Source organism: Schistocerca serialis, chromosome 4 (assembly GCF_023864345.2).
Source record: "Schistocerca serialis cubense isolate TAMUIC-IGC-003099 chromosome 4, iqSchSeri2.2, whole genome shotgun sequence".
Taxonomy (NCBI): Eukaryota; Metazoa; Arthropoda; class Insecta; order Orthoptera; family Acrididae; genus Schistocerca; species Schistocerca serialis.
The window spans coordinates 786803337-786875425 of NC_064641.1; positions in this window are offsets into that span (position 1 = coordinate 786803337).

Sequence of the window (72089 nt, forward strand, 5' to 3'; positions counted from 1 at the left end):
TCGCAAGTTAAACTAAGTTATCATTGTCCCTCGCCATTCCCTTGTCCTCTTCAGTCCCAAGGTAACAAGGGATACAGTACAGCACGAAAATAAAGGGAAGGTGCGAAACTGTATATAAATAGGTTTATTCCAAAGGTAAAGAAAGTCTATTACTCCAGACATTTTTATTCAAGATAATGAAAGAAAACTAATTTTACAACGTACTTTTATATCACAGATATTTTTCTGCGTAGTCGAAGTCAAACATTTGCCGTACCACTCCATAAGCTTTCCGCTGCTTTCTGGGTACTCAGTTGCCAAAAGATTGTAAAACGAGGCAGAAACGCCCTCTTTCAATTCGTTGTCCTTTCCGTAGTGGTTTCTGCCCAATAATTCTTCAGTTTGGGAGAAAGCTGGCTGTCACTTAGGGCTACCTCAAGGCTACAAAGCGGATGTTCAGAAACTTCCCACGGAAACTGCCGTAGCAAATCCTTTGCCAATGCAGCAGAATGTGGGCGAGCTTTGGCGTCAATAGACACAGTGGTGTTTGACAACTCTCGTACTCTGTGACGGGTCTAACAGTGGGCCACTGCATTTATTGTATCTCCTCTGGCCATAAAGTACATGTGTAGGACGCCCTTTAGATCCCAAAACACTGTGGCCACGACCTTTTCGGCGATCAGAAGTTGTTTGGCTATTGTGTTTTTATTGGGGATCGTAAATGATATCTTTTCATTGACTGGTACTTGGTTACTCGACTTTTATGCGAAATGTAGTTCTATGCAAGTTCCCCTCCATCCTTGCTCTACCGGGCTAGAAAAGACAATGCATCACCCATTCGTTGTTTTTTGTGTTCATCTGTTCTAAGTCGAGGAATCCGCCTGGCACCCACTTTTCATTAGCCCACATCATCACTTGAGAAAACTGATCGTGAAATTTCAGGAAAGCACAAGATCAGTCCATCAATAGAGAAATGTCCATCATATAGAATTTATTTCATAATTCTTGATTTGAGTTCGCCTGTCACAACAGAAGGTCATTCTGATTATTCCTTATCGTGAATATTAGTTCACTCCGCCACTAAACATGATGCACCATTTTTAAATTGAAGCTGCATTCACCAGAATTACATAAACATCGGTTATATGAAAATGCAGGCTTTCTCGGCGATCTCGATGATAAAATCTTCTCGTGTTGACAGCCGAGTCAATTTCTTACTTGCCTGAAACGTTACCGGAGAACGACACATTGATTCGGCTGTCAACCCGAGAAGATTTTATCATAAACGTCGGTTATATTTCTATAAAATTCGATTGGCCGCACTATTAAATAAATTCAGGAACCGTATTACTCTGCGAATCGCACACTTGCGGGAATTGTTAATTTGGTTACACATTTTAAAACCACAGAAATTAACAGTAAATGACCCTTCCTTTCTCTCTGCTGTCGTAATATTGGTGACAACGATCAGTAATCTATATAGCACTGTAATACTAACGCTATATACGTAGCTTTAATTTTTGGTTTATTTCCGAACTACATTTTCTGGATTGTCTCCGCACATGCGCTATTTCACCAGTCTGTGGTGCTATCTGTTGGGCGTTTATGTAAGTGGTTGAAATACACAAGTTTCTTTTTCTTTTTTTGTAAATTATCATCTTCAGCTTTTTTAAAATGTTTTTAGATGTGGAATCACTTGTCATGAAAGTGTAGGAATGTTATGACAGCTATTAAACTGAAAAAGTTTGTAAACTACACTTTTTTGCTGGTGATCGAAGGGGAATTGTAGCACTTTGAAGTAGCTGTTTCTTGCGAGATGTACACCCTGCAGTAGGAAGGTGACCAGCTATGAATATAAGCGGGCATGTGATAGGGTGCTTAACATCTACAAATGCACAATATGAAGAGGATTGAGTGATTTTAGAGGATTTAGTACCATTACAGGAGAAGCCGCAGTGCGACTAAGCAGGTACGGATTTGCTCATTGGTAAAGCTGGAGCCGCTGGCAACATCTTGATACGACTCAATAGCTACGGTTTTTGATGAAGAACTGCTGTTCTTCCTTTAGGGCCGACTCTGTTTTGGAGATTGACCACTCGGTAACTATGTACACATTACAATTGAGAGTATAGTGCTTTAATCGAACTTTAATTGTGTTTTTATGCGTATAGAACATTATATCTACATCTACATTAACACTCAGCAATCTACAGTAAGGTGCGTGGTGGAGGGTACCCTGTACCACTACCAGTCATTTCCTCTCCTGTCCCACTCGCAAACAAAGGAAAAAACGACGATCTACATGCCTGCCTATGAGCCCTAATTTCTCGTATTTAATCTTCATGGTCCTTACGCGCAGTGTATGTTGGAGGCAGTAGGTTCGCTCTGCAGTCAATTTCAAATACCGGTTCTCTAAATTTTCTCAATAGTGTTTCTCGGAAAGAATGTCGTCTTCATTCCAGGGATTCCCATTTGCCGGCCGGGGTGGCCGAGCGGTTCTAGGCGCTACAATCTGGAACAGCGCGACCGCTACGGTCGCAGGTTTGAATTCTGCCTCGGGCATGGGTGTGTGTGATGTCCTTAGGTTAGTTAGGTTTAAGTAGTTCTAAGTTCTACTGATGACCTCAGAAGTTAAGTCCCATAGTGCTCAGAGCCATTTGAACCATTTTTGATTCCCATTTGAGTTCCCCAAGATTTTCCGTAACACTTACTTGTATTTCAAAACTACCAGTAACAAATCTAGCAGGCTGCCTCTGAATTGCTTCGGTGTTTTCCTTTAATTCGATCTGGTACTGATCCCAAACACTCGAGCCGTACTCAAGAATAGGCCGGACAAGCGTCCTATATGAGGTCTCCTTCACAGGTGTCTCTTTCCTAAAATTCTCCCAATAAACCGAAGCCTTCCCTGCTCCAATGACACTAAATCTGTTCATTTTTTCTGAATTGCACTGAGAATTGTTTCTGTATTTAATCATTTATTATTCACAATATATTCACATAGTTACTAGCTCAAAATTATATGAAAATGTTATGTTGCATTACATCTGGCAACTTATACAGTGGAATTATGATTTACTGCTGTGATCAGTGTATTACGGTTGTGAGTATATGAATGCAGTCTGACAGTGCTAACACGAATGTAATAGTAAATGTATTTATATCTTTTGGTGTTACTGCTATGTTTTATTTGCTGTGTCATTGCATCGGAGTGACTAAATCGACATGTGAATTGACGTTCGAAAGACTTGAGCTATTTTAAATTACATTTTTATAAAAAGTGTTACAAAACATGCGTTTTCTTTGTTTTTACATGTTTTACTGTTAGTTATTGGCTAAGGGAGAATTTTATATTATTTTTGTGCCTTTTTGTCCATTTTGTGTGATTACGTAAACCAGATAATACAAGGCGAGGATTATTGAAGTATATGAAAGCTAACACTTGGTTTAAGAATCATGAAAGAACGTTATATACATGGAAGAACCCTGGAGATACTAAAAGGTATCAGATAGATTATATAATGGTAAGACAGAGGTTTAGGAACCAGGCTTTAAATTGTAAGACATTTCCAGGGGCAGATGTGGACTCTGACCACAATCTATTAGTTATGACCCGTAGATTAAAACTGAAGAAACTGCAAAATGGTGGAAATTTAAGGAAATGGGACCTGGATAAACTGACTAAACCATACGTTGTACAGAGTTTCAGGGAGAGCATAAGGGAACAATTGACAGGAATGGGGGAAAGAAATACAGTAGAAGAAGAATGGGTAGCTTTGAGGGATGAAGTAGTGAAGGCAGCAGAGGATCAAGTAGGTAAAAAGACGAGGACTAGTAGAAATCCTTGGGTAGCAGAAGAAATATTGAATTTAATTGATGAAAGGAGAAAATATAAAAATGCAGTAAATGGAGCAGGCAAAAAGGAATACAAACGTCTCAAAAATGAGATCGACAGGAAGTGCAAAATGGCTAAGCAGGGATGGCTAGAGGACAAATGTAAGGATGTAGATGCTTATCTCACTAGGGGTATGATAGATACTGCCTACAGGAAAATTAAAGAGAGCTTTGGAGACAAGAGAACCACTTGTATGAACATCAAGAGCTCAGATGGAAACCCAGTTCTAAGCAAAGAAGGGAAAGCTGAAAGGTGGAAGGAGTATATACAGGGTCTATAAAGGGCGATGTACTTGAGGACAATATTATGGAAATGGAAGAAGATGTAGATGAAGATGAAATGGGAGATACGATACTGCGTGAAGAGTTTGACAGAGCACTGAAAGACCTGAGTCGAAACAAGACCCCGGAGTAGACAACATTCCATTGGAACTACTGACGGCCTTGGGAGAGCCAGTCCTGACAAAACTCTACCATCTGGTGAGCAAGATGTACGAGACAGGCGAAATACCCTCAGACTTCAAGAAGAATATAATAATTACAATCCCAAAGAAAGCGGGTGTAGACAGATGTGAAAATTACCGAACAATCAGTTTAATAAGCCACAGCTGCAAAATACTAACACGAATTCTTTACAGACGAATGGAAAAACTAGTAGAAGCCGACCTCGGGGAAGATCAGTTCGGATTCCGTAGAAATGTTGGAACACGTGAGGCAATACTGACCTTACGACTTATCTTAGAAGAAAGATTAAGGAAAGGCAAACCTACGTTTCTAGCATTTGTAGACTTAGAGAAAGCTTTTGACAATGTTGACTGGAATAGTCTCTTTCAAATTCTAAACGTGGCAGGGGTAAAATACAGGGAGCGAAAGGCTGTTTACAATTTGTACAGAAACCAGATGGCAGTTATAAGAGGCGAGGGACATGAAGGGGAAGCAGTGGTTGGGAAGGGAGTGAGACACGGTTGTAGCCTTTCCCAATGTTATTCAATCTGTATATTGAGCAAGCAGTAAAGGAAACCAAAGAAAAATTCGGAGTAGGTATTAAAATCCATGGAGGAGAAATAAAAACTTTGAGGTTCGCCGATGACACTGTAATTCTATCAGAGACAGCAAAGGACTTGGAAGAGCAGTAGAATGGAATGGATAGCGTCTTGAAAGGAGGATATAAGATGAACATCAACAAAAGCAAAACGAGGAAATTAAGTCGGGTGATGCTGAGGGAATTAGATTAGGAAATGAGACACTTATAGTAGTAAAGGAGTTTTGCTATTTGGGGAGCAAAGTAACTGATGATGGTCGAAGTAGAGAGGATATAAAATGTAGACTGGCAATGGCAAGGAAAGAGTTTCTGAAGAAGAGAAATTTGTTAACATCGAGTATAGATTTAACTGTCAGGAAGTCATTTCTGAAAGTATTTGTATGGAGTGTAGCCATGTATGGAAGTGAAACATGGACGATAAATAGTTTGGACAAGAAGAGAATAGAAGCTTTCGAAATGTGGTGCTACAGAAGAATGCTGAAGATTAGATGGGTAGATCACATAACTAATGAGGAGGCATTGAATAGGATTGGGGAGAAGAGAAGTTTGTGTTACAACTTGACCAGAAGAAGGGATCGGTTGGTAGGACATGTTCTGAGGCATCAAGGGATCACCAATTTAGTATTAGAGGGCAGCGTGGAGGGTAAATATCGTAGAGGGAGACCAAGAGATGAATACACTAAGCAGATTCAGAAGGATGTAGGTTGCAGTAGGTACTGGGAGATGAAGAAGCTTGCACAGGATAGAGTAGCATGGAGAGCTGCAACAAACCAGTCTCAGGACTGAAGACCACAACAACAATAACAACAACAACAACAATGAAAAAAACGTAAATTAATTACAAACTACGGCGTGCACACACTTTGTTCAATATATACACTTCGCTACAGATATTCGGATTTAAGTTATGACACGTTCGATGTGCCTGCCGTCATTGGCGATAATGTGGCGCAGACGAATAGCGAAATTCTGCCTGAACCGCTGAAGTGTCGGAACATCGATGCTGTCGATGACCTCTGAATGGGTGTTTTCAGCTCAGCATTGGTTTTGGGGTATTGCGTACACCCTACCTTTAATATAGCCCCCCAAGAAAAGGAATCTCATGTGATTAGATCCAAAGAATATGGCGACGAATAGAGGCCCATGCCAGTGGGCTCTGGGTACCCCAGAGTAAGAATGCGGTCCCCAAAGTGCTCCTCGAGAATATCAAACACTCTCCTGCTTCGATGGGGTCGAGCTCCGTCTTGCATGAACCACATCTTGTCGAAATCAAGGTCACTTTGGATAGTGAGATTAAATCATCTTCCAAAACCTTCACGTACCGTTCGGTAGTCACCGTGCCATCAATAAATATCGCACCGATTATTCCGTGACTGGACACTTCACACCATACAGTCACCCTGGCTGAAGAGACTTCTCACTCGCAAAATGCGGATTCTCAGTCTCCCAAATGCGCCAGTTTTGCTTATTGACGAACCCATCCAAGTGAAGGTGGGCTTCTTCGCTACACAGTAGCATGGAGAGCTGCAACAAACCAGTCTCAGGACTGAAGACCACAACAACAATAACAACAACAACAACAATGAAAAAAACGTAAATTAATTACAAACTACGGCGTGCACACACTTTGTTCAATATATACACTTCGCTACAGATATTCGGATTTAAGTTATGACACGTTCGATGTGCCTGCCGTCATTGGCGATAATGTGGCGCAGACGAATAGCGAAATTCTGCCTGAACCGCTGAAGTGTCGGAACATCGATGCTGTCGATGACCTCTGAATGGGTGTTTTCAGCTCAGCATTGGTTTTGGGGTATTGCGTACACCCTACCTTTAATATAGCCCCCCAAGAAAAGGAATCTCATGTGATTAGATCCAAAGAATATGGCGACGAATAGAGGCCCATGCCAGTGGGCTCTGGGTACCCCAGAGTAAGAATGCGGTCCCCAAAGTGCTCCTCGAGAATATCAAACACTCTCCTGCTTCGATGGGGTCGAGCTCCGTCTTGCATGAACCACATCTTGTCGAAATCAAGGTCACTTTGGATAGTGAGATTAAATCATCTTCCAAAACCTTCACGTACCGTTCGGTAGTCACCGTGCCATCAATAAATATCGCACCGATTATTCCGTGACTGGACACTTCACACCATACAGTCACCCTGGCTGAAGAGACTTCTCACTCGCAAAATGCGGATTCTCAGTCTCCCAAATGCGCCAGTTTTGCTTATTGACGAACCCATCCAAGTGAAGGTGGGCTTCTTCGCTACACCAAACCATACTGCGCACGCTAATTCCCATCATGCCCCGCAGCCAAACGTGCAGTTTGACCGTCCTAATGCAAACAGTTCTGAAGTTGTGACGGTTTTATTTCATATAGTTCAATAATTGTCAGCCTGCAGCTTGGCTACATTTAATAATTCACGTTTTTTGTAAGAAACAGACGATCTAAGGCGCTGCAGTCATGAACTGTGCGGCTGGTCCCGGCGGAGGTTCGAGTCCTCCCTCGGGCATGGGTGTGTGTGTTTGTCCTTAGGATAATTTAGGTTAAGTAGTGTGTAAGCTTAGGGACTGATGACCTTAGCATTAAGTCCCATAAGATTTCACACACATTTTAACATTTTTTTTAAGAAATAGAAAAGAGTGTTGTTGTTACACTGCGGTATTTGGAATTTTCGAAACATAACTAGCAGCAAGACCTCACTTTATCACCGTCTTTCTGTTGTTCCGCGAACTGCATGTCAAAGCAATTTTAATAGTATTTTCAAAAATAATTCGTGCAGGGTGATGTTACTAAATGTGGACAAATTGGAGGAAATGGTCAGCGAGAGAATGAGGAGGAAAAAAGGTCATTTGGACATACAGACAGAAATCTGCTCCCACTTAAAGGTGGAGTTATGTGATCTTTAAAAACGTAGGTTTCAGTGATTGAAAGCACACGTGGGGACACACCAACGAAGTTTGAATATTCTGTCTGTACTGGTGTTTTAAACAAAAGAAAAGCTCTGCATTCTGGCCCTGAATTGCGTGTCATCCTCTGCCAAATGGTTCTTTGGAATGGGTATAGAGGGGTGTGGGGTCAGCAGACCGCTCTCTCAGTCGTTGTCGGCATTCTTGACGTAAGAGCCGCTACTGCTCAGTCAGGTACCTTCTCAGCTAGATTCATGAGGCTGAGTGCAACCTGGTCCAGTTGTCACAGCAAGGAAAAATCCCTAGCAGTACTGGGAATCAAACCCGCGACCTCCAGTTATCAGTCAGACATGGCTAGCATTGAGCTACGAAGACAGACTTTCTGGTGTTACAGCTCACACTCTAAAGACCAGTAATGCTGGTCATGACAGTTGCGCGCTCACACATAGATACCATGGGGCATCTGGTTCAGTGTGGACGTTTGTTGTGTAGTGCAGTGCCGAGAGACGATAGTCCGGTACACCAACCGGGAAAGGCTGACATGGCCATCATACACTGATCGGCCAGAACATTATGATCACCGACCCACTATCGATATAACCCGTTCACGCAATAGCAGCATTGCCTGGCAAGAAGCGACTGGTTGTCGGACACACGCATGGTGTGTGTAGTATCAGTGAGCGTGGCGTCCGTCTGTAGAATGGGGAAGGCGCGCTATCTCTCACAGTTTGACAGTTTGACCGAGGATAGATTGTTGTGGTGTCACCGCCAGACACCACACTTGCTTGCTAGGTGGTAGCCTTTAAATCGGCCGCGGTTCGGTAGTATACGTCGGACCCGCGTGTCGCCACTGTCAGTGATAGCAGACCGAGCGCCACCACACGGAAGGTCTAGAGAGACGTAGTGGCACTCGCCCCAGTTGTACAGCCGACTTTCCTAGCGAAGCTTCACTGACCAATACGCTCTCATTTGCCGAGACGATAGCATAGCCTTCAGCTAAGTCATTGCCTACGACCTAGCAAGGCGCCATAGCTTTGATAATTAATATTGTGAAGCATGTATCATCAAGAGCGATGTTCTACAAATGTGGATTAAAGTTAAGTATTACAGCAACTGCGTCCATTTTCTAAGTTCTCATTTCCTTTTAACTGTTCCAGACCTCACGCCAATCTGCGTGAGCTTAACGCGTGCCTTTCGGCTTCCTCTCGTTGTGACTTGGCTGTCTTGCTAAGTCACAACAATTGTGATGGCCCGGAGGCTCGACACGAGCTTTTCGGAAACTGCATGACTTGTCGGAAGTCGGAAGGAGTGCTCTGGTGAGTGTGTTCAACAACTGGCGAGAACAAGATGAAACCACAGCCAGACATCGTGGCGTCGTAGGATGGGCAGAGTGATACAACATGTCAGGCGGTGAACTGTGGCGGAACTATAATTGCGGGCAGAGTACAAGTGTTAACACACACTGCACCGAGCATTCCTAACGATGGACCACCAGTCGGCCGGTGTGGCCGAGCGGTTCTAGGCGCTTCAGTCTGGAACTGCACGACCGCTACGGTCGCAGGTTCGAATCCTGCCTCGTGCATGGATGTTTGTGATGTCCTTAGGTTAGTTAGGTTTAACTAGTTCTAAGTTCTAGGGGACTAATGACCTCAGCAGTTGAGTCCCATAGTGCTCAGAGCCATTTGAACCATTTGTCCTGAGGAATTCATTGCTGCTGTCTGTCTTCATGTAGCAAAATCATGATATACTTTGAGAGCTACTCCGCTATAGCAATGCTGAGGGGATTGGGAAAGAAACTCGCGGCTCGTCAGATCAGGCGTTGTTTATTTTTAGAATGACCGCCATACATCAAGCTGTGGTGGCGCCGTCGGTATTACTAAGCGTGCGACGCCCACGCAGAGTGGGCGTGGGTGGGAGGTGCGGGGGCACCCGCGCCGGTAGTCGGTCAGGCCCTCAGCCGAGACAATACGGGAGCCACGGCCAGCACTGCCAGACGAGGCCGGGAGAGGCCAGACCGCCGCCTTCATTCACAGCCGCTGCCGGCTCTGCCTCTGCGTCTGCGTCTGCGTCTGCCGCGTCACCACGCCACCCCCAGGCGTGTTTTTGTTGGCTGCCACCTTTTTTCTGCTCCTTTTTCCAACCTCGTTGCTAGCGCCTCATTGGCATCCCTGTGTGTGTGTGTGTGTGTGTGTGTGTATTGAGTCAGAGAGGAAGAGAGAGAGAGAGAGAGATAGAGACAGAGCAGAGAGAAAGCGCACCAGAGGTGAGGTGTGGGGCAGGAAAGAATAATACGGCGCGCCCATTTGTCATCTCTTAATTGGGCGAGCCGACGGGAGGCGTGGGCCGGCGTGGTGCAGTGTGGCCCGCCGGTAACGATCGGCTGTGGCCCTCGCCGCTTCCTAGCACCGCGCTGCCACTCCTGTCTCCACTTGGCTGGCTGGACTCGGCACACTCTGCTAGTCAAATAGGTGCTGCGGCGTCTCTTGCACCCGCCAGGTGCGACACTGCGATGTCCTGTCAACTGCGCCCTCTGAAAATTGTCTCTAGAAAAGGCCGAGCAAAGCAAAGTCCAAAAATCCCCCTCTCCGAACGCTCTTACGTTGAGTACTTATGAAGAGGACTGGTGTCACTGTTACTTACAATCCGTCTTGATTGCAAAAATGTTTACTCACATGACCGGTTCGGGTCCTCTAGAACCATCTTCAGATCTGCAATTTCGGTAACTGAAAATGACGAAGACCATAAAAGATATACAGGGTGTTACAAAAAGGTACGGCCAAACTTTCAGGAAACATTCGTCACACACAAATAAAGAAAAGATGTTATGCGGACATGTGTCCGGAAGCGCTTAATTTCCATCTTAGAGCTCATTTTAGTTTCGTCAGTATGTACTGTACTTCCTCAATTCACCGCCAGTTGGTCCAATTGAAGGAAGGTAATGTTGACTTCGATGTTTGTGTTGACATGCGACTCATTGCTCTACAGTACTAGCATCAAGCACATCAGTACGTACCATCAACAGGTTAGTGTTCATCACGAACGTGGTTTTGCAGTCAGTGCAATGTTTACAAATGCGGAGTTGGCAATGCTCATTTGATGTATGGATTAGCACGGGGCAATAGCCGTGGCGCGGTACGTTTGTATCGAGACAGATTTCCAGAACGAAGGTGTCCCGACAGGAAGACGTTCGAAGCAATTGATCGGTGTCTTAGGGAGCACGGAACATTCCAGCCTATGACTCGCGACTGGGGAAGACCTAGAACGACGAGGACACCTGCAATGGACTAGGCAATTATTCGTGCAGTTGACGATAACCCTAATGTCAGCGTCAGAGAAGTTGCTGCTGTACAAGGTAACGTTGACCACGTCACTGTATGGAGAGTGCTACGGGAGAACCAGTTGTTTTCGTACCATATACAGCGTGTGCAGGCACTATCAGCAGCTGATTGGCCTCCACGGGTACACTTCTGCGAATGGTTCATCCAACAATGTGTCAATCCTCATTTCAGTGCAAATGTTCTCTTTACGGATGAGGCTTCATTCCAAAGTGATCAAATTGTAAATTTTCACAATCAACATGTGTGGGCTGACGAGAATCCGCACGTAATTGTGCAATCACGTCATCAACACAGATTTTCTGTGAACGTTTGGGCAGGCATTGTTGGTGATGTCTTGATTGGGCCCCATGTTCTTCCACCTACGCTCAATGGAGCACGTTATCATGATTTCATACGGGATACTCTACCTGTGCTGCTAGAACATGTGCCGGCCGCTGGTGGCCGAGCGGTTCTGGCGCTACAGTCTGGAACCGCGCGACCGCTACGGTCGCAGGTTCGAATCCTGCCTCGGGCATGGATGTGTGTGTTGTCCTTAGGTTAGTTAGGTTTAAGTAGTTCTAAGTTCTAGGGGACTTATGACCTCAGCAGTTAAGTCACATAGTGCTCAGAGCCATTTGAACAATTTTTGCTAGAACATGTGCTTTTACAAGTACGACACAACATGTGGTTCATACACGATGGGGCTCTGCATATTGCAGTCGAAGTGTTCGTACGCTTCTCAACAACAGATACGGTGACCGATGGATTGGTAGAGGCGGACCAATTCCATGGCCTCCACGCTCTCCTGACCTCAACCCTCTTTCATTTATGGGGGCATTTGAAAGCTCATGTCTACGCAACCCCGATACCAAATGTAGAGACTCTTCGTGCTCGTATAGTGGACGGCTGTGATACAATACGCCATTCTCCAGGGCTGCATCAGCGCATCAGGGATTCCATGCGACGGAGGGTGGATGTATGTATCCTCGCTAACGGAGGACATTTTGAACATTTCCTGTAACAAAGAGTTTGAAGTCACGCTGGTACGTTCTGTTGCTGTGTGTTTCCATTCCATGATTAATGTGATTTGAAGAGAAGTAATAAAATGAGCTCTAACATGGAAAGTAAGCTTTTCCGGATACATGTCCACATAACATATTTTCTTTCTTTGTGTGTGAGGAATGTTTCCTGAAAGTTTGGCCGTACCTTTTTGTAACACCCTGTATAGAGAAAAAGAAGAAGTGCAAAGAAATAGTGGAAACAGCAAAGAAAAAGGCATTCGGAGAGTTTACAAAAAAAATTGAAGAAGATGTGAAGAGCAATAAGAAAATGTTCTATAAAATGATGAAAATAAAAGGAAGGCTTCTGAAGTACCAGTAAAGATGGAAACAGAGGACGTTACCGTGATTGAAGATCCAGGGAATATAAAAGATCTCTGGAAAGAACATTTTAAGAAACTATTAAACGCTGAGGAGCAGGTACACGACGAAACAACAAATTATGGAGAAATTGAGAAAAGTTGGGAAGCAAAATTAGGACAAATTACACTGGAAGAAATGGAAATAGCTGTGAAGAAGATGAATGGGGGGAAAGCCCCAGGACCTAACCGAAAATGCAGATCTGAAGATGGTTCTAGAGGAACCGAAACCGGTCATGTGAATAAACATTTTTGCAATCAAGGCGGATTATAAGTAACAGTGTATAAAAAGTGATTGCGGTATCCCTGCACACACTATGTCTGTTCTCGCAAAGGCCTGGAGTCGTTATGCCAGATCTTTACAGCTCGGAAATGATTAAATTTATTTTATTTTCTGTTTCACGCACTCACAATATTTTTACTCTTGACTAGATCTTCAAAACTACAACGGAAAGTACTAGGGGCGTTCAGTAAGAACACTTTTTTCTTCCTGGAAAAAGGTTGGTTTTATTCAAGATTCCAATACACCATATTATTCCCCACTCTTTTGGCTACAAAACCCTAGTTTTTCAGCAGAATCCCCTTTCAATGCGACGGCCTTACACCACCTTACTTGGAGGGCCTGTATGCTCGCGTGCTACCACTCCATTGGCTAGCGTTGGAGCCAACATATTGCTGCATCCATGACTTCACTATCATTTACGTGCTTCTTGCAGCGGAGTGGTCCTCCGTCGCTCTTTACGGTCTTCTTTTAGGCGCCGAGGAACCCAGTTGGTTCAGAATGGTTCAAATGGCTCTAATCACTATGAGACTTAACACCTGAGGTCATCACTCCCCTAGACTTAGAACTACTTAAACCTAACCTTGCGGCTGGTCCCGGCGGAGGTTCGAGTTCTCCCTCGGGCATGGGTGTGTGTGTTTGTCCTTAGGCTGATTTAGGTTAAGTATTCATCCCCATTACGGTCGGAGGAAGACAATAGCAAACTACCTCCACTAGGACCTTGCCTAGTAAGACGGCGCGGGTCTCCCGCGTCGCTCCCCTACGCTCTGTAAAGGAGTATGGGACTCATCATCATCATCATCAGTGTGTAAGCTTAGGGACTGATAACCTTAGCTGTTAAGTCCCATAAGATTTCACACACATTTGAAAAACCTAACCAACCTAAGAACATCACACACATCCATGCCCGAGGCAAGATTGGAACCTGCCACCGTAGCAGCAGCGCAGTTCAGGTCTGAAGTGCCTAGAACCGCTCGGCCACAGCGGCCGGCACCCAGCTGGTGGACGGGTCTGTCAGTACTATCAGCCGGCCGAAGTGGCCGTGCGGTTAAAGGCGCTGCAGTCTGGAACCGCAAGACCGCTACGGTCGCAAGTTCGAATCCTGCATCGGGCATGGATGTTTGTGATGTCCTTAGGTTAGTTAGGTTTAACTAGTTCTGAGTTCTAGGGGACTAATGACCTCAGCAGTTGAGTCCCATAGTGCTCAGAGCCATTTGAACCATTTCAGTACTATCAACACAGACGTCCAGTTCTGCACCGAGGTGTTTGACTGCGATCTGGCAATCACCTCGAATGAGACTGTCCGCACGTTTCAGCACTGCAGCAGGAGTCCTACGGCACTCGGGAGATGTGACAGGTTTGCGCCACCTTGTTGCGATGATGACAGACGCCTCGCCCAACGACTCACCGTGCACTTGTTCACTGCCAGGTCTCCGTAGACATTCTGAAAGCGCCTTAGAATATCTGCGATGTCATGGTTTTTCGCTAAAAGAAACTCAATGAGAGTCCTCTGCTTGGATTCCGCAGCTCGTGGTCTCGCGGTCGCGTTCTCGCTTCCCTAGCACGGGGTCCCGGTTTCGATTCTCGGCGGGGTCAGGGATTTTCACCTGCCTCGAGATGACTGGGTGTTGTCCTCATCATTTCATCGTCATTCATGATAGTGGCGTGACTGGACGGTGCAAAGGTTGGGAATTTGTACGGGCGCTGATAACCACGCAGTTGAGCACCCCACAAACCAATCCAAACATTATTATCATCATCTTTGCTTGGAACACATCTCCGTTACAGAAGATAGCGCCACCACCAATCGGAACTTCATGAAACCATAGCGACTGAAGCGGGAATATTCCAGGATGCCGCATAACGAATTCCGCATTCGTTAAACCGAAATTGGCCGAGCAAAAAATGTGTTGCATTACTTACTGAGCGCCTCTCGTATATACTCTGTGAGAGACAGGATAGACTGCAGCGCCATCTAATACCAAAACAAATAGGTGGAAGAATTAATAGTGCCAAATTAATACACACGGCCATGAAGTAGCCACGGGGAACGTTATCCCGCTACCATGTACAGTACAAAATTTAAAATTATTTATTCCTTTTAACAAATACTTCAGTAACATGCGCTAACAGGTGCCCTAAACCTGAAATAATATATTCGCCTGTGAAGGAGGGCAACGTCAGTAACTACTGAAACGCGTTGACTGAATAACTAGAAAAAAATTAGAAAACAAATTTATAACCACAGCTCCAAAGCAAACAGAGGGGATCATTGTCTCATTAGTTTGTACAATCACTGAAAATAGAAAATTTCAATTGTTCACGTCTGGTTCAAATGGCTCTGATCACTATGGGACTTAACTTCTAAGGTCATCAGTCCCCTAGAACGTAGAACTACTTAAACCTAACTAATCTAAGGTCATGACACACATCCGCGCCCGAGGCAGGTTCAAATGGTTCAAATGGCTCTGAGCACTATGCGACTTAACACCTAAGGTCATCAGTGGCCTAGAACTTAGAACTACTTAAACCTAACTAACCTAAGGACATCACACACATCCATGCCCGAGGCAGGATTCGAACCTGCGACCGTAGCGGGCGCTCGGCTCCAGACTGTAGTGCCTAGAACCGCACGGCCACTCCGGCCGGCCCCGAGGCAGGATTCGAACCTGCGACCGTAGCGGTCGCGCGGTTCCAGACTGTAGTGCCTAGAACCGCTCGGCCACCCCTGCCGGCCTGTTCACCTCTGTCACACAGACTTTTGCATCTGCAAATATCGATCATATAGATGAGACAATCAGTTAAAGAAAGAATTTTAAAACTTTACATATACGCCTGTGCAGAAGAGAATCACTATTTTACTAATATGTGTAATCATAGAAAACAGAAAATTTAAAATATTGTACGTCTGTGAAGTTGAGAATTACCAGCCACTTTTATGAGCAACAAAATCCCGAATAACTCAAGGGTATGGAGTACATGGATTAGGAAGTTGCAGTAACAGCTCAATTTCGGCCTACGTCACGGCCGTTGCTCGAGAAATTCTAAAACATACGCACAGAGTACAAATTAAATTTACACAGCAGGTGAGTGGCAGGAAGTACGCGGAGTCCTAACCACTACCATGACGACATACACCTCAATCCATTTGTCTCCCTACTACCAAAATTAAGAAAATTATTACAAGAGCCACTTAAATTGAGCAAGTGGCAGACTCTGCAACTTTAATTTAGAAAACTCATACGCCTTCTGAAACTGGTTACAATTAAATAATTATTTGATTTGGACAGGTTCTTATCGCCAGGATGCTGTTCCACAAAAAGGCACCTGCCAAACAAGCCCAGTGAACGATACGCAACACTTTATTGTCAAATAACAAACAACACTCAGAAGTGGGAGTGTTGTCTCGCGGATCATGACCAGCACCTAACGTCCAGAAGAAATAGCACCCACCGTCGCCAAAGCGAGACATGGACGGTGTATGTGGCCTTGTCCACCAGCCATGGCAGGAGAAACATACCCGGAGTCCAGCTCCAGCAAATGGCTCGTCATTAAGCAGACAGGACAAAGTTGCAACTCGCCAGTAGGCAAAGACCCGCGATGTAAACACCAACAGTAGAGGCATGATGATCAACCACCACGGCTGTCAGGTAGAAGACGCGATACCACGCGAGGCTCCACGAAAACAGCCAAACCCAGCAGATAATAGTGTCAGCTGCGTGTGCGTCAAAATCTCTTGCCGAACCGCCAAGGTGCCACCGTTCAAGACTCTGCACAAAGAGACTCGCAAGCGCAGGAATAGATGTAACCCCGCGCACAGCTCACTAACGTAAAATAAAGTATGGTCCGTACGCGTGGACCTGCAAATTGTAACTGTAATGTACTTAAATACGTTGTCAAACAAAAATGCCAATAGTATGCTTGTATATAATCGATACAAGCTGTACATAGTTTTTTCCTCCTCCTAGCCCTACATGCGCGTGTACCTCAGAACATGAAAACTATTTTCTTTGTAATTACAATACAGCATATCATTCCCTGGATTGACAAGTGGATATATGAGCATTATCAAACTATACAGGGTGTTCCAGAAGTGATGGTCAATATTCAGGGATATGACAGGAATGATCATTCAAAATAAAAATGTCAAGTAAACCTGGGCTCCAAAACGCATACCTTAAGAGCTGTGAGGAATTATTGATCTTCGATACTGTGAAACAAATTTCTTCTGCTGCAAGCTCTTTGCTTTCCATATTTTGGGAAGTGGTAGTATGGACCAAAACATGAAAAAAATGTTCTGTAAACAAGTGCTCTAAAACGCATTTATTAAAACCTATGGGCTCTTGTTCATTAGAAGAGTTATCTTTCAAAGTAGCGAATATGAACAAGTACTCATAGCTCTTAAGATATGCATTTTGGAGCACATGTTTTTTCGACTTTTTTCTTGTTTTGGTCCATTCTACCACTTCCCAAAATATGGAAAGCAAAGAACTTACAGTAGAAGAGTTTTGTTTCACAACACCGAAGATCAAGAATTGTTCATAGCTCTTAAGGTATGCGTTTTAGAGCTCATGTTTACTTTACTTGTTTGTTTCGAATGATCATTCCTGTCATCTCCCTGAATATTGACCATCACTTCTAAAATACCCTGTATAGTAAATAAGACACACTTTCTTATTTTATCCATTATAAATGGTTTTTTGAAAGCCTGCGACTGAGAAAAAGATTTGTTTTTTAGATAGCTTTTCTGCTACCAGGTACTATTTTCTGATTTTCATATTTTACACGATGCGTTTCGGGACACAACTCCCATTTTCAAGAGTGTTTTCTCTTTGTACTACGCCATTTTCACGTAACGTTTTCGATGTGTGAGGTTCTGCTTTGCTTTTTTGACTTTACTGCAATATAGAAAAAGCACAATTTTTATTTGGTTATCGATTTTTACATGCATTTTGCAGCAAAATTTGGAAGAACTTGTACTTACAGTTGTCTTATGGTCCACTTGAGCAGAGTCTAACACATGTTAAACGTCACAGACAACTTTCATTGCACAGTATACATAGAGGATAAATTGTATAAAGAAATGATTACAAAGATGTTTTTATATGTAGCTGGTAACACAGAATATCAGTAATAGCTACACAAGTACATACACACATAGAAATAAACTCAATTGTGCAATAGATCTAATCAAATTATAATTCATATTGTTAAGATAAATAGCTTCTGAACTAAAGCACATCATACTCTGTGGAAAACCTGTGACATTATCTCTCTCAACTACATCTAAAAACATGTTTCTAACTGTTTGTTTATGTTGGTTATTCTCGATGTATTCTCTGCAGCGAAATTTGTATGCGACGTTTAACATGTGTGAGACTCTGTACAAACGGACCATATGAAAACTGTAAGTACAACTTTTTCCAAATTTCGCCTTTAATTACATGTAAAACCGAAACTAACTAAATTTTGCTCGTTTTTTATATGTTGCAGTAGAGTCAACAGAACGAAGCAGAACCTCACACATCAAAACATTACGCAAAAATTGCAAGATACGCTTTAAAAGGACAGTGCATGTACTATAAAATATTACGTAATAGCACACAAAAAATGTAAGGCGACAACGCATGACGACGTTTCATGTTGGGCCGGCCGCTGTGGTCTAGCTGTTCTAGGCACTTCAGTCCAGAACCGCGCTGCTGCTACGGTCGCAGGTTCGAATCCTGCCTCGGGCATGGATGTGTGTGATGTCCTTAGGTTAGTTAGGTTTAAGTAGTTCTAGGTCTAGGGGACTGATGACCTCAGATGTTAAGTGCCATAGTTCTTAAAGCCACTTGATTTTTTTCATGTTGGTACAGACGGCTCTGACAACGCGACGTGAACATATGCCATTGCTTAATGGGTACGTAGTTTCCAGAAATAGGGGGCAGAAATTTCACAGATTTATGTAAGTGCGCAAATTTCACTGGGTGCATTTTTCATACGTCTGACACTGTTTCCTTTTGCACATTAATGACAAGCTGTCTGAAACCACGAGGACTATATATACAAATCCTATAACAAACTGCTTGTATCATCCGTTCCTTTTCTACACAATGAACAGATACGCGGCAGGGAAGCAGGTAGTGTTGGTATCACTTTACTGTTTGTCAGCTAAGTCAGAAACTTCATCACTTAAAAATGTATTTCTTTAAATTATTAACTGGGTCTCTACAAGTGGATCATTCAGAATGGGATCCCAGATATGCGAGTGACTCAAAGACTTTCTAAATAGTATAACTCAGTACGGCGAGTGTTCATCAAAGATGAATGTTTCGTCAGGAGTCAGGGGTGTGTCATACGACTGCCATTTTCCTCCATATACACTCCTGGAAATGGAAAAAAGAACACATTGACACCGGTGTGTCAGACCCACCATACTTGCTCCGGACACTGCGAGAGGGCTGTACAAGCAATGATCACACGCACGCCGCAACGGACACACCAGGAACCGCGGTGTTGGCCGTCGAATGGCGCTAGCTGCGCAGCATTTGTGCACCGCCGCCGTCAGTGTCAGCCAGTTTGCCGTGGCATACGGAGCTCCATCGCAGTCTTTAACACTGGTAGCATGCCGCGACAGCGTGGACGTGAACCGTATGTGCAGTTGACGGACTTTGAGTGAGGGCGTATAGTGGGCATGCGGGAGGCCGGGTGGACGTACCGCCGAATTGCTCAACACGTGGGGCGTGAGGTCTCCACAGTACATCGATGTTGTCGCCAGTGGTCGGCGGAAGGTGCACGTGCCCGTCGACCTGGGACCGGACCGCAGCGACGCACGGATGCACGCCAAGACCGTAGGATCCTACGCAGTGCCGTAGGGGACAGCACCGCCACTTCCCAGCAAATTAGGGACACTGTTGCTCCTGGGGTATCGGCGAGGACCATTCGCAACCGTCTCCATGAAGCTGGGCTACGGTCCCGCAAACCGTTAGGCCGTCTTCTGCTCACGCCCCAACATCGTGCAGCCCGCCTCCAGTGGTGTCGCGACAGGCGTGAATGGAGGGACGAATGGAGACGTGTCGTCTTCAGCGATGAGAGTCGCTTCTGCCTTGGTGCCAATGATGGTCGTATGCGTGTTTGGCGCCGTGCAGGTGAGGGCCACAATCAGGACTGCATACGACCGAGGCACACAGGGCCAACACCTGGCATCATGGAGCGATCTCCTACACTGGCCGTACACCACTGGTGATCGTCGAGGGGACACTGAATAGTGCACGGTACATCCAAACCGTCATCGAACCCATCGTTCTACCATTCCTAGACCGGCAAGGGAACTTGCTGTTCCAACAGGACAATGCACGTCCGCATGTATCCCGTGCCACCCAACGTGCTCTAGAAGGTGTAAGTCAACTACCCTGGCCAGCAAGATCTCCGGATCTGTCCCCCATTGAGCATGTTTGGGACTGGATGAAGCGTCGTCTCACGCGGTCTGCACGTCCAGCACGAACGCTGGTCCAACTGAGGCGCCAGGTGGAAATGGCATGGCAAGCCGTTCCACAGGACTACATCCAGCATCTCTACGATCGTCTCCATGGGAGAATAGCAGCCTGCATTGCTGCGAAAGGTGGATATACACTGTACTAGTGCCGACATTGTGCATGCTCTGTTGCCTGTGTCTATGTGCCTGTGGTTCTGTCAGTGTGATCATGTGATGTATCTGACCCCAGGAATGTGTCAATAAAGTTTCCCCTTCCTGGGACAATGAATTCACGGTGTTCTTATTTCAATTTCCAGGAGTGTACATAAATGATCTGACGGATAGGGCGAGTATCAGTATGCGACTATATTGCTTATGAAGCTGTGCTGCAAAGGAACTTCTCGTCGTCAACTGACTGCAGGAGGATACAGAATGACTTGAACAGAATTTCCATTTGGTGTGACGAATGGCAGTTTGCTCTAGAAGTGGAAAAATGAGTTGGAAAACAGTCCTATAACGTTCGCATACGTCATCATCGGTGAGCTGCTTGACGCAGTCACGTCGATTAAATACACACACACACACTCACGTAACGTTGCAGAGCGATACGAGATGGAATGAGCACGTAAGATCGCTAGCAGGAAAGGCGAATCGTCGACCATGGTTTATTCGGAGAATTGTAGGAAAATATGATGTATCTGTAAAGGAGCCGATTACACAACGCTAGTACGACCCATTCTTGAGTACTGATCGAGTACTTTGGAGTCCAGACTGGATTAAAGGAAGACACAGACGTAATTCAGAAGTATATTGCTACATTTGTTAACGGTAGGCAGAATCAGCACGCGAGTACTATGGAAATGCTATGTGAACTCAAATGGGAATCCCCAGAGGGAAGAAGGGGTTCTTTTCGCGAAAACTATTAAGATACTTTAGAGAATCGCCATTTGCGACAGGCTCCAGTAAGATCCTACTGCCACCAACATACGCTGATGAGTCAGAACATTATGGTCACCGACATGCTGTCGATATAAATCCGTCCAGCTGATAACGCCGTTATCAGCGTTTCAGAAATTGCACGACTTGTCGGGCGTACGAGGAATGCCATGGTGTCGTCAACACTCACAAACCAAGGTGAAATCACGTCCGACCTCATGGGGTTGGGTGACAACACCTCACCTCAGATGTCTGACGTTATAGGCTGAGCAGATTGGTGAAACAGAACAACCGGCGAACTGTGGAGGAATTAACATCAGACTTCAATGCTGGGCAGAGTACAAATGTGTCTCAGCATACAGTGCACCGAAAATTCCTAACGGTGGGCGTTCCCAGCCGACGACGCATGCATGTGCCAATGTTAACACCACGACATCGGCAACTACGACTGAAATGGGGACGGGATCATCGGCAATGGACATTGGGGTAGCGGCGGAGCGTTGCAGGTCATGAATCCCGATACCTTCTTCATCATGCCGATGGGAGGGCGCGAGTCCATCATCTTCCAGGTGACGAGCTTGACACCAGTAATCCGGGACGGAGACAAGCTGGCGGCTGTTCCATTATGCTCTGGGAAATATTCACGTAGGCGTCAATGAGTCCAGTGGGGGTCGTGCTAGGGGCCATGGCGCTCGTTGCGGACCACGTACACCCCTTCGTGACGATCAAGTTTCCCGACAGCATTTTTCAACAAAATAATGCGCCATGTCACAAGGACAGGAGTGTGATGAAGTGGTTTGAGGAACACAGTGGTGAGGTCCAGTTGAGGCTCTGTCCCCCAAACTCGTCAGAATTGAACGCGATCGAACACATCTGGGATGTATTGGATCCCCGGAAAACGTGAATTAGATGACGTGTGTGCAGGTGTGGTGCCTACTCCCTCCTGTGACTATTTTCATACACGACGCTTCGCCGCTGTTATCCGTACCACAGGTGGACATAGCGGCTGTTAGGTAGGTGGTCTTAATGTCCTGGCAGATCAGTGTAAATCTCGCTTAAGTAGCGCGAAGACAAGAAAATACAGGGTGATTCAAAAAGAATACCACAACTTTAGGAATTTAAAAGTCTGCAACGACAAAAGGCAGAGCTAAGCACTATCTGTCGGCGAATTCAGGGAGATAAAGTTTCATTTAGTTGTACATTTGTTCTCTTGAGGCGCTGTTGACTAGGCGTCAGCGTCACTTGATGCTAAGATGGCGACCGCTCAACAGAAAGCTTTTTGTGTCAACCGTCACAATGTCTGTATATGGGGCACTGAGAATCCGCGGGAAACAACTCAGTATGAACGTGACTCGCCTTAGGTGAACGTTTTCTGTGCCATTTCAGCAAATTAAGTTTTTGGTCCCTTTTTCTTCGAAGGTGCTACTGTAACTGGACTACAGTATCTGGAGATTTTAGAGAATTGGCTGATCCCTCAGCTCGAACAAGAAGCAAAACAATTCATATTTCAGCAGGATGGAGCGCCACCACATTGGCACTTGTCTGTCCGTAACTACCTGAACGTCAACTACCCGAGGCGATGGATCGGCCGCCAGGCAGGCCGTGACAGAGCACTTCATCACTGGCCTCCAAGAAGCCCTGATCTTACCCCCTGCGATTTTTTCTTATGGGGGTATGTTAAGGATATGGTGTTTCGGCCACCTCTCCCAGCCACCATTGATGATTTGAAACGAGAAATAACAGCAGCTATCCAAACTGTTACGCCTGATATGCTACAGAGAGTGTGGAACGAGTTGGTGTATCGGGTTGATATTGTTCATGTGTCTGGAGGGGCCATATTGAACATCTCTGAACTTGTTTTTAAGTGAAAAAAACCTTTTTAAATACTCTTTGTAATAATGTATAACAGAAGGTTATATTATGTTTCTTTCATTAAATACACATTTTTCAAGTTGTGGTATTCTTTTTGAATCACGCTGTATAATTCGGGGCTCTAGCGAAGCATATGGACAGTCCTCCGCTCCTTTTACGAGTTCATCAGGCCCCGTGAATGAACTTCCCCTGTTTGTTGATGTATCAACGTGAACTGTCCTAAGTGTCTCTAGGGAATAGTGTGCCACTGGTAGCTATGTGGCAAGGTAGAAGAAAGATGGTCATCACAATATCCTAACTGATATGGATCCCAGACGCTGTCACTTATTGCGCATCCACCTCAAGCAGCTTCACAGTGAACATTTCGGGTTCATCGCAAAAGGCCATTGCTCACAGTGGTTCGCAAAGCGGCACTTCTTCCATGGCCGAAAAAAAAACTGGGAAGTAGCCGCCAATAGGGCTGTAGTGTGGTATGACACGATCCGATTTTACCTACTTTGAACTGACGCAAGGGGCGAGTGCATCGACGCCGTAATGAGGCGTTTAACCTGCAGCACGCGGAGCGTGCATTTCAGGCTAGAGGCGGTGCCTTGCAGTTAGCTAATATTACAAGGTCATTTGTAGCTTCCCAGCGAATTAATTCATTTTCAACATGTTGTTGTTGTTGTGGTCTTCAGTCCTGAGACTGGTTTGATGCAGCTCTCCATGCTACTCTATCCTGTGCAAGCCTCTTCATCTCCCAGTACCTACTGCAACCTACATCCTTCTGAATCTGCTTAGTGTGTTCATCTCTTGGTCTCCCTCTACGATTTTTACCCTCCACGCTGCCCTCCAATACTAAATTGGTGATCCCTTGATGCCTCAGATGTCCTACCAACCGATCCCTTCTTCTAGTCAAGTTGTGCCACAAACTCCTCTTCTCCCCAATCCTATTCAATACTTCATTAGTTATGTGATCTACCCATCTAATCTTCAGCATTCTGCTGTAGCACCACATTTCGAAAGCTTCTATTCTCTCCTTGTCCAAACTATTTATCGTCCATGTTTCACTTCCATACATGGCTACACACCATACAAATACTTTCAGAAATTTTTAACATAGGGATAATTTATTAATGATCCATAGGTGAAGAGAGCTTATCATTCACTACTGTTAGATTACAGATTCCGGTAATGGCAGCAAGATATGGTCATAAATGCACGTCATGATTTGCAAATTGTAGTCTCAAGAGATCATTTTGTAGTCAACAAAATCAAATGGCTCTGAGCATTATGGGACTTAATCTGAGGTCATCAGTCCCCTAAAACTTAGAACTACTTAAACCTAACTAACCTAAGGACGTCACACATATTCATGCCCGAGGCAGGATTCGAACCTGCGACCGTAGCAGTCGCGCGGTTCCGGACTGAAACGCTTAGAACCGCTTGGCCACCGCGGCCGGCTTTGTAGTCAACAGGCACAACAATTTAGGTGTGACTTAAGTTCTTGTAAATTGAACATCAAACTCTGAAAGTCATCTGTGTGTATTACTAGCAGATTTAATGAGTGAAATTATGAAAATTGGATAAATTATGTATCTCAAAAATTGGTAAACGATAACGAATGAATCTTTATATTCAAATACATGATATCTGTACGTTATTTTTGCATTTCATTTACTTTTGTACCAAATGTTTGCGTAGTCTATTCCTGTTATTCACTTCTTGGTGTAGCTTTACTGCTATAACTTGCACAATTATATTCACGTTGGCTTACATAACTTTGCCGTATTCAAAGTAGTGCTGATTGAATTTTGATGACTGCATGTGGAAACAGCTGTGCTTGGCACACTAGTAGTTTCAGCAATCATGCCACTAGCTGTAGCGTCAGTTTACTGAGATCTGAATGAAATAATGTCGAAATGTTGTGGTGATGCTATAAGATGAGAAGATAAGCCACCTGGGGAAATCGGCGGATCAATATCTTCCCAATCAGGAACACTTCCTAGCTACTGCATGCCCAAACTAACCTTATGGGCATCCGGCATGTGTTTTCGTCTGTAGGTTAAAAAAGCAGAGCAACGGAGACAGTCGAAGGGACTTTACAATATTTATGAGCCAACAGACCAGAGAGTATGCATACCGGTTCCCTTCAGATCACCGAAGTCAGGCGCTCGCGGGCTTGGCTAGCACCTGGATGGATCACCATCCGGGTATGCCAAGTGCTGTTGGCAAGTGGGATGCACTCAACCCTAGTGAGGCCAATTGAGAAGCTTCTTGTTGAGTAATAGCGGCACCAGTCACGAAAACTAACGACGACCAGGACGGCGATGTGCTGACCAAGTGCTCCTTCATATCAGCATCCAGCGACGCCTATGGGCTGAGGATGATACAGCGGCCGGGCGGTACCGTTGGGCCTCCACGGTTTTTTAGAGAGGAACGTTTTTGGCAAGTATATGTTTTAATACGCAGTAAGAGATCAATATATAATACACTCCTGGAAATTGAAACAAGAACACCGTGAATTCATTGTCCCAGGAAGGAGGGGAAACTTTATTGACACATTCCTGGGGTCAGATACATCACATGATCACACTGACAGAACCACAGGCACACAGACACAGGCAACAGAGCATGCACAATGTCGGCACTAGTACAATGTATATCCACCTTTCGCAGCAATGCAGGCTGCTATTCTCCCATGGAGACGATCGTAGAGATGCTGGATGTAGTCCTGTGGAACGGCTTGCCATGCCATTTCCACCTGGCGCCTCAGTTGGACCAGCGTTCGTGCTGGACGTGCAGACCGCGTGAGACGACGCTTCTTCCAGTCCCAAACATGCTCAATGGGGGACAGATCCGGAGATCTTGCTGGCCAGGGTAGTTGACTTACACCTTCTAGAGCACGTTGGGTGGCACGGGATACATGCGGACGTGCATTGTCCTGTTGGAACAGCAAGTTCCCTTGCCGGTCTAGGAATGGTAGAACGATGGGTTCGATGACGGTTTGGATGTACCGTGCACTATTCAGTGTCCCCTCGACGATCACCAGTGGTGTACGGCCAGTGTAGGAGATCGCTCCCCACACCATGATGCCGGGTGTTGGCCCTGTGTGCCTCAGTCGTATGCAGTCCAGATTGTGGCGCTCACCTGCACGGCGCCAAACACGCATACGACCATCATTGGCACCAAGGCAGAAGCGACTCTCATCGCTGAAGACGACACGTCTCCATTCGTCCCTCCATTCACGCCTGTCGCGACACCACTGGAGGCGGGCTGCACGATGTTGGGGCGTGAGCGGAAGACGGCCTAACGGTGTGCGGGACCGCAGCCCAGCTTCATGGAGACGGTTGCGAATGGTCCTCGCCGATACCCCAGGGGCAACAGTGTCCCTAATTTGCTGGGAAGTGGCGGTGCGGTCCCCTACGGCACTGCGTAGGGTCCTACGGTCTTGGCGTGCATCCGTGCGTCGCTGCGGTCCGGTCCCAGGTCGACGGGCACGTGCACCTTCCGCCAACCACTGGCGACAACATCGATGTACTGTGGAGACCTCACGCCTCACGTGTTGAGCAATTCGGCGGTACGTCCACCCGGCCTCCCGCATGCCCACTATACGCCCTCGCTCAAAGTCCGTCAACTGCACATACGGTTCACGTCCACGCTGTCGCGGCATGCTACCAGTGTTAAAGACTGCGATGGAGCTCCGTATGCCACGGCAAACTGGCTGACACTGACGGCGGCGGTGCACAAATGCTGCGCAGCTAGCGCCATTTGACGGCCAACACCGCGGTTCCTGGTGTGTCCGCTGTGCCGTGCGTGTGATCATTGCTTGTACAGCCCTCTCGCAGTGTCCGGAGCAAGTATGGTGGGTCTGACACACCGGTGTCAATGTGTTCTTTTTTCCATTTCCAGGAGTGTAGTAGTGAAAGTTTCCAGCAAGTAATTCGACTAGTAAATGGAAATGAGCGTTTGGCGTCATTGGCCGCCTTGGTGCAGCTCTTATTACATTCGACGCCACATTGGGCGACCTGCGCCAGATAGCACATGATGATGAAGACAGTACCTGAGCGGAGAAAATTCCCGACCCAGCCCGGGATCGAACCCAGGCCCGTAGAACGGCAATCCGTCACGCTGACCACTCAGCTATCGGGGCGGACAATTCGACTGGTGAGAGTAACAAACCCAGCTAGCAGAAGACTTGCGAGAGACACTGTCAGTGCGTAACAGTTCACTGCTAGGGCCGAGGTGAGACTGCTCAACCACTGCTGAGAGAGCTTTCAGAACTTTGCATCTGCACGCAAGGAGTATCAACAGCAGTCATTAGCTGGCCAGACAGGAGTGGATTTCTGCACCGCGTCAGAACCACAGGCCCTTCCGCGGGTATTTCTGCCGCTTTGAGGCCCGTTTTTCTCCTCTAAAGTGCATACCCCGTTCGTCGGATCTGCTCTCTGTGCGGGGTCCCTTCGTGTGTGGGACAAATCGAAGGATTTTCGTGATTTATTCGCGGACCCAGGACTGCGATGCATGCCGACGGATTTCAGTAGTTTCGATTGTTCAAATGGTTCAAATGGCTCTGAGCACAATGGGACTTAACATCCGAGGTCATCAGTCCCCTATACTTATAACTGCTTAAACCTAACTTACCTAAGAACATCACACACATCCATGCTCGAGGCAGGATTCGAACCTGCGACCGTAGCAGTCGCGCGGTTCCGGACTGAAGCGCCTAGAACCGCTCGGCCACCGCGGCCAACTGTTTCGATTGTGTCTCGCCAAAGTATATTGTACCAGCGAGGCGTTTTTAGGCATTATTTTATCGTAGCATATTTTTGTATTTTGAAACTCTCTTATATCGTCTGGGGGTAGTCAGTATGGACGGTGGTAGGAAGAAAATGGTGGCAATCGCCGGTCGGTTTTGCGCTACGGATTCACACACTGCTCGAAGGAAAAATCACACAAAATTGGTTAATTGAAATTCTTTGAAAAGCATTACGCCAACCGTATGAATCTGATCAGAAGCATAGGCACTCCTCCGAAAATCGTGAAGGTTCGATATGGTAGGAATGGGGCGTTCGTGATCCTTCGTAAAGTACAAGAATTCGTAATACCTGAAAAATAATAATGAGTGATGCAAAAATGAACACAACTTTTTATAGTTAATCACAATAGGACTGATTTATAGAATTCATTCCCCTCCCGCTTTTACGCTTCTTTCAATGACCAGCTCCTTGGTAATTTTCTGAAACATTATTTCTAACTTAGTAGATTAGTTTTTGCTGTACTTTATTCTACAATTGATTACCATTTAGAAATATTTCAGCTACCTCCTTGTATGTCCTATTGTTGTGCATTCTTGTTGTTGTAATATTAATTGGTCTTTCTTGACTCGACTGTGTAAGTTTAACATGCCCTGTAATGGATCTCAGCAATGCGCGGCGTTGGATGAAGTCGTTTAGTAACGGAGAAACGGACATTGCAGATTAACCACGCACCTGTCGGCTAACAATATTTGACACAGATCCAAGCGAGGAAATGCTGATGAAGTGATTCGAGGAGAGAGACACGTTAGAGGTCATGATCAACAACGAAGCATTAGTCTTCAAAATTATAGGTCACGAAGCAAAACCCAGAAATTTTCCAAACTGGTTTTGACGCCAGGATTCAACGAAGGTGTAACGTGTGCACGTGTGTGGTGACTGTACTGAACGATATTGTTTTGTAGAAGACATTTTAGGCTGTGACCTGTACTAATTCTGATGTTATATTCTTTTTTTTCTGATACACATGTCATTACTTTTTGATTCATCCTCGTGAATGGACATTTTCTTGCTTTCTCCTTTTATCAGAAAGTACACTACTGGCCATTAAAATTGCTACACCACGAAGAGGACGTGCTACAGACGCGAAATTTAACCGACAGGAAGAAGATGCTGTCATATGCAAATGATTAGCTTTTCAGAGCATTCACACAACGTTGGCGTCGGTGCCGACACCTACAACGTGCTGACATGAGGAAAGTTTCCAACCAATTTCTCATACACAAACAGCAGTTCACCGACGTTATCTGGTGAAACGTTGTTGTGATGCCTCATGTAAGAAGGAGAATTGCCCACCATCACGTTTCCGACTTTGATAAAAGGCGGATTGTAGCCTATCGCGATTGCCGTTTATCGTATCGCGACATTGTTGCTCGCGTTGGTCGAGATCCAATGACTGTTAGCAGAATATGGAATCGTTGGGTTCAAAAGGGTAATACGGAACGCCATGCTGGATCCCAACGGCCTCGTATCACTAGCAGCCGAGATGACAGGCATCTTAGCCGCATGGCTGTAACGGATCGTGCAGCCACGTCTCGATCCCTGAGTCAACAGATGGGGACGTTTGCAAGACAACAACCATCTGCACGAACAGATCGACTACGTTTGCAGCAGCTTGGACTATCAGCTCGGAGACCATGGCTGCGGTTACCCTTGACGCTGATCACAGACAGGAGCGCCTGTGATGGTGTACTCAACGACGAACCTGGGTGCACGAATGCCAAAATGTAATTTTTTCGGGTGAATCCAGGTTCTGTTTACAGCATCATGATGGTCGCATCCGTGTTTGGCGACATCGCGGTGAACGCACATTGGAAGCGTGTATTCGTCATCGCCATACTGGCGTATCACCCAGCGTGATGGTATGGGGTGCCATTGGTTACACGCCTCGGTCACCTCTTGTTCGCATTGACGGCACTTTGAACAGTGGCCGTTACATTTCAGATGTGTTACGACCCGTGGCTCTACCCTGCATTCGATCCCTGTGAAACCCTACATTTCAGCAAGATAATGCTCGGCCGCATGTTGCAGGTCCTGTACGGGCCTTTCTGGATACAGAAAATGTTGGACTGCTGCCCTGGCCAGCACATTCTCCAGATCTCCCACCAATTGAAAACGTCTTGTAAATGGTGGCCGAGCAACTGGCTCGTCACAATACGCCAGTCACTACTCATGATGAACTGTGATATCATGTAGTAGCCGCATGGGCAGCTGTACCTGCACACGCCATGCAAGCTCTGTTTGACTCAATGCCCAGGCGTATAAGGCCGTTATTACGGCCAGAGGTGGTTGTTCTGGTTACTGATTTCTCAGGATCTATGCACCCAAAATGCGTGAAAATGTAATCACATGTCAGTTCTAGTATAATATATTTGTCCAATGGATACCCGTTTACCATCTGCATTTCTTGTTGGTGTAGCAATTTTAATGGCCAGTAGTGTAATGGAAGTCTTGTTTCAGGTTAAGTTTTATAGAGGATAACTAAAATCTTTCCAATTGTGGTGAAAACTAGATACATTATTTTGTAAATAAAACAGCTGTAGTGTGCTCTATGTTTGGTGGCAAATATTACACTGAAAGACAATTTTTTTATTATGTCTTCCGACCAACTGCAAACTTCGGAAGATCCACTTATCGTAATGGTGGATCTGTCTCTGCGAGGAAGTAAGGTGGCGATATTTTTTGTCCTCCCTGTACTGAACTGCCGCCAGGAAGGATAGCTCGCCCCTGGAGAGCGGCCGGGGAAATCCTTGGTCCGCGCGGCACGGCGGCGGCGGCGGCGGCGAGTTTGGCGTCCGGGGCACACGCGCGTTTGCATGTCGCAGGTGCTGCGCTTCCCAGCTGCGGCGCTCATGCAAGTTTGACACGTTCGTGCCACGTGCCGGATGCATCATGCCGCCGCCGGCGCGACTCGCGCAGACGAAACACTTTGTTCACGGCCACCGTTTTGGAACTTCTCGCTCCTTCGCCCGCCCGCGTTGACAGAATCTTCTTCTACTATCACTACTTCGGTCTTAATGTCAGCTCCCAGAAATGACGTCTGCTTAGGAGGCATTTATCACGGGTATATTAAACGAGGACAGTGTCATGCAAGACATGTATTAGAGAAACATATACGTTTTTGACTCATAGTCATCAAAAAGAAAGTTACGTTGCAGCTAGAATGTGTACAGAACCGCGTGAGCCTGCTCTAGTAGACTATGAGACACCTACCGAGCCAACTGTTGCTGTCGGTAGTAAGACTCTAGACTCACATTTGGCTGGACGACGGTTCAAATCCCCGGCCGTCCATCCAGATTTATGTTTTCCACAGTTTTCCTAAATCGCTTATGTCAAATTCCGGGATGGGTTACTTTGGAAAGAGATATACACTCCTGGAAATGGAAAAAAGAACACATTGACACCGGTGTGTCAGACCCACCATACTTGCTCCGGACACTGCGAGAGGGCTGTACAAGCAATGATCACACGCACGGCACAGCGGACACACCAGGAACCGCGGTGTTGGCCGTCGAATGGCGCTAGCTGCGCAGCATTTGTGCACCGCCGCCGTCAGTGTCAGCCAGTTTGCCGTGGCATACGGAGCTCCATCGCAGTCTTTAACACTGGTAGCATGCCGCGACAGCGTGGACGTGAACCGTATGTGCAGTTGACGGACTTTGAGCGAGGGCGTATAGTGGGCATGCGGGAGGCCGGGTGGACGTACCGCCGAATTGCTCAACACGTGGGGCGTGAGGTCTCCACAGTACATCGATGTTGTCGCCAGTGGTCGGCGGAAGGTGCACGTGCCCGTCGACCTGGGACCGGACCGCAGCGACGCACGGATGCACGCCAAGACCGTAGGATCCTACGCAGTGCCGTAGGGGACCGCACCGCCACTTCCCAGCAAATTAGGGACACTGTTGCTCCTGGGGTATCGGCGAGGACCATTCGCAACCGTCTCCATGAAGCTGGGCTACGGTCCCGCACACCGTTAGGCCGTCTTCCGCTCACGCCCCAACATCGTGCAGCCCGCCTCCAGTGGTGTCGCGACAGGCGTGAATGGAGGGACGAATGGAGACGTGTCGTCTTCAGCGATGAGAGTCGCTTCTGCCTTGGTGCCAATGATGGTCGTATGCGTGTTTGGCGCCGTGCAGGTGAGCGCCACAATCAGGACTGCATACGACCGAGGCACACAGGGCCAACACCCGGCATCATGGTGTGGGGAGCGATCTCCTACACTGGCCGTACACCACTGGTGATCGTCGAGGGGACACTGAATAGTGCACGGTACATCCAAACCGTCATCGAACCCATCGTTCTACCATTCCTAGACCGGCAAGGGAACTTGCTGTTCCAACAGGACAATGCACGTCCGCATGTATCCCGTGCCACCCAACGTGCTCTAGAAGGTGTAAGTCAACTACCCTGGCCAGCAAGATCTCCGGATCTGTCCCTCAGTGAGCATGTTTGGGACTGGATGAAGCGTCGTCTCACGCGGTCTGCACGTCCAGCACGAACGCTGGTCCAACTGAGGCGCCAGGTGGAAATGGCATGGCAAGCCGTTCCACAGGACTACATCCAGCATATCTACGATCGTCTCCATGGGAGAATAGCAGCCTGCATAGCTGCGAAATGTGGATATACACTGTACTAGTGCCGACATTGTGCATGCTCTGTTGCCTGTGTCTATGTGCCTGTGGTTCTGTCAGTGTGATCATGTGATGTATCCGACCCCAGGAATGTGACAATAAAGTTTCCCCTTCCTGGGACAATGAATTCACGGTGTTCTTATTTCAATTTCCAGGAGTGTAGCTTGTTCACTTCCCTACCCCTCCTCAATCCGAATTCGTGCTTCGTCTCGAATAATGTCGTCATCGATGGGACGTCAATCCTTGGTCATCCAACTAATCCTCATTCATGCATTCCTTTGGAAGCGACCATGCATCCTCCACTTCAAAGATGTACGTCTGAGAATTGTAAACTCTAGAACTATTAGGCTACTGATACTAATAGGAATTTTCTTCAGCCACGTACATATCTGTCCCATCAGTCGAGTATCCGAGGCGGTGAGTGGGGAATCGTAAGGGATGATTATTAGGGAACTGAAAGGGTATCGCTGGAGAGTAGGCGACGTTCTTTGCGAGGAAATTTATTGAGAAAATTTAGAGAAGCGACTTTTAAAGTTGACTGCAGAACGATTCTACTGCCGCCAACATACGTTTCGCGCAAGGACCAGTAATATAAGAGAAATTATGGCCTGGTACCGAGGCATATAGAGTGTCGTTTTTCCCTCGGTCTGTTTGCCAGTGGAACAGTATATAAAATGACTAGTAGTGGTATAAAGTACCCTCCGCCATGCACAGTATGTCTGCTTGCGGACTATGTATATAGATGTAGATGTAGATGGATTAATCAGGCCCCTCGCCTCAAGGCGAAGGCCATTTGGGATTGGAACACTTGCACGTAGTGACACTAACGCGGACAGACTTTTCTGTAGAGCCTGGGGCTCTTGCTGGTATAAGCAGCTTTTCGCATGTAGCATACTGGCACACTAAGAATATTGTTTCCTGTCCAGCTGTCTAGCATGATGTAGTTTACGACATGTGTTACTGCGAATTAGTGGTAATAAAAGTTGAAAGGTTCAAAACTCTGTGACCAGTCGCTATGAACATTCGTCAGCCACTTATATGTCTATCTCATCAGTTGAAAATTCAAGGCTTTGTCCATTTTCAGATGAATTTTAGGTTAGGTCGTAATCTGACAGTTTGGTTGTGACTTGGTGAAGCCAAATCATGTGAAAGCAACAACAGACTGATCTGTTGTTTAGCCCGAGGTCTAGTTTGTAGCTGCCCGGCGTGCCCGAGCGGTTTTAGGCGCTTCAGTCTGAAACCGCGCGACCGCTACGTTAGCAGGTTCGAATCCTGCCTCGGGCATGGATGTGTGTAATGTCCTTAGGTTAGTTAGGTTTGGGTAGTTCTAAGTTCTAGGGGACTGATGACCTCAGATGTTAAGTCTCATAGTGCTCAGAGCCATTTGAACCATTTGAATCTAGTTTGTATAATGGGATAGCAGGAGGAAGCACACGTCTAACGTCAATTATAACGAGTTTTCTGTGGTCGCTGATGGTGGGCCGAAGATATAATGGGATAGCAGGAGGAAGCACACGTCTAACGTCAATTATAACGAGTTTTCTGTGGTCGCTGATGGTGGGCCGAAGATGAATGTAGATGCAGCGGGAGTAGGCAGTTCATTGATACAAGCAGTTTGTCACTGCAGTTTCTATACAATCATTGCACTCCAAAGCTCCAAGAGTCAATGACAGGCAAAGCGAATACAGTGTCACGGCGTCTCTGGTCTAGTCTAGTAGGTGATAGTGCTGAGCATGCGCCTCCACTGTTCCTAGAGAGTTTCAGGGTTCCCAGCTGTAGTGTGGGTGGCCCAGTATGACTGCTTTGCTGTGAATATGTCAGGCTGCGACTCACCCACAGCGATACAAGGTAAGACCTCTATTGGAAGCTGGGGAGAAGCGGGGATGGCTGGATCCCCCATTTGGTAGTTCCGTGAAGGTAGTGACGAGCTGAGATGGACCCGCCAGGTTAGTCGAGAGCGCTTATGCGCTGCTTCCTGGACTCGGGTAGGCGCGCCGGTCCCGGATCGAATCCGCCTGGCAGATTAACGATGGAGGCTGGTGTGCCGGCCAGCCTGGATGTGGTTTTTAGGCGGTTTTCCACATCCCACTAGGTGAATACTCGGCTGGTCCCCACGTCCCGCCTCGGTCACACGGCTCGCAGACATCTGAACACATTCGCACTATTCCATGGATTAGACTCTCCACAGACAGTTGGGGTACACTAATTCTGTCCTGGGGGGGGGGGGGGGTATGGGGTGGCGACAGGAAGGGCATCCAGCCACCCGTTCAATTAACCTTGGAAAATCCGATTAACCGTGCTGACACTGCGTCATTGTGCGAAAAAGGCACAAGCGAAAGAAAGAAGAGAAAGTGGCGTGCTGAGCTGCCCTAGTGCCTGGGCAGATGGCAGACAGGGATTTGAGGATCAGCGACGGTAGTAGGGGCTGTTATATCAGCATGGTATTGTCCAACACAGAATGCACGTCACATTTCTGCCCAGCTGTTCAAAGATGACGGCTGGTCCACAAGAGGTTCAAATGTCTGTTCCTGGGTGACTTTGTGAAAGTGTCTACACTTACATGTCAGGTGAAAATGTTCCATAATGACTGAGATCCAGATGTTGTCACACAGCAGTCAATCAAACTGCGGAAAATTCCTGAATGTCATTCAGCATACTAGTCTGTTGATAAAAGGAATCGGCAGCACGGAAGTGGCTGCTTCTGCTGAGGAGTGCTGAAGAAGCAGGGATGATTACTGGCGGTGGCCCATCTCCAGGTCTTGGTGCACCGTCTTTGGCTCCAAGCCATGTTAAAGTTCTTCCTGTTGCGATTTCTCCTTTCTAACAAGGGAACCTCCCCATCGCACCCCCCTCAGATTTAGTTATGAGTTGGCACAGTGGATAGGCCTTGAAAAACTGAACACTGATCGATCGAGAAAACAGGAAGAAGTTGTGTGGAACTATGAAAAAATAAGCAAAATATACAAACTGAGTAGTCCATGTGCAACATATGCAATATCAAGGAGAGTGTGAGCTTAGGAGCGCCCTGGTCCCGTGGTTAGCGTAACGAGCTGCGGAATGAAAGATCCGAGGTTCAAGTCTTCCCACGAGTGAAAAATTTAACTTTTTGTTTTCAGTTTATGTGACAAACTCTTAAGTTTTCATCACTTTTTTGGGAGTGATTATCACATCCACAAGAAAACCTAAATCGGGCAAGGTAGAAGAATCATTTTACCCATTCGCCAAGTGTACTAGTTACGTGGGTCGACAACATATTCCTGTCATGTGACGCACATGCTGTCACCAGTGTCGTATAGAATATATCAGACGTGTTTTCCTGTGGAGGAATCGGTTGACCTATGACCTTGCGATCAAATGTTTTCGGTTCCCATTGGAGAGGCACGTCCTTTCGTCAACTAATCGCACGGTTTTGCGGTGCGGTCCCAAAATACACACACTAAACTTATTACAGTGAACAGAGACGTCAATGAACGAACGGACAGATCATAACTTTGCCAAAATAAAGAAAGTAAAATTTTTAGTCGAGGGAAGATTTGAACCAAAGACATCTCGCTCCGCAGCTGCTCACGCTAACCACGGGACCACGGCGCTCCTGAGCTCACGCTTTCCTTAATATTGCCTATGTTAAGCATGAACTACTCAGTATGTATATTTTGTTTATTTTTTCATAGTTCCACAGAACTTCTTCCTGTTTTCTCGATTGATCTGTGTTTAGTTTTTCAAGGCCTATCCACTGTGCCAACTTATAACTAAATCTGAGGGGGGTGCGATGGGGATGTTCCCTTGTAAGCAAAATCTTGTCTCCAGAGTTCAATTAGAAACATAAGCAGAATGTGACGTCATCTTTGAACAGCTGGGCAGAAATGTGACGTCCATTCTGTGTTGGACAATGCTGTACTAATATCACAGCCCCTACTACCGTCGCTGATCCTCAAATCCCTGTCTGCCACCAGCATTTACGCTGTGTATCCCTTACTTCCCTCATGGTAACATTTGATACTTTACACTATTAACACTTCTTTTTAGACCTCACTACCACATCGTTCATACGTGTAGTTTTTACCCACAACTGATTCTGTCCTTTGTCAGACTGTTTCTCGTTGTCACCGATATTACTGATTTGAACCCATAGATTGTTGATTAGCAGAGCCGAATTTGTTCAACTCTCCACATGAATTGATGGTAAGCAATACCTATTGCGGCTAAAACCATGCAAGCAGCTGAGATTGCGGCTCCCATAGTCAAAAGTTTTGTCGATGTTCAGAACCATACCGTTTCACATGGGCTAAAAGACTCTCGATTGATATGTGGCCGTTTTGCACAGCTAACATCTGATCTAGGGAGGTGAGCAGTGCCGTGTCTAAAGTGTTATTCAAGTAAGTCACGTTTTCAACGGGTAAGATATCTAAGGCTTGTTTGAGTAGATAAGTTAATGTGTGGGTGATATTCAGGGTGGTTGTTCAAGTGGTTAATCGAAAACTGGTACGGAAATACCATATCAAGTTCATCAGTAACCGTTTTCCCAGTAGCCCTATGTACTGTCTGCCAATGTGATGAGCTTGCTCATAACAAGTGAAAATAATAACCACTGGGTTTGTCATAAAGTATAACGAATACACACCTACTCTAGCCGTAGGGCAAATAGTGACTGGCTCAGCTCGGCTTTCTGGGTGGAGCACATGGATCTTTCTGGCTAAAACTGCCCATCGTTTTTGATTCATAGAGTGATTTAGCAAAAAGATTTTTACCCTTAAAGCTAAATACCCATAACTAACGCAAACATATACACAGCTGCAACCAATGACAAATCTCTTGCTGTTCACGTCTACTGAGAATAAACACTTTCTCCACAAATTTATTAGCAGATCGCACTACATAACATCAATGTTGCCTCACCAGCCTAAGCGTTAAGGTTCTAATACCATTAAAAATATGGCAAACAAAAATTTCATTCAAATATTCCTTCAACCAAGTACCTTCACAAAATGTTTTAGTTACGTTCACTCAGGTACATCCCTGACAGAAATAACACTCTTTGTAATTCAGAACTTCTTAAAACATAAGGATAACCGTAATATATGTACACACAAAACACCTGTAATTAGTAAGTAAACAAATAAAATTCACAAACATCCTCATTTATCTTGCAGTTATCTGGTTAACTTACCATCCCTGCTCGTGGCCTAAGTGTGTAGTGATGTGTCAGAATAACTTTAGCAGTGTCCTTTTCTTGCCTCATTTTTCCCATTATTTTCATGTTTCCCAGGCACTGCCCTCGTCCCAAGATGCTACCAGAAATGGTGGCAGTGGGTCTGGGGTTCTGTAAAAAGGGCAGACCAAACTTGCATGAATTACAGTGATGTGAGTTGGAAGTTACAATCGAACATCAGCAGGTGACGTCATTTCTATCTCTTGGAAGGATCATTGGTAACGTGTAACAAATTTCTTTCCCTTTCCTGCATAGGGATTGGATATTGAAACCCGCCGTCCCATACGATACTTTGCTAATGCTGCTTTGGTATTATGGATACTTTCCTGTCGTTCCAAGGCTTCTGTGTTCATCTTTTTAAACTCGGTACAAATATTTTTTTACCTTTTCAAGAATTTTTTTACTGATGATACGTCTTTTCCTGGAGGCGTCTTCTGTAGCTCAAAAGGAGATGACATCTTCTGATTGAAAACAATCTCATGGGGACATAAGCCTGTCCTCTGAAGCATTTTGAGACATATTCCACTACTACATAAGGGAGTAAGGCAGCCTCATCATTGTGCTAACTGTTAACATACTAACTTCACAGTTTTCCTGTCATACGATGGACTCTATTAATACATCCGTTTGCCTGCAGTGTAATGCACTAGTTCTAAGTTCCTTTATGCATAATAATTGACACAATTGCTTTATCAGACCAGATATAAAATTTGTTACATGGTCTGTTATCTCCATCTCAGGTGTTCCAAATTTCATTGCCCATTGGTTATCCATCACTTCTGCCACTGTTTCCACCTGCTGGTTGGGTGTTGCTATCAGGCACACAAAACGCAAAATATGATCAATTAGGCCTATCAATAGTGCATAATGATTACCTGCTAATGTTTGAGCAAATGATCTGAGTATGTCCATACCAATCGTTTTAAATGATTTTTCTGCCTCTGGAAACCTCTACAATGCGATCTTTTGATGACTGAGCTCCACTCTGTGAGGGCATGGCACATAATTTTTTATGTGGTGGTCGACATCCTGTCTGCGTCTCACCCAACGCTAAATTTGCGTGATTCTTTAGCTCTGCAGCCACAATGTCTTGCTAGAATTGAATCACGAGGATGCCTCACTACTTCGTTTCATAATTTCACTTGTACCATTATGATAACTCATATCTTGTTTTCCTGTACAGCATTTTGTCTTCTGTGGTGAATTGCGACTGCCTAGAAAACTTCTGAGAGTCTATGTCATCACTTTGCTGTTCTCTCCATTCTTCCAAGTGAGCCCCAGTAAATTACACAGCACGAATTTTGCAACTGAGACTGTTAGTATTTCCATGTACTACTTCCATACCGAATTCACTCAGTCATAATGCCCATCTATTTAAATGTCTCATTGGATCATTAAGACCTAGTAATCATTTCAGTGCTACACGATCAGTTATTACTTTGAAACATCCTCCACGCAAATAACAGTCGAAACAAGTTAATCCATAAGTATTACCACTAACATTTCTTTCTCTGTAGTCGGATAATTTTTTTCTGCCTTTCTAAGTTGTCTTGATACATATGCTATTGTACGTACTTGTCCATATACGATGGTATAAATTGTTTTTACGTAGTAATCTGAAAAGTGAGAACTAGACTAGAGGTTCTTAAATCTTTTAGTTTTATAAATGCTGTTTCACAATCTGAAGACCACTGAAGTCTTGCAATTTCAGCAAATTTTGAATAGATTAGCTTGGCCTAAATATTACTGCAATTCTTGTTCTGTAATGGGTATCGGAAAATCTTGATGACATCTGTAAGTCATGGATCAATGCATACTCTATTATGACCAACAATATGGCTCACTGTGTGTTTGTCATACTGCACGTAAATGCTTTATACACTCCGGGATATCTTTGGCGAGAACAATGATATCATTTACACAGAACGTGTGTTACTATGTCAATCCTCACAATACACCCGCTAAAAGGTGTTGGATAGTAGTTGGCGTGTTTTTTAGTTGTAAAAACTTGACGATATTGATAATGACCAAACAGAGTTCAGAATGCTGTTTTCAGACAATGTTCAGGTGCTACCTCTAAATGAGAATACCCACATTGCAGGTCCACAGTCATAAAAAACTGCTCTGGCCTAGAATATATAAGGTCTCCATTTTATTATATATAGGGTAGGCTTCTTAAGATTGTTCCCTGTTTTAAACAATGGTAGTCACAACAAACCCTATATGCTTTACTGCCATCTGATGATTTGTTTGGTAATGTAACAATGGGTGCAGACCAGGGTCTACTACTCTTTCTTGTGGTCCCATCTTGAAGTTGCTGATCATTAAACTCTTCTACGACAATTTGCAGTGGGACTAGATACAGTTTCTTATAGACAGGCAGCTCATTGCCAATGTCAATATGATCTTCAGTTAGCAACATAGCAGCAATGGTGTAGGAGGATTAAATAATCCAACTTATTTTATAACTGTTCTCTACATGTCCTTCTTATCCTGTCCTCCTACATGCAATACTTTCCTCCTCGGTGTGGTTTAGACTGTTCCTACATTGCTGAGACTGATATGAAACTCCTTTCTAATTCATCTGCATTGAATACTGACTGTCAGAGTACCATGTGATAGCTTCACCTCTTTAGAATGAAAGTTATCAATGCTGACAGGTTCAAGTCTGCTTCCATCAACTTCCTCTAATTAGGACAAACTGCACCATGTGACACATTGTGCTGTACGTAATTCTTCATTTTCAGTCTAAATCAACTCCTACATCAACCCAGATTACTTTCCCAGTACCTTTCGATATGATACCCCGCAATTTCTTAAGGGACCTTGTTCATAGTTCATGTGGCTTGTCTATGTGTGATTACTGAGACAGTAATGACTTTTCAACTGTAAAACCAAGGTGAAACAGTATTCCAACCAGTTCTACTATAGAGCCTGCATTGTCCTACTTTGATGTGATGCTCAGCCAAGAAATCAAAACTGAGTATGTCTTTGTAGCTACAACCAATTATGGGGGGAACCTCTGCATTAACCTGAAGGTTAATTCCCCCCAGTCGGAATCCCAGCACTTTCGAATCGAGTGGATGAGTGTGGCACTCACCTACGCTGCTTAATCTCCAGCGCGGCAGATTCAATTCTGTCTTACCATGTATACCCTTAATTGTCACAGATACTTGAGATCTAGTATCTAATAAGAATTTGAGCATCTTTTCTTTCACGTAAGCAATCAGAAAATGGTCTGCCCTGGTAACATGCTAACCATTACTGGAAGCGCTGTACAGTGCACATACCACCCCTGCCCCTGTAACGGAGGGATATGAGGGTAACAAAAGAAAAGAAATTCTGACGTCAAATTTAACGTGATTTCTAGAAAGTGTGGGTGTCTGCTGCAATTCTTTGCCGAATATGGATACAAGTGTAGCAGGAGAGGGCAACTCATTAATACAAGCACTTCTTTATTGCAGTTTATTGACGATCATCGTAGTTTGAAGCTGCTAAATTCGACGGCAAGTGAATCGAATACAATGTAGTGGCACCTCCGACCCAGCCCCGTTGGTGATAGCGCTGAGTGTACACCTCGAATGCAGCTGCTGTGTCAAGGGGAGTCTCACGTTCCACCAGCTGTAGCGTGGACGACCCAGCGCCACTGCTTGGAGGCGAACGCCTCATGCTGAGACTCGGCCCCAGTGGTACAGGGCGAGGAAGTCCTCTGTCGACACCTCGGCAGAGGTAGGGATGACTGGATCCCCCGTGTCACAGTTCAGTGAAGGCGGCAGAATGCTGAGTGGTCCTAGTGTCTGAAGTTCCACGCGGTAGACAGAGATTCGCATCCCGGTGGTAGTAGTGGCGACATTGGCATGGAACTGTCTATAAGTTTGCCCAGCTGTTAGTTAATGACGGCTGGTCTGGAGGAGGTTTAAATGTGGCTGCTCCCAGCTGATTTTGAAGAAGTGTCCACGCTCGTATGTCACATAGAAATGTTCCAGAGGTAATGACCGAAGTCCGGATGTTGTCACGCTGCAGTTGGCCAAACTGCAGAAACTTCCTTAATTTTGATCAATGTTCCAGGACAGCATGAAAGTGGTTGCTTCTGCTGAGGGACCTGGGCACGAAGGGGGCGATGAACACCGTCAACCAATCTGCAGGTCTTGATATGCTGTCATTGGCTTGAATCATTGGTACAGTTCATCCTGTTACAGTTAGGCTGGAAGGTGAGAGTCTGTTCAAAAAATGGCTCTGAGCACTATGGGACTTAACTTCTGGGGTCATCAGTCCCCTAGAACTTAGAACTACTTAAACCTAACTAACCTAAGGACATCACATACATCCATGCCCGAGGCAGGATTCGAACCTGTGACCGTAGCAGTCCCGCGGTTCCGGACTGAAGCGCCTAGAACCGCACGGCCACCGCGGCCGGCAATCATATGCCCATTCTGTGAAATTAAAACATCGGGTTTTGTTGAATTGTTTCTTAGAAATTTTAAGAACTGAGTCTTACTATGATTTAGCGTTAGTTTATTTACTACAAGCCAAGAACTTATGACATGAACTGCACTATTTGAAAGAGAGCCAATGCTGCACACAACATCCTTTACTACCAAACTAGTGGCATCAGCAAACAGAAATATTTTAGAATTACCTGTAATACTGGAGGGCATATCATTTATATAAATAAGGAACAGGTGTGGCCCCAACACTGCTCCCTGGGGCACCCCCCAGTTTACTGTGCCTCACTCAGACCCTACATCCCAGCCACTTTCAACACTGTGAATAATGACCTTTTGCTGTATATTGTTAAAGTAAGAGGCGAACAAATTGTGGCTGCTCCCTGTATCTCTGAATGGTCCAACTTCTGGAGCAATACTTTGTGATCATCACAATTAAACGCATTAGTTAAATAAAAAAAGATGCCTTGTGTTCTAAACTTTTTGTTTAATCCATCCAGTACCTCACAGAGAAAAGAGAATATAGCATTTTCAGTTGTTAAACGACTTCTAAAGATGAACTGTGCATTTGATAGCAAATTATGTGATATAAAACGATCAGTTATCCTTACATACATAGCCTTTCCAGTAACTGTAGCAAACAATGATGGCATAGAAATAGGTCTTCAGTTGTCTGCATTATCCCTTTCTCCCTTTTTATAAGGCGACATTACTACTTAGTACTTTAATCGTTCAGGAAACTGACCATTCCTAAAGGAAAAATTACAAATATGGTTAAGTATGGGGATAACATGTGCAGCACAGTACTTTAATGTACTCCATCATGTCCATGAGAGTCCTTAGTCTTCAGTGATTTAATTATTGACTCAATTTCCCCCTTGCCAGTATCGCAGACGAGTATTTCAGACACCAATCTCGGAAAGGCATTTTCCAAGAGAGTTATATGGTTACCTGTAGAAACTAAGTTTTCATTTAATTCACCAGCAATCCTCAGAAAATAATTGTTAAATACTGTACATATACTGACTTATCAGTAACAGAAATATTTTTACTACGAATTGACTTCATATCGTAGACCTTGTGCTGCTGACCAGACACTTCCTTCCCAATGACTATATGGTTTTAATTTTATTATGTGAATTAGCTATTCTATTTGCGTACAGCATACTCTTTGCCTTCGTAATAACATTTTAAGCACCTTACAGTACTGTTCGTAATGGACTACTGCAGCTTGATTGTGACTACCCCAAACATTTTGGTACAATTCCCATTTTGTTCTACATGATATCTTTATCCCACTAGCCAGCCACCCAGGCTGCCCTTTACTGCTAGTAATATGTTTAGAACGTTCTAATGCAAAGCAACTCTCAAGGAGCATGAGAAACGTGTTATGGAAAGCATTATATTTGTCATCTATCTTATCGGCACTATAAACATTCTGCCACTCTTGTTCGTTAATGAGGTTTAAAAAACTCTCTCTTGCCGTTGGATTAGCTTGTCTACATAGTTTGTAATTATGTATAACACTTGTTCGAGTACAAAAGCCTTTTAGAGTCAAAATTTGTGCATCATGGACTGAAAGGTCATTCACCCTTTTACTAACTGAATGCCCATCTAGTAACGAAGAATGAATAAAAATATTGTCTATGGCTGTGTTACTGTTCCCCTGCATACTGGTTCGGAAAAACACAGTCTGCATCAGAGCATATGAGTTTGGAAGATCTACCAACATCCTTTTTCTTGCACAATCATATACAAAATTAATATTAAAGTCACCACATATAACTAATTTTTGGTACTTCCTATAAAGTGAACCAAGAACTCTCTCTAGCTTGAACCGAAAGTCAGAGTTAGGGGAACTATAAACAACAACAATCAGAAATTTATTTTCACTAAATTCAACTGCCCCTACACAACATTCAAACACGTGTTCAGCGTAGTGCCGTGACATGTCTATTGACTGAAACGGAATTCTGTTTTGTACGTACATGGACACTCCCCCATTCCGCAAAGAACTCCTTGAAAAACGGCCAGCTAATCTGTATCCTACTAAAGGAATCCTCTGAATTGTCAAATTATTTAAGTGGTGCTCCAGTATACCAATATGACAGAATCAACATCTACAATGAGTTCACTAACTTTCTCTCTCATATCTCTTATATTTTGATGAAATACGCTAGTTCCTTATCTCCTTGGATACCTGACCTCCTCTGAAGGTGATTCCTTTGTCAGAGGGACTTCCTTTATGCAGGATACCTGTCAACTGACTTCAGTCTAAAAAAAAGTGCAACTCTAACACTAACTACTACACGAATTATTCCATGAGTGATCCCACCACCACCCACTGCACTGTCACCTACAAGCTGGGCCAACCCGCCCCCCCTCCCCCCCCCTCTTCTCATACGTATTGAGGTGCAGGCCATGCCTAGTGAAACCCGATTTATTGACAGACTCAACGGGCACCATTGCAATGAGAGCCATGCCATCCACCATCAGTGCTCTCTCCAGCACCGTGTTAACACGGCTATAAGCAGCATTAAGATGAGACCGATCATGACACTGAAACAGTTGCACGATTGCACATTAGTGCCACCAGTTTGAGTAGCTGTCTTTACCAGGCCACAACCTACATCATATTCCAAGTCCCTATCAAGACTGTTCCCTGCTCCACCCACAATCACTACCTGATCCTCTTTCGTAAAATTCCTACATAGCTCCCGTATGCTGTCAGTCACCTGAGCCAACCCTGCACTATGTTTCACAATGTCGATGACCTGGTACACACTTCCTGCAACTGCTGGCTCACATCTCCACTAAAATTTCTTCTTAGTCTCGAAAGTAAAACAACTTTACAAGAAGGAAGATAACTTCGAAATGGCAACAAAATAATGCTGATACAACATTTAAAATACAAGCACTTCAAGAAGAGAGCGTCTAGTTACTATATGATAAAATGCTTGAAGAGTACATAAGTTTAAATTTAAAAGTGAATAACATCAAACAGGAATTGAATAAGATAAATCAGGCACTAGTTAAAGCAGAAACAGAGGTAACTGCAATACTGGAATTGTGAAATACATATTCTAATTAAAAATAAGAGACATGTCTACATAAAAATGTTAAATTCCCCAGATGGCCAAGATTTGAGACTAGATTGTAAAAGAAAATCAGGTGCAATGAAAAGGAAAGTCAGACAAGTTAAAAGTTAATTTCTTAGAAGGGAAACACCGCATCGCACTCTCCTAAGATTTATTGGTAAGTGATCCAATGGATAGCTTGTAAAAAACTGAACACATATCAAGCACGGAAACAGGAAGAAGGTGTGCTGAACTTTAAAAGAAAAAGCAAAATAGAAACAGTGAACAGTCCAAGCTTACCATATGCAACATAGAGCAATCTGCCAGAGTAATGGCGCCGTGGTTATGTGGTAACGATGTTGGACTACAAAGTGGGCGAGCCGTGTTTAAACCTCCCTCGTGCCATTTATTTATTTATTTATTTATTTCACTACACTATGAACTACCCGTCTGATCAGTGAAATGTTTGTTCTCTTTCTGTACTCTTGGCAGTTGTCAAATTATACAGTGGTTATAGAATATAAGTAATATGGTCGTGTGACTAGGGCCTTCCGTCAGGCAGACCGTTCGCCGGGTGCAAGTCTTTCGATTTGACGCCACTTCGGTGACTTGCGCGTTGATGGGGATGAGATGATGATGATTAGGACAACACAACACCCAGTCCCTGAGCGGAGAAAATCTCCAACCCAGCCGGGAATCGAAACGGGCCCATAGGACTGACATTCTGTCGCGCTGATCACTCAGCTACCGGGGGAGAACACACATATGGTAAGAATACATTACCATCACAAGCAAATGTCATGAATAATGAGATCAGGTGAGATAACACATTGACGTCTCACAGAAATGAAAACAACGACTAAACGGGTGTGAACTATGTTACAACAGTCAAAACTTCCAAAACGGAACGCGACTTCAAAAACAGAAAAACATGTGTTTTGACAGAGCAAAGAGAAACTGTATGAGTGAGAAATTGTTGCGTTCACTTGTTGCCGCTTATGTGACAAAGTATTACTTTTTCATCATTCATACTAACACCTATATCGGGCAATGATGCATATCTCACTCACTCACCAGGCGTACAAATTAGTTGCGTCGGTAAGACATTCCTATCATATGACACGCACAGTCACTAACGCCGTGTATGTGGTATCAGACTTGTTTTCCGATGGGGGATTTGGTTGACTTTTGACTCTGTCATGAATCATTTTCGGTTCCCATTCGAAAACCACATCCCTTCGCTTGCTAATAGGGTAGTTGTGCAGAATCAGCATTCATTACAGGTCCACCCCTTACATCTCGCTGTTGCAAACGGACTTTACACCACGACACAGACACAAATATAAATACAGCGAACAGCAAGAAAAAATTGGCATGAGGGAGTTTTGAACGTAGCTCACCTAAAAGAATCTTCCTGGCGCCCAAAGGGAGGTGTGGGGGCGATGTGGACAGGGGTCGCAACCCAAGGCCTGGCCACCATATCCCGTTCTCACCCTCCAGGAACCAAGGAAAGCGTAGGGAACGTAGAGTAGAGGTACAATGAACATTGTTTACTTATTTATTCTTCTTTTCACTCTTTTTTATTTTTATTTATTTTTGTCGTTAATACCACCGCAAATACCAGGAACCTGGCGTCACGCGAGGAGGAGGGCGCAGCAAGACGTCAGACTAAGAAAAACATTCCTATTACCAGTGAATATCTCGGTTCTGAGTGTGGAAAAGGTAGGGATCAACTATTCATGACGGGAACACCCCAGCTCTGGGATGGGTTAAGGAAGACACTTCAGAGGAAATTGGAGAAAAAGTAACTGTATTCTGGATTTGAGACAACTACACAATGGCGTTCATTAAGGAACGGCCAAAAGCCAAACACACATTTCTCGCAATCAGCAAACAAGTGTCCACAAATGTACCTCACAGAGTCCGTCTTTGCTTGCGTCCGGAAAGAGGAGCCGTTGAGTAGGTATCTGATGCTGATGAGGAGTCGTATGGGTAATTAGGGACAACATCTGTTGCACCAAGAACCAGACACCTCTCGCCGATCTCCACACTAGGTGGTGCTCGTCTGTGTTCATAACATAACAGTCGACACACAACGGGGGTATCTTCGAGGTGAATTCTGTGAAGGCGTGACCGGCATACTTGCTTCCCATTGAAAGTAAGGTACCATGCAGACTGGTCGTCAGTGTCAACATAGGGAGCGCACACCGATCGCCAAACGGCACGCCAGTCGACGAGGGGAAGCTTCCCCTCAACCACATTCGGTGACCTGCACTGCTGAAGGAAACCATTTACCCAGAAGATCGAATGCTCGTAAACGGTGATCTAAGAGCCCAGCTCGTAGATGGGGAAGTAGACGTCTCCAGCCGAGGACAATTTTCCGCCGCAGATCACTTGCGACATCGAGCCCCAAGCATCGGAGGGTATTAGCTACACGCATAGGAGCAGCACTGTCCGCAGGAAGTCACGTACCTATAACCATGGCGCTCGATTTTTGGACGTTAAGGCAGCTACCAGAAGCTTCTCCGTAGATGGTGACCCATGCCAGTGACTCCCTGACCTCAGCACCGCTACGAAGAACGATGACAAGGTCGTCTGCATATGCAGTGCAGCTGAATACATGGTCACTGACAGACATCCCAGAGCGGCGTTGACGGAGGCCGCATAGCAGCTGTTTCATGGCGAATGTATACAACAGTGCAGAGAGTGGGCGGGCAACCTTGACACACTGGTCGACGGATCGAGATGGGAGGAGTAAGACGACCATTGTAGAGTACACGAGACGTAGCTCCACGAAGGAGACGCATTACGACGTCGGGGGTAGTATCAGGCTATACCATATTACGGAACATCACTTCGGGAAAGTCGTGATCGACGCGATCGAACGCCTGGCTGAAGTCAAGAGCTGCCATAAGTCCCGACATACGACGTGCGTGAGCAAGAGCGATTATGTCCCAATAGCGGCAGTGGGCAGTGCGGATGTTATTGGTACCTCCCAAAGAAGTTTCATCGGGAGGAACCACGTACCTAGCTCTCCGTTTAAGCCGCGCAGTCAATAGCTTGGTAAAGATTTTTGTTTTAACCACGACGCCGTTGCCCGTATAGACTGCGCTATGTAGCACTTCTTATGGTTGAACCTTCACTATTTATATTTCTCTTCTTTTTCAGAGTTCAGTACACCTTAAAAGCGGTGGCTCGTTTTATTTTACAGGTTATTATTCTTTGGTGTAGGGGCTGTGTTTTTTGATATTTTTTGTCTAAACCAGCAAGACAAAACAGAGGCCATTACTTCCACCACATCAAGTAGATTTAGTGCTCACGTACTCACACTGAGTCGTGAACACGTCCCAGTTTATCAATGGGGAATTGTTGAACATGATTTCTACCGTTATCGCTGCCATGCGTGCAATGGTCGTGCCAGACGCGCGATATGGAATCTTTATACTATCGTTAATGGCGCGAGACCTGCAAGACCTTACAGCAACCGTTATAGTTCCGCATTATTCTGTTACACTAGGGGTGAGTTCACGTAAGGAAAAAGAGAGAATGTAAGATTTACGGACTCATTTATTAAACAGTTGAAAATCGAACAGTGCAGAGAGGAAGAAGAAAGATTCGAGCAGCAGCCTGTCCTAACGTACGTTCATAACACGCCATGATAGCAGGAGGAAAGGAATTTTAGTAACGATCGCTGTATTATCAAACAGAATGCCATTTAGTAAAGGAGGGGGTTGCAGGCGTGCAACGACCACCACCAGGAATTAGCCAAAGACTAAGAAGATGCTACTGTGCGTGAATCGCTCGGTAGCCTCCCGAACTAAAGCAATAAAACCCGCAAGACGCGAAACTATTCACAATGACCTATCAGGCTCCCTCTGGGCCGCAGGGCGCGAATCTACAGAGCACGTCGGCGCTCATGCTCACCGAACTTCATCTCCTGGAAGCGACACCTCCGGTCTCCGGCAGGGTCACGCTACAACTGAGCTGGCGCCTGCCTGCGAAACGGGCGCGCACCTGAACTGGCTAATCATAGGGTCGGAATTTCACAGGGAGGCGACCTCGCGACGTTAAAATCGAAAAGAAATAGCAGATAGAAGGTTGGTAAGGCAGGAGAGACTTTGCCCACTACTGAATGTTCAAACGACACCACGTGCTACCCTAGCGATCGGAAAAAGGATAGGAAACGGGGAGCCATCATGGCTGCTAGGAAGACTGCTGCCCTCGCCCATAAATAAAGAAAATTTCTAGCGCCAAGCTCCTCTCACAGATCAGCGTGAGACAAGCTGTAAAAATTGTCAAACAAATCAGGCAACCCATAGAAATTATTAATATTACCTGAATCATTATTTTACCGAGTACCAGAATGCTGGGATTAGAAATATGAAATACGAGCACTGAATGGCGAATGAAGTGCACGTCTTTCAACCTTCTTCCTATTTTCGTGATTGACCTGTGTTCAGTTTTTGATGGGCTGTCCACTGGGCTCTCTTACCAATAAATCTGAGGAGGTACAGTGGGGAATTTCACTCGTTAGACTTGCCCGGCGATTCGGTATCATCTCGTGGGATCTGGTGTACTTCTGATGGTCTGCGTCTTCGCAACACAACACTCCGACGTCGCAACAGTCGCAGAAAACACCCGATGAAGAAGCCGAGTTACGACGTCAAGGTATTGTGTTGGGAAGACGCAGACCACCGGCAGTACACCAGATTTCGCGAGATGACAGTCTGTAACCCATATCAACTTTCAGGTTCACACATTTTCTCCGTCTGCACATTTGTGCACGTTTGATAGGATAATCTGTGTCCACTAATCGATGTTTGAACTGAAAACAGAATTCGCTGAGTAGAGTTGGACAGTCTACGCGACGTTCTTTGATGAGCTCTGCGTGTCGACCAATGGGAGATAGCGCGACCTGTGTCAGTGCAGCGTGTTCGGTATTCTAATGGGACACAAAGATTCTTTTCTTGTTCTTAGGCTGTGACTTTCTTAATGTACGTAGACAGAGAGGCTATCTAGGAGTTACTACTTAGGTTTGTGCTATGTGAAAACATGTATTAAGATTTTCTTCCTGCTTTCTCTGGTCACGGGCTACGAGTTACGATGCAATACATTAGATGGCGCAACTTTGTGTGTTGTTTTAGCGTAGAGAATTCACGTCTGTACTGAGCCATTACGAAGCATTCTATTCAACATGCTCAGTACTGTCTGGCATCCAGTCTCAATTCTCGAGGGCCAGAATTCGTTTTCTCTGTATTGTAAACCTGAATCGTAGGCGAATGATATAAATCCTTTGATGATTCATCTCACCATTCTTGGTATTTTCGTCGGTTTCTTGAAAATTTTCTGGGTAAATTCTTTCACACCCAGCGGTATAAAGCGCATGTGGTTCACGTAAAATTATATGTGTTCTTCCATGTACTATGAGCTGTGCTTTGAGTTGAAGTAATCAGCAATTTACACACAATCTCTCTGAATTTATTTGTGCTCTTGACCATTCTTAAATTGATAGCATTCATTTAACGATTCAGTTCAATAAGCCATGTGCTCATGGACTTCGTAAACGATGCAGCAGTGATGATTCTACCATGATCATTTGCTTTTAGCAAATGTATTCATTCACCAAGAGTTGTTTGCACAATCGGTGCTCATTTATTCAGCACAAGGTTAGTAGTATTTTCGTATGATTTTTCAGGTTGCAGAAGGTAAGCTTGCATCGAGATATTCGAAGCAGCTAATGATACTTGTATATCAGGAACAATTCAGTGTTATTCTGTTATTCACTATTTTCACTCCTTGTGTTAAGAAGTTATAAAGCCACGATTGCAAGCCAACGTATTTAAATATATATTTAGGCCCACAAATTAATTGTTGCTGAAGTAAGTGATTCCAGTCTTCATTTGCTCTTAAAATAAAGTCAGATAGCGTTAATCTCTCATGTGCCTGCATTCACAGATTATGAATGGGCATTATAATAAGGACAGTTTTCTCCTAATTTAGTCACATGTACTTAGAATTTCAAAAACGAAAGAGCACTTAACAAAGTTAAAACCTATAGTTTGAAAAATATATATTACGGATATTGAACATGATGTAAGAGAAATAGAAGACAAAGCATACACAGTAAGAAATGTTTAAACAACTAAGATAAAGACAATCTAGCAATAAACACACTATCTGAAAATAATTGTTGTTTACAATACTATAAAACACTCTGGAGTGATGCGCAAGATACAGAAATGGTTCTGGCTGAAGCAGATAGGAACGTAGACTTAATAAAGTCGCAGGAACTACAGGATGTAATAACGTCTAGCAAGAACGGCAACACTCCAGGATGTGATAACATCGATAAAAACTGATAAAATACACACCAAACATTGCTAAACGTAGGATACTCCATTTTTTGTATATGTGCTGGTGAAGCGGCTATAATCTGAGGAATAGAATGCAGCCAGTTATTCCCAAATTATGAGAAAGTTAAACGTAAATGTCAGAACTCCAGAGGTATTAGCCTTCTAAATGGATGTTATAAATTGTACAATAGAATTTTTCAAAACTGCTGTGACCAATCTCTGAAGCTGTATTATCAGATGCCCAACATGGTTCTCGGAAAGGAAGATCGTGCTCGGACTGTGTCTTCACTAAGAAAAACAACGTAAATTCAGTTTAAGAAATTCATTCACTACGAAAATGTTTGGTAAAGTAAACCGAAACAAACCGGAAAATTTAAAAAGCGATGGACAAGTAATTGTTAGAATGAAAATGACATGTAGGAAGCTGTTTTTAATGTAAGTAAAATAGCCAGAGAAAGTCTGAAAACCTGCATTACGGAGGTAAATCGAATAGTTTTAGGACACCAGACCCTGTGAATTAAGATCTAAATTGAGAAGCAAACCATAGATCAAGTTAATACATTCAAATATTTATGGTGCAACATTACATAAGGGGCAAATAATGAAAAACAAAATAAGTTAGACCTATTTAGCTATTTCTGTGGAACTATACGCAGAATACCGGGAAAGAAAGTCCACAGAGATACTATAACGAAGTTCTGTACTGCTCTATGGATGTGACAACCTTTCGCCAGAATCAAGTGTCACTAAAACATTACAAACCAAGAGGCGTAAAACCTTTAGGAAGATCAATGCAGAGATCATTTCACCAGTTTTGAAGGAGACGGAACGGATTAAAAGGCCCAACCCCTGATGTAGATGATGACGAGAGGAGCTCTTCAATCCAATCACTAAGCTGGTCGTATATTCCGTACTTTCGTATTTTGTTCAGCAGACGATAGCGCGCTTGATCGAATGCATTCTGGAAGTCAAGCAAGCCGTATGGAAAGCCAATTATTGGCATTATGAGCTCCGATAGGCTGAACAAGAGGTTCCTAAAGCCTCCATAACGCCGAACTGCCTTCATTTCATTCTTCCAGCGTCTCACTCAATATGATTTTCCGACGTCACGTCTTTATAGGAGTTCCATTAGTGTAAATGCTCGTAGAAAGCGAGAGTGTAAAGATCCGTGCAATGGATGATCCAATTAGAAATCGTCAATACGTATCTCTAAAGAGTGTTGCAGGCCACATTTATTTTGCCGATGTTGTACAAATAAAGCCACAGATAAAGAGAACATCACTAGATCCCTTTCAGTCTCGCAGGTGTGACATATACAACATTTTTCACACAAATCCTCAAGAAGACATTATATAGTGTCAAATCAGGCGAATGTGCCGACAACGGAAGATTACTTACTCTGGCAATGTTTGACATGCGCAAAGTGACTGCCATCCCATGATGTTGAAACCTCACCCATATTCGATGATCAAGTTCGCTGTCATCAGTAACATAGGAAACACAGAGTATATTGGTCAGTTATTGGAAACATACACGGTCTCTTAACCAGTCGTTGACTCGCCTGACCACTAACAGTGTTATTGGCAGTTCACAATTGTTCAAATAGTTCAAATGACTCTAAGCACTATGGGACTTAAAATCTGAGTCATCAGTCCCCTAGACTTAGAACTACTTAATCCTAACTAACCTAAAGACATCACACACATCCACGTCCGAGGCAGCATTCGAACCTGCGACCGTAGCAGTAGCGCGGTTACGGACTGAAGCGCATAGAGCCGCTCGGCCACAGCGGCCGGCTTCACGATTGTAGCAGTTCATTACGTCTCTGGTGAAAAGTGCTTTATCTTAGAAAATGACACCGGCAGTAAAGTAAGTATCGACCATACAGAGCTGCAAAATTCATCTGTGCAACACAGCTTGAGATTAGAAGTAAGCAAACAGTATAGCTTACAAGTTGTTAGAATTTAGAGCTATGGCTGCTGCTCGTGTATTACCTTCTGTACAGTACAGTGTTCAACGTAAGTGATAATTGAAGAGTGATGATTTTAAACGCTCTTTCTAAGTGAGTAGGAAACGTTCCAGTGCTAGTGTTGTGATATCACTTCAGAGCTTGTGTTAACTGTTGAACTGTCTCAGAATATGATGTAGCATTTTCGGAGAGCTGGCTTGAAATACTTCCCTAAAAATTACAATTTAGACGAATGCCATGTTTGCTCGTTTGAAAAGAGTTCCATCCTCCATCTGACCTAGTGATGCATCTCTAATTATCTCGATGTCGACAGCATATTAAACACGATTTTTCATTTCTTCATTCCGCCATTCGCGCGAAGGCTAATATCTCAGAAATACCTTAAGTCCCCCTAACTTGATACGTCGACGTAATGAAGGTCTTATTGTAAACCGAGTGGCGCTGGAAGGTAATCCGGTTGCGTTAGTACGGAGTAGAAGGAACGCGATACAAGAATGGACGCATATAGAATTCTGCTGGACCACAGACGGAAACAATAAGAAATGGAAGCTGGACGGCATATAAAAAACTGTGTGAAACAAAGCTTTTAAGAATGGACTAAGGCTTGTGACTGTTCAACTATGTTGGCGACCCATACACCTTCCTTATTTCCTCTCCTAAGTTACAAGGCTAGAACAATGTGCGAACAAAATGTTGCTGTGTGGCAGAATTAAGCAACAAGTGGGGGATAAATTTTGTACTAATCTTTCTGATAAGCACGCCGCCAGGCAGTGATTCGCCGCTGGAGAATAGGGTACTGGCCACAGCAACGTTCGTAGTGACGGCAGTATTACAGTCAGGGAGGTAAAAATAAAGGAAGAGGGCGCTAAAGACCTTGTACTTTATTTTGCATCCGGCTCCGCCATAGTGGATACCTCAAAACATTCGCATACTATTGTTTGCTTGAAGATTGTTTATGATCGCTTTTCTGTCGTGTACACGCGACAGTTGTTTTAAACAGTAAATATTACAGTACTTAAACTAATAACATTGTGTCAGCAAAACATTTTCAGACATTTTTCTGGTCTTGTAAGTGTACTCGTACTTGATCTATTAATAAGACTCGTTTGCACTCGTAAGTATAACTTTCTTTTTGTGTACACATTTCAAACAACTGAGAAGTACGTTATGTGAAAAGAATGCTTTCTTAATCCATGTAAACCATATTTTACTGTACTTGATAGCTGATGAGGCTAGAACTCCGAAACCAATGCTTGTTGACTTACAGGTACTGATGCTTGCTCGTTACATTTTCAACTTTCAAATCACACGAACAATATGTTCAATGTTCAGGTTTGCAAAAACTTACCTACCTTTTCTTGGTTAGCCCGTAAATGCGTGCAATGAGGAAAGAAATAACGCATGCTATCATCACTTTTGCATGTCAAAAAAGTCAAAGATTCTTCAAATGTCGGAACGAACAGTACTGAATGGCGGTATATCTCCACGTAGAACTGCCTTCTTGTTTTATTAGACCGTCCGGGCGTCAATATCAATGTAGTTTACACACCTTCTGGGTCTAAATCTTACCTCTGAAGTGTCATTAGTGTCTGGCCAATAATAGCAAGAAATGATAACTTTTTTTCCCGGGACATGCCCATACAGTCGTTTCAACAGTGGAAGATACGACGGCATCTTTCGACAATTCGGAACATTAATTAGGGCCTGGAGTGAAGTTACTTATGCTTAGACATGTCATGTGATACCACACAGGCGATTTCTGTGTCAATTATGACGGTGCGAAGGTAAGGACAACGCTACACCCAGCCTCCGAGCGAAGAAATAATGCGATCTGGCCGTGAATCGATCCCGGGCCCATTCGATTAGCTTTCTGCCGCGCTGACCCCACAACTACAGCCATGTTATTATACAAGTACGGCTACTAAAGGGAAAGCATATTGTAATAAAGATTTAATTAACAGAATGTAGTTTCACACATAACACTAGACCAAACATACGAGTACTTAAAGGAGAAACCGTATCTGAAGTCCATCAACATATACAGTCACTGAGGGGCCCTAAATGAAATTATAACATTCTTGATATCATTCGGTTATATTTACCACAGAAAATTAATATGCGAAAGTTACACTTGTTACAAACACAGAAAATTCCTCCAACTCCTGTGTCATACGTACAATACAGACTCATTTTTGTGACTAACGACAACTTAAGTTTTGGGTATCCAGAACTGACACATGTCCAGTACATGCTAAATTTAGAGACTGTTGTAAATTTTATTTGCAAATGAACGAAGAGAACTTAGATACAAACATCGAATAAGCAGAAGCAAAATCTAACGATTTAGAATGAAATGCATAAGAGAAAAGAAGACAAGTTTTACGTGATGAAACGTTCCGAACATTTGAAGTCCAGAAAATTTTGTGATTAACAAACTAATCTTTATGGGTTACCAGAAGAATCATCCGCTACCTAATATTTCTACCAATGAAGCATATTACTGCAGGCAGCTATCATTTTCTTCATTCAATATTCACTTGCTTACTTCTGGGAAATCTGTATTTTGTACATATGATAAAACACTTAGACAAGGGACCTCATGAAACATTTCTTGAGCGACTCCATATACGAATGAAATGTAATTCCTTTACACTTCAGACAACGATCAGATCGAGTCGTACAGCCATAACCGACGCAAGCTGACGGCAACGTTTTGGCGGCAACTAATAAGACGGACTTCGAGTTCAAGTTTTTGACAATCCCCTCATGTTTACCTTCATGATTACAACGGTATGTGCCACCAAGGAACGTTCGGTGCCAAGACAGTATGTACACCCCAGTCGTATTTTCGTATAATTAGCTGACTGACGTATTGGTTTATGTTGCAAGCGAGAATATTCATTGAAGTGAATGTTGAAATTAACTGAATACAGATAGGGAGTACAGGGCACTTTGCGTTTAGCTGCAAGAGTTTCTGAATATAGTCAGAGTTGTGATTTCCCAGTATTTCGTTGTTCTCATTGGTAGTTTGAAATAAGTTGAGTGGTAGTTTTGAAGTGTGACGATTCATTTGATAGGAAATATACAGTGCAAACTTTTGTTTACTGTGAAGAATATCACGCAAATTTAGAAAACGACGTTTATTCCCTGCAAGTTATAAACACGCTCCGAACTTTAGATTTTCACTCTTCGTTAGCACGCAGTCACATGTATATTCTTGGTGAAAAATAGTTTTCACCTTTTTTCATCGCACATATTTGTGGATTTTAAAAATGAGGTCCCTATTGATGGACGTTTCACCGCGATCAGAACTGAATCAGTTTTTGAGCATCCAGGAAAGGAAGTGTGTGGAACGGATGGTAGATGCTCCATCACCTTAAGGGGGGACGACGTTGATGAAATTCACCAAAAATGACAATTTTCGATTCATTTTTTATTTGTTAGTACAACTCATGGACGATAATTTCCCAAAGTTTCAATGTTGAATCGCATCCGAAGTGCCTGAAAATTAATTAAAAGAGTGACGCGGCCTCCCTGCCACGCCCACGTTTTGAAGCAGCACTTCAATACCAGCTCAGTGAACGACGATTCTGTGTATTACTTTCAACCAAACGTGTGCAGGATGCATCTAGAAGGCCGTGATACATACTCTTTGGTTTTATAGATCATGTTTGGCCGATCCTGCACTTCTCAAAAAGTGTGTTCATGGCAAAACCCAAAATCCAAATGAGTCTCTGAATTCACTCATATGGAAACGATGCGCTAAAAACACATTTGCATCTGCTGCAGTTGTCAGAATTGCTACTTATGATGCAGTTATTGCATTTAATGATGGGAACGTCGAGAGGATGAAGGTATTAGGAAGAATGGGCTTCAAGATAGGAAATTTTACTCAAGACATCGTGAGAAAAACAGATTTACAGCGTGTCTCTGCCGCTGAAAAGTCAGTTGAAAACCTTGTAATGGAAAGAAGACAGACAACAAGAAACCAGAAGAGAAGCCTTGAAGGGAAAGACAACCTAGAGTAGTACAAATGAGGTGCCTTCTAAAGAAGTGACATAAGGAAAAAACTTAAGTTGAACTTTAAACAGCGTTCCTGAAAAGTTTGTTTTTTAAAGTTTATGTTTCTTTTCCTCAGATTCTACGAATGCTAGGATTATGAAATTTTGTACACATATTTCTGTAAACCTAGTAAACGTTGTCGCAAGGGCAAATTTTGAAATTCTGATTGCAAGCTGAGATACGGGGCAAAGTGCTTGGAATTTTGCATGAATTTAAAATTGTACTTGTGGAATTACAATTAAAAAATTACGAAAATTATCCTATTTGACCTATTTCGAAAATCTCATGAGGGAAGCTTACAACATATAAAGAGATGAAAAAGAGACATTTTTTTAGAAATCTTTTGAATACTTACTGAGAAAAACATACATTATTTTTTGAAAATAAAACTTCAAATTTCATTCAAAAAAAGTTTAATATACATAATCAAAGGATTATATATGTAAATGTGCTACTTTCATGTACAGCGTCGTACAAAATTTCATTGCCGTATCTCCAAAACTGTGGATTTGGTGCATTTTTAAAACAGTGTGTGTTTTTCACCACCGTCCCCCATTAAATAGCAGAAACACCACAAACTGAACTTGAGTAAACCTTGATGTTTGGGTGTCATCATTAATTCAAGTGCAACGTAAACTTTACGCTCTCTCAATTAATCCTTCAGAGTGTTGCAGTTTTTATATACTGCGGCGTAAGTGTGAACTTGTATGCATCGATGTAAACGGTGTCTGCGGGTAGTTCAGCAATGGAGAAATATATTTTTAGTGGCATGGCCCTTTATTACCAACGTAATGAATTTTTACAACGAATGCGTATCGTTTAAACAAGAGGGAAGTCGTGAACATCCATATGTTTCTTTGCTGTCACACGCTGCTGCTGCGAGAATCAGTGCACCGCTGTAAAATTAAGGAACTGGTCTTCGACGTACGTTGGAATCACTAACCTCTAAGTGTGTTAAGGCGCGCCGTAAAAGTGGACAGAAGTAAGAGTGGCATTTACGCCGGCCTTCTTTCGCCAGTAACTTCGGACACTTTACGCCGAATGGAGTCTGTGTAATGTCCGGCGAAACAGCTGACATGGAGAAGATTGTGTCTCTCGGCTATCCACCATCTCTCTCTCGTTTTTTCCCCCTCCTCTGCCTCTATCGCTCTGCCTCATTCTTGCGATCTCTTGTGCTCTATCTCTCTCTCTCTCTCGCGTGTGCGCTCTCAGGTATACGCACACATACTGAAACACACATGACGAGAGAGAGAAAATGGGAGACGAGAGGTCACGTCCATTACGTTACCGCGACACCAAATATTCACTCAAGCGAGTGCGCGAAGAGAAATACCTGGCGACGAGTTACGGCATGCGTTGCACGCACAGTGCGAAAGCGACTGTCAATAAAAACGCACTTTTAGTAGCGCTCTCTGGCGGCCCGTGGCACCGAGCTGCCTCACAACGGGCATTTTGTTGCTAAGAGTCGGAGATGGGCAGCTATTCGCCCCGGCGAGCCATTACCGCGTCTGGAAACGTGTTGTCCGTAATAAGCATTTGGCATGTTTCCACTCGAGCGGCGCAGTTAATTGCAGATCTCGCGGCCGCTCGCCGATCTTCATATACGCTTCGGTCGAGCCTGAGTGGGTGTACCGCGCCGCAGCTATTTCGCCCCGGGTATCTGTTTCCTCACTTTAATTACGGGCCGGTGCTGTTCGCTCGTGGACAGCCCGTTCTCATTTACCTGTTTATTTTTCTCCTTATTTTGTTTTGTTTCTGTTTTTAAGACGTCACGCCCGCTCTGCGCTCTCGGGCCCTCGCGAGCCTCGCTGGTGGTGATGGTGGGGTTGGAAGTCCGAGCTAATCTGCGCGATTTCTTCGTGAGCAGAACTCGCCTGAGTCGAGGAAGTGATCGATGCCGGTAAGTAACAGCAAGTGGCGTGAGGGACAAAGGGGGAGGGGGGGAGGGCAGTCGCATTAGCGCCGATTAAAATGTATTGGCTATTGAGTGGTCATCACAATTAGGGAGCGTAATGTGATTGTGCTGGGTTGTGGCGCCTCGCCTTTCTTCAGAATACACACTTCCGGGCCGCTTTCCTCCTGAAAGCAATTAGTAATATTGGCTGCCCTGGGTTATTAATATCGGAATCAATCCTTTGTTTCCCCCAGATATAACGACCACAAAAACATTCTCCCTCTTGATTAAAAATTAGATTGCTCTGCAGATTCTGTCAGGAGGGGGGACGAGAGAAGTTCTTCCGTCGATTACTTAACGTGGCCTGTCAAGTCGGCGTGAATTTCTGAAATATGTACTCCGGATTCGTGCTTACATCAAAGTATCATTAATGAGGTCGGTTGAATCCCTTCAGACAAACAATGGCGTGTAGAATATTTCGGAAAACAAGCAGATGATATATTGATTAACGTGGAGCACGCATATTATGGAGGGACAACGTTCAGATGCCGGTATAACAGCCATGATTAATGTTTTCCATTTTTATCTAAAAACCTTGACATGAATGCCGTGGCATTTTACGTAAAGAAGGTACAACCGACCTCTTGCTTCATTCTTTTTCAGGCGAGTTTGGGCTTATTTTTAACGGGACGTTGAATACTAATCTACTTTTGTAATCTATTGATAAATGACAATAGCAGGAAATTAGGCATAGAAAACATACATTGAATTACGAGACCATAGGTTACTTACATCAATAACTTTTGTTTCGATCAGTTACTATGGTACTAAGTTGTCGAGGGAGACGGGGCGTGGGGGAAGGTAAAGAAGGCGGGGTGGAGAGGCAGAGAACTAAAACTATGAGTCGGTGAAACAATATCACTAACAGCTGCAGTGGGCTTTGGTGTAGCTGTTTCGCGCGCCTACCTCAACCAGTCATGTAAAGCGATTTCCAGTATGTCTCGACTAAAATGCCTCAGTTTTGTCACATCTCTGTAGACAGCTACTGCTTTCGCCTGCAACCGTTAGCGCTTCGCAGCTGAAATCTGGCAACAGCGCTGCCAGCTATCAGCGATCTTCTTCTGCCGACTCTACAATAGCGTAATCTGTGTTTTTTCTGCAGTTCAGAGTACAACGCAACAACCAGGAGCATTGGTTAGGAGTAGGAAGGTTGAAAGATGGAACACTGTCGGCGTCGAAGTCATCATGGCTGACAAAAAAAGAACCTAGGGGAGGCAGACGACATGATGTTCTCTTTGCAGTCACCTCAGGGGGAGGTAATTTGTTACAATCATAAAAAATATATATAAATTTGGATTTTAACACTGCTCCAGTCGAGTTCAAGCAAATATCTCAAATCTAGTCAGACCAAGAAAAGTTGCTGCCTACAGTTAGCTCATACAGTAGCATAATCTTACATCATTATGCTTGCAAATCGATAAACTGGGAAAGTGCGTCTGTTCGTCGCTTCAACTACAGAAATAGCAAAAGGATTGAACAAACATCCAGAAAACGACGCTGGAGTTCATACTAACGTTCAACAGAAACCCAGTTTATGTTCATAACATGGACACTTTTGGTGCGGTTCTCGATTTTCTCAACCAACCAGTTTCGTTATTCAGTGTCATCTCACACAGAAAAAATTAGTTGGGAAGTCAAAGTAAGAAAAATCTTCAAATATTTTTATTCAAATACCTATAAGAGACAGTTATACTTGTTTGGACAGCTACCCACATTCAAGATACTTTTATTTATAGACATTTCTTTACTCATTTGTTGCTTGCTGCAGACATACTCTAGACCGATATATAATGAGTCATGTTTTAACATATTTTTCTTGAAGTTGTTACATTTTTTGGTTGATTACGAAGTTATGTCTTAGCATGAAAACAGGAATAATGATGTTAATAATAATAATGATATTGTAATAAAAATATAATAAAATGATAGTATTGATTATAATAATCAATAAGTTTTAGTTGAGGATAAAAAGGAAATATGTGTTTATATATTCATAAACCTATTATGTATCAGTACCAGTATTGGTGCATTTATATATAAATGCGAACATTCTCTGTAATGACATCAGAGCATGTGACGATTCTACTTCCTTTTAGCTTTTAAAATACATACATAATGAGATCAATGTGAAAACAGTCTTCAGCCGGCCGGAGTGGCCGAGCGGTTCTAGGCGCTACAGTCTGGAACCGCGGGACCGCTACGGTCGCAGGTTCGAATCCTGCCTCGGGCATGGATGCGTGTGATGTCCTTAGGTTAGTTAGGTTTAAGTAGTTCTAAGTTCTAGGGGACTGATGACCTCAGACGTTACGTCCCATAGTGCTCAGAGCCATTTGAACCATTTGAACCAAAACAATCTTCCCGTGATACATTTAACCGAAAACAGTATGAATGTAGATCTCGGCGGCCAAATGTTTGCCCTCTCATAGTGACCTAGTCTGTTTTAGATAGTTTTCTGATACTTGCTTCTTTCATTCAGATATATCAGTGTTTTGCGAGGCACCGTTTGGTGGGTGCGGATAGCAAGTAGTGCATTACTAGAATAAAATTTCCTTCTTCTTATTTCATTCTTGTATTGTGCATAAGATAAGCGACTGGCGCCCTGCATTTCTCTAATGTTGTCATCATGATCATCTGATGAGACCTATGAGGGAGAAATTTATATATATATATATATATATATATATATATAAGTGCGGTAAGTGTCTTCAACACGTGGCGAAACCGTGAAACCACGTCCAGAGTTCCTGGGGTTGGGTGGCCAATCCTCATTATATATATATATATATATATATATATATATATATATATATATATATTGACTAGCCAGGGAAAGCCAACTGCCATAATTTTACGAGTAATGCTTTACCTGATACGCAGTGTTTTACTTTTAGTGTCTATCTAGCAATTCCGTGACTTTCGTATGTTTAGTTAATAAAACTAGTGCAATTCACGCTACGCAACCTCAAACCTTCTCTATCTTTGCCATTATTCCAAAATGCTTCCTGTGCACGACTGACTAACGACATTGTCAGATGGAGTACAATGCACTTTCCAACAAAGCTACATACGTTGTCTGGAAACAGAATCGTGTTTCATCTCAAGTTCTGGCTCTTCCCGAAAAATCTAGATTTCGTTAATTGGAGCTAATGCTGCCAACACTCAGTGGGATTCCCGCATAATCTCTATAGTAAATTATATGATAAATGAAGATCGGACTATACTGCAGTGTCTGATAAGAAAAGTGAACAACCCAGAAGTTATGGTCGGATGTCCATGTAACTTCGTACACGTACATTCTATAGAGGGTATGTAAACAATTATACACTGATCAGCCAGAACATTATGACCATCGACGTCCCAGCTATATAAACCCGTCCAGGCAATAGCAGCGTCACCTGGCGAGGAATGACTGCTATTGAGACGGTGTCCCTATAGCTAGTATGAGAGCGCTTTCCGTGTGTAGAATTTGGAAGGAGCGCGAACTATCTGAGTTTGAGACTATGGGCAGACTATGATGGCCCAGAGGCTCGGCACGAGCATTTCGGAAACTGCAGGACTTGTTGGGTGTTCGAGGAATTCTGAGGTAAGTGTCTTCAACACGTGGCGAAACCGTGAAACCACGTCCAGACATCCTGGGGTTGGGTGGCCAATCCTCATTACAGATATCGGACGTCGTAGGCTGGGCATACTGGTAAAACAGGACAGGCGGCGAACTGTGGCGAAACTATCATCACACTTTAATGTCGGGCAGAGTACAAGTGTGTCTGGACGCGAAGAGCACCGAACACTCCTAGCAATGCCGGCCGGGGTGGCCGAGCGGTTGTAGGCGCTACAGTCTGGAACCGCGCGACCGTTCCGGTCGCAGGTCCGAATCCCGTCTGGATGTGTGTGATGTCCTTAGATTAGTTAGGTTTAAGTAGTTCTAAGTTCTAGGGGACTGATGACTTTAGAAGTTAAGTTCCATAGTGCTCAGAGCCATTTGAACCGTTTGAACTCCTAGCAATGGGCTTCCACAGTGACGGCCCATGTATGTGCCAATGTTAGCACCACGACATCGGCAGATAGGACTGAAATGGGCACTGGATCATCGGCACTCGACGTTGGCATAGTGACAGTGTGTCATATGTTCTGATGAATCCCGATACCTTCTTCAACGTGATGATGGGAACGCGCGAATCCGTCGTCTTTCAGGTGTACAGCTCCTTGAAATCTGTACTGTGGGACGGAGACAAGTGGTGGCGGCTGAGAATCATTCACGTGGCAGCCACGAATCCAGTGGAGCTCGTGCATGGCACCATAACGGCCAAAGAGTATGGTACACAGGTTGCACACCACGTACACCCTTTCATGACGACCACGTTTCCTGACGGCAGTGGCATTTTTTCAGTAAGAAAATGGGCCATGTCACAAGCCCACGAGTTTGATGGAGTGGTTTGAGGAACACAGTGGCGAGTTCCAGTTGATGTGCTGGCCTCCCAACTTGCCGGAGTGGTTTGAGGAACACAGTGGCGAGTTCCAGTTGATATGCTGGGCCGGCCGGTGTGGCTGTGCGGTTCTAAGCGTTTCAGTCTGGAACCGCGTGACCGCTACGGTCGTAGGTTCGAATCCTACCTCGGGCATGGATGTGTGTGATGTCCTTAGGTTAGTTAGGTTTAAGTAGTTCTAAGTTCTAGGGGACTGATGACCTCAGATGTTAAGTCCCATAGTACTCAGAGCCATTTGAACCATTTGATATTCTGGCCGCCTAACTTGCCAGATCTGAACTCGATCAAACACATCTGGGATGTGATTGAGACGGTGCCAGAGTTCACTGCGCCCCTCAATGGAATTTAAGGGAATTATGTGACTTATATGTGCAGATGTGGTGCCAAATCCCGGATATTATGTAGGTGTTCATAATGTTCTGGATGAGCAGTGTCGTTGCAATTCTCTGTGACAGATATAACGCCCACCAGAGTGCATCAATGTTTTTACTGTTTTACCAGGTATGATATGGTGTATTAGGGACGACTACAGCGTCAGAGTTGAATGATCACTGTCAGGAACAAGTAGGTGCGTGACAGCTTTATCAGAACTAGACACAATTTGAAGGGTGCCTCATTGCGGGTCTCCACTCGGATTGCTCGTCAGACCGTGCAGCACCCTGATTTATGCAGCATTCGAATATCACAGTGGCCCGATGTTGGACTGCATGGGAACGTGAGGTCAGGCGTACTCGTCGTCAACGTTCCGATCTACAAGAGAGGATCGGCGCATCGTGGACCAAGCATATCGTAACCCCTTCACATCTGCTTCTGCCATCCGAGAACAAGTAATGGACTCCCTGCAACATTCTGCGTCATTTACGTGTACGCATACACCATGTGTTCAAATAGTCGATTCGTCTACATGGCCAATGGATCCACCTTCTTCAGTGTAGATCCACAAGGACGACCGACCTCCTGCAGGAATCTGGAGTAGCGAGCGCGGAGGAAATGGAGAGCGACTGCGGATAGGTGGCGTTCGGTGGGAATGTGGATCGGCTGTGAGGCAGTCTGTGAAGTTGCCATAACGCTGTGTCCCGGATGGCGCAGTGGTTAACGTATCTGCCTAGTAATCAGGAGATCCCAGGTTCGAATCCCGGTCCGGTAAACATGTTAACTCGTTGCCGTTGATTGGGCTTAATGTCCCGATACAGCTGTCATCAGTAATCCCTCCCCATTCTTTTCCTTTCTCCCCACCTCCACCCTCAATTTAAATGTAATACTCTGTGTCATCTCGCACCATTCATCGGAGACTAGCAGCAGCTGGGCTAGACAATTACCTTCCCATGCGTAGACTGCGTTAACACCGGTGCAGGACTAGCTTGGACGTCATCTCCCTCCCAATGCCGGTATTCGGGATATCAAACATCACTTAACAGCAGTTGTAGGCCATATTGCTTCAGGAGAGGGGAGAATGGCTTTGTGACACCCTACCTCTTACTTCCAAGTTCTTTGTAAATTTGGCTCCATTTTGTAAATACCTTCTCAACTCTCGAAGTTTCACTTCTTTTCCTCTTCACCTTCTGCGGGCTTCACTTTTTTTTTTGTCAGACACAGTATACTAGTACTCATTTATCTGGGTGAAAGAATTCAAGACAACAGTTCTCTTCACTCTTGAACATAAATAAAATGTTTACCTTGTAATTCTGAGAGGTGACGATGATGATTCCATATTTTCCTAGCCGTGGACTAATAATACTTAAATATGTAAATACAGTATTATTGATTAACGTATTCATAAATTTGAGGTAAATATCGACCAAGATAAAAAAGATTTCCGAGCTGTATCTCTCCTTTTTGTTTTGAGATACCTTAGTGACCTGTCATTTTAAAACATATCCATAAATTTATTGAACTCTGTTGACAATCAACAAAGAAATACTTCCTGTAATTTTGCTGCCCAAACTATTAGGTAAAGAAAAATTGATATATCAAGGCGACATTTGTAACCGATCTAAAGAACTCCGTTAGCAGAAACCCATAAGACGAACTGTTTTCTAGATCTTTAACAGTTTCAACACTCCTACAGAACGGAGGAGAGCAGTGAGCAAGATATGGGAATCGCTTTCAGTAAGAATGAGATGCTGATACCTTCCCAGACATCTAGAATTAGATTTTCGGTGGCAAAAGTTTCTCTAAAAAAGATCACAGCAAATTTCAAGGAAGAAAAATTTGGATTTAACTTCAGACTGACAATGTTATTGTAAGTGCAGCAGAAGCTCGAACTGATGAAGGATGGGGAAAGAAACTGTCCGTTTCCATACATCAATAGCCTAATGGATAAAGCGATATCAGCTGCTTTATTTATGTATAGGAATAAGAACACCATGAGCTGTGTGCAGTTTGCCATCTTCAGGCCTCTAGATAGATAGAGAAAATCTATCATTATCACACTATTCGTTAACTGAATCGTATGGAAACAGTTTACACTACATGTGTGCACGTGACTGACAGTATTAACACCGCAAAAGACAACAGCTACAGATAGAGTTCCAGAATAACAAATGTGGCCATCAGCGAAGGAATTATTTGGATTATCTGTAATAGCCGCTAAAAACCAAATAGCCTACATAATATCTATCACTCATTATATATATATGACGGGCTAGACTAATCTGTTAGCGCTCTATCTAATTCCTCTTCAGAAATCATTTTGTTTCTTACGGAAAACAGACGCTTTCCGTCGAAAGTGTGCGTTGCATGAAAGACGTGATGAACGCTAGTCGTTTTGGATGACTCCAGCTACACAACGCAAAATCGAAATCGCAAATATTTGCTAAAACACCAGAGAAAATGTGCCTGACGACTCTTAGTGGGGACAACGGTGTTTTAACTGGAGACAACTAGGGTAAACCTGGGATAGACGGCCATGCGGGAGAGATGGCCAACGCCTGTAGTTCTTCCACGATCCGCTGTACGGCGCTGCTGTTCAATTGTTAGTTAATTAGTAACGTGAGTGATTGTTGCTGCTTCGGACGACTCTTTATTTCAACTAAATGTAAGGAATTTCCATGGTTTTATTTTTCAGCACATTTTTAAATTACGCAGTATGTCATAACGTTTCGATTTAAATATGAATAAGGCTGTGAATAGCGTCGGAAACAGTAGATTCACAGTTGTTTAGGTCTAACTGCATACCGGTACGTAGGTTTTGTTTGAGTTTGCGTCCAGCATGTTTGGCGACGCGCTATGGCCGTCTCTGCTGGTCCTGGCTGATCAGAAGAGACGGCCATAACATCATCGGCATGGATGGCCATCCCATAAATGTGTTATAAACTAACTTTGATTGCATCGTTATTTTTTTACAGATTCAAAATAAGTACATTCGAATGACCGGCTCTTCTGGGGGATCAGGGAAAGAAGAAGACCTTAAATATGCTATTGATAAAGTACATAACGATGATTATTAAGAAAAGCTTCTATGTAGTTTAATATTCCCAGGAAAACTTTTGAATGAAAATTAAAGACCGGCTGTGATTCCGAAATTCCACTAGGTTATAGCTCTTGTTTGGGTTCAGCTAATGGGTTACGACTTGTCCGCCACATAAAAAAAGCAGCCTCATGCTTTTCACTTAATGAGGCACTGTGTACGAAGTCTCCCTTCTGATTTTGCTGTGCAGCTTGGCACTGAAATTTCTGGCAAATAACTTACTTGTATGATAACGTAGTTTTCTGTTGCCTTCGGGGTTGATTGTGCTGAGTCCACAAACCACTGGAATGCTTGATTTCGGTGGCCGCTCTCGAATCCCGTCGTTAGGGTGGCCGAGTTCGGTGTAGTGTTCCATCAAGTCGCCGTAACTGTCCTGCTGGCCGCTACGCAATTACAGGCGGAGTGGAAACCATAACCACTGTAATAAGGTGAACTGTCCATGAAGTGATGGTGACAGGCGCAATTGCCATCGATACTCATCGAAATCAAGCACTCCAAGGGTAAGATGCAAGGGTACTCAGTGAAATGAAGCTCCCCAATGGTGAGAGGCAAAGGTCTCGCCGGGATAGTGCACCCCATGCGAACAGAAAACTATTACACCGAAGTCGTTGTTCCTGGATCACGCTAAATGTAGTTTCTAACTAGACATCGAAGCGCCTGACTGTATGGCCAAATTTGCAACACGGAAGTTAATTTCGAACATAAGTATCGGCCATTAGAACACAAAGATTTACATTTACATCGTAAATGAAACGTAGACTCAATTGCGTCTATTCTCAATTGCAAAAAGGGGCACTCTTGACATTTGTCGATTGCAATGAATTTTTGGTCTAGAATCAGAAAATGGAATAAAAATGGGAGGTTTCAACATGAAAATACGAAGCTGACGTTGCTGACGCAGGAGCGGTGATTACGAAGTGACCAGTTGCAGCAAAGACAAATGTCCCCATTACAATATTAATTTTTCACTTAGAACATTTGTTTCACAAGCTGCGTCGTTTTCGAGTTAATAAGTTGTTCCAAGGAAAAACAGACAATCTGTATACTATACATGGCTACCTAAATGCCACACTCACTTCATCCAGCTAAAGCCAATTGCGAACTAGATAAGAACTCCTACGTGCGAAGTGTAATACAACTGCGAGTCACTAACAGTAACAAGGCAACAGGACAAAATGTATGCCCAGCCTCTGCTCTGTAACGCAAGCAGATGTACGCAAGAAGTGTACTTTGGCATACCTGATACGGACTTATAATGTAACACCAGAAGACAATAAGAATAGACAAGGTACTTGCACAAGGTGGGGCATAAACTTATGTTAAAAAAAAGTCAGAAAGCTGAAACACACGGTAAGCAAATTATCATTTGAGGCAGATATATTTAAAATGTACTAGGTTAAATTTGGCACATGTTTTTGTTGCACAGCTAACCCTGACACTGTTTGACTTCCAGTTTACTAAGGTAGAAGTGTTTACTTGTCCCTAGCTGCAGTTCTGAATCAAAGGAGTTGCGTTCAACGCATCGTTTAAATCGGGTCTTTATTCGGATCGTGTATTCTGTCAATATGTTTCATCACTAAGTGTAAAGTTTTATTGTGCATTTAGCAACTGATGATAAATTTGAAGTTTAATAAAATAACAAATTACTTTGCCGATGTTCTTTCAAAATTCGCAAACTGCGACAAGTATAGCTCTGTTCAACTACAGGCACAGGAGAAATTTTCACCATGAGAGAAAAATTATCTCGTACCACTTCTCAAGAGCAAGCTTCGCGAATAAATATTGCTGTTGCTGGACACAGTTTCACTCTCAAAATATGTAGTTCCATGTTACAAATGAATAAAATCCTTAGCTGCGTTTTTTTAATAAATTCATCATCTACAATCTCGCAGCTTACTGTATTCAAGCGCGTATGAAAAAGTCTATCTACGGATCATTAAAGCACTAGCAGGAAACACCTAATGCGTGAGCTACAACAAACATACTTCCTTTTTAATCATTGCTTACCGTCTCCTTCGCAATGAAGTAATGTTAACAGCGGCATTGCAGACTACTGTTGATGCTGGAAAATCTGTGATATAAAATCATATTACTAGGCGTACTTCATTTGCATCCGTTCCTTGCCACGATAGAACACAAAATCCGAAATAAGACACTAATCGGTCTAAAAGCAGGGAGTAGAGTGATATATAGACGTGGTCATTCCGTAATCAATGCTTTCGAACACAGAGGGGAAAGCAACCGCTTCACACAGCCTTTACTCGTTTCTTCTAATGTGTGTTATTACAAAAAAGGCAGTCTTTAAGTGAATCGTGGGTAATCGTAACAGGTATGCTCCGGAAAGATCAGAAGAGCGCTAATATTTGGCCCCGAAGGCACACTAAACGGCCGCACGGCACAAAGGAAAGTTACCGGCCCAGCAGGCGGAACCGCCCACAAATCACCGCTCTCAAAACGATTCTAAATTCCACGCCACACCCACATCAACTTCGTGCTAAGATCTGTAGAGACCATCGAATAACATATACTGTTCACCGACGGAGTCCCAAGAACATTACAGTACGATCTCTTCATTTACCTCATTTCACTGCGTGTCTCCAATATACGAGTTTATATACATATATATATATATTTGCGACTTATTTACAGTTTTTACTTTTGTCGCTTCCCAGCCTCCTTGAACTTTACAAGGACCCCTCTTGAGGTCTCTGATTCCACCCAGCTTCTAGACGGTTGACTTGTTTATTTTTCCTTCTGAGATCCATCTCCACAGATTTTTTGGACGTGTTTAAGCAGTATGCAAAATATGCAAACACGTTTTGTAAAGGGAGCAACTGTAGTAACTGTGGCATTCTCTGCATACAGACGAATATTGTCTTCCATTTTACGTTTACTGGAAGTAATGTTGGGACCCTGAGAGATGCTGTCGAAGTAATGCTCGTCTGACAGAATATCTGATATTGACTACAATTTGACAATGCGACTTACACAATACCACACCACTACTGTCATAATATAATATGGTGGTATAGGAGCACATACAATTATAGAGGCCTGTGATACTGGTTTATAGAATAAAACTTCATACCTTTGACGATCCGTTCACACAAAACTCTAAGTATGGGTTCGAATGACAGTGAAGCACGCATTTTTAGTATTACTTACGTAATGTAACAGGGAACCGTAAAGTACAGGGTATCCATAAAGAGTGTCCATAAATTATCTTTACAACTTAAGACTTTAATAACTTTAAAACTACACTAGATAGTAACAAATGGTTTTCAACATATGACAAGACAACTCGTGTAGTTTTTTTACCTACCATGTGACGCATTTTTCACCCAAACCTGAATGTAAAAACCTGAAAAAATATGGACGCCACAGCATAAAATTCAGTGTGTGGCGACCACGATCCCCTCATCTCACATCATTAGACTTCTTCCTGTGGAGTTTTGTAAAGAATCTGATATACGGAACCAAGGTTAGAGCGCTGCAGGACTTGGAGGCAAGCATTCGTCACCGTGCAGATTTTGAATCGCATTTGGAGAGAAATGGAATTCTAACTAGACAATATCCGTGCCACTAAGGTTGCAACCATCGTTGTGTATGAATGAGAAAACAAAACTTTATGAGTTATTTTGACACATGTCGAAAATGATGTGTTAATAACTAGTATAGTTTTAAAGGTATTAAAGTCTTAAGTTACAAGGATAATTTATGGACATCCTGTATTTCCCTGATTACAAAAATTATTCATAAGGTATCTTGCTAGGAACATCTATGCGGTTTGTTGCAAATGGCAGCTTAACTCATAATGTTTTTATGGACACACTTCCATATGTGCTCCGTCTGTCGCCCGTAGAACATCTAGGCAGTACTCAATTTCTCTCCATGTCTTTGCCAACATCCCTTCCGTCACTTCCTCTACAGCACCTCGAATTTGTGCTACAAGGCCTTGCACAGCACGAAGTGGTGACTTGAAAGCTTCATCCTTAAGGTAACTCCAAAAATAAGACAAGAATAGTTGTGCCTGGTGAACATGGTGACTCCAATGTTGGACTATTCTACTGATCCATTTGTCCAAAACGGTTTCATCCAGGAAATGACGAACAATTCAAAGTGGCGATGAACCATCATGTTGAAACACAACTCATGGTCGAAATTCCTGAATGAGGCCCGTGATACTGGTGCATAGAGTGAAGGTTCACCCCTCTGACGGTCTGTTCACACAAAACTCAAAGTATGGATACGAGTCTTGGTGAAGCGCTTATTTTTAATATTACTTATGTAATGTACAGGGGAAACGTAAAGTACAGGGCGTCCATAAACTTAAGACTTCAATAACTTTAATGCTATAGTAGACATTAACAAATGATTACCAACATGTAATAAGATAACTGAGATGCAACGTAAAGTTCAAACATGTACGGGTAAACTGTTCCAGTAAAAGTACGCTTCAATAATTATGTTGTGAATTAAGCCACACCACACAGTCACTTTCTGGCTATCACTTATCCGCTTTACACGGTATGTGGGCC